This window comes from Choloepus didactylus, chromosome 10 (assembly GCF_015220235.1).
Source record: "Choloepus didactylus isolate mChoDid1 chromosome 10, mChoDid1.pri, whole genome shotgun sequence".
NCBI lineage: Eukaryota > Metazoa > Chordata > Mammalia > Pilosa > Megalonychidae > Choloepus > Choloepus didactylus.
The window spans coordinates 2,436,760-2,508,848 of record NC_051316.1 but is presented as its reverse complement, the minus strand read 5'-3'; the positions used below and the strand labels follow the sequence as shown (position 1 = coordinate 2,508,848).

General features: G+C 40.7%; 1 long non-coding RNA gene across 1 annotated transcript; it reads left to right on the top strand.

Annotated features, from left to right (window-relative positions):
- The first annotated feature begins 35,841 nt into the window (after window positions 1–35,841).
- Window positions 35,842–44,101, top strand: LOC119505762. The gene is made up of 3 exons (XR_005210825.1): window positions 35,842–36,023; window positions 41,562–41,746; window positions 43,498–44,101. It is a non-coding gene; the product is annotated as an uncharacterized LOC119505762 (long non-coding RNA).
- The last annotated feature ends 27,988 nt before the right edge of the window (window positions 44,102–72,089 follow it).

The following is a 72,089-nucleotide window of genomic DNA, read 5'->3' as shown; positions in this document are numbered from 1 at the left end:
AATGTCTTATAACATACCCATACTGAATCTCTTTAGTTCTGAATGTTTCTCCATACCTGTCTCTCCTTTCTTTGTTTCTCTCTTGGTAGGGCTCCCTTTAGTATCTCAAGTAGGGCAGGTCTCTTATTAGCAAATTCTCTCAGCATTTGTTTGTCTAAAAAATGTAAGCTCTCCCTAAAATTTGAAGGAGAGCTTTGCTGGATAAAGAATTCTTGTCTGCCAATTTTTCCCTTTCAGAATTTTAAATATGTCAAGCCACTGCCTTCTCATCTCCATGATGACTGCTGAATAGTCATTACTTAGTCTTATGCTGTTTCCCTTGTAAGTGGTGATTTGCTTCTCTTCTGCCACTTTCAGAACTTGCTTCTCTTCAGCATTTGACAATCTGATCTGAATATATCTCAGAGTGGGATTATTTGGATTTATTCAGTATGGAGTTCATTGAGCATCTATGATTTGTGTATATATGTTGTTTAGAAGGTTTGGGAAGTTTTCTTCAACAATTTTTTGAATACTCTTCCTAGACTTTTACCCTTCTCTTCCCCTTCTGGAACACCTATGATTCTTACATTAATGTGTTCTATGCTGTCTGTTATATCACTGAGATCCATTTCTTTTTTTTGATATTTTCCTCATTCTTTCTTTTGTTCTGTCATTTTCCACTCTGTCCACTTCAAGCTCATTGATTTGCTGCTCAGCTTCCTCTAATCTAGTACTGTGGGTATCCAGAATCTTTTAAATTTGATCTACAGTTTCTTTTATTTCCATAAGATCATCTAATTTTTTATTTACTGTTGCAAATCTTCTTTATTCTCTTCTAGGGTCTTCTTCATGTCCTTTATATCCTTTGCCATGCTCTCACTGTTTGTCATTAGTTCTTTGATTAATTGCTCCAAGTACTATCTCCTCTGATCTTTTGATTTGGGTGTGTGGGTTTGGGTTATCCACATTTTCTGGTTTTCATATGCTTTAAAATTTTCTGTTGTTTTTGGCCTCTTGGCATTTGCTTATCTTGATAGGGTTCTTTTAGGATATGTAGACTTACTTGAACAATTATCTGTAATTTTTCAGAGCTACAGCTTGGTGGAGTAAACTTTCTCTGACTAATCAACTGGTGGCATCTGTAAGTCACCTATTCCCCTCAAGCCACTTCTCCCCAAATTTGTCTTTGTAGTATGTGGGGGTCTGAATTTTGTGGGGGTCCAATTGGTGCACTAAATTTCCATGTGTAGTTGGTACTGCCCACCCTGAATGTATGTGGGGGTGTGTCTGAGCAGTTAGGAAGGGAGGTTGGCTTTAATTATCAAATATCTCAAGTGTTTCTGGAAACTTAAAGCTGTTGCAGGAGTCCACACCTTTGGTTCTGTCTCTCCAAAGTTTGTCTCTGAAGTGGACCCACAAGTGCTTGGTACTGGTGTATGGTCTCTGGGGCTTCTGTGTGGATCCCTCTTCCAAACTGTAACTTCCTAGGGCTTCTGCTGAGGGAAGACTATTCTATATAACAGGTGAGTGCAGTCCCCAAGGGAAGCTCTGGACCACAGTGCCATGTAGGGCTCTTCCCAGCCTGCTGGAAAAATGGCTGTATGAGGCATGGTAAATTCCCCCTTTTCATGGGCCTCCACATTCCTAGCTCTGGGACCATTAGCATTGGGCATGTGAAAGGCTGTTATCCATGCCAGATACTGAGGATTGTACATGGTTTGCAGGAAGGACTTCCCACTGTGCTGTGTTATGCAGCATAGCTCTGGGCCTTGGTGCTGTGCAGTGACATTCCCAGTCCACCCAGAAGATGGCTGTATGGGGCATGGTGATTTCCCACTTTTTGTGTACCTCTGCCTTTCTAGCTCCAGGACAATTAGCTGCAGGTGTGTAAAAGTCTATTGTCCATGCCAGATACTGAGGCATGTGTGCAGGTTATGGGAAGGATTTCCCACCATGCTGGGTTGTGTGGCTCTCACTGCTGGATCTGTAGCCACTTTTGGGTTTTTGAACTAGTCCATCTCCAAATGACAACCCCTGGTTTCTCCTGACTGCTGGTTCTCTAGCAAGTTCAGTCACTTGTTTCAGATGTAAACTCCCAGTTTCACCAAGTGCATGGTCCTTCTGGATTTAGCAGATATTGTCCAGCTGGTGCATCACTTGAACTCATATTATGGAGTACTTTCTGTCTTTTATTTAGTATTTTTCATGGAAAGGTTTATGGCTCTGTCTCTGCTGATCTTCCATCTTCCTCCCTGAATCAATGTACTATTAAACACGTATGATAAGTGTAGGAAGAAATCAGGAAGGATATTAGGAAATATCTTATGTCAAATATCAATGAAAATCCAGCAGACCAAAACTCATGGGCTGCTACAAAAGCAATGCTAATAAGGATATAAATAACTCCAAAAGTTACCTCATCATACAAAATATCTCTCATCAAAAATCTTACTTCAAAAGAAGTTTCTAGTAAGAAAAGTACAAAATACATCACAGGTGAGCAGAAGAAACTTTGGATTCTTTAGCTATTAGCCTCCTGTTCCCCTATGTGCTTGCAGCATAAACAACCACTAATATACTTTCTTTCTGTAGATTTCTCTCTTATGGAAATTGTAAGACTAAAATCAGATAATATGTTGCCTTTTTTGACTGGCTTCCTTCATATAGCATAAAGGTTTCTAGGTTCAAGCAAGTTGAAGCACATATCTTTTAAGATCCTTTTCCCATTTAAAAATTGTTATATATTTTTTCCAATATGACTTGTAAGAGTTGTCTAAGTAGTCTGAATGCAAGTCTGTTAACAGATATATGATATATAAATATATTTTTGCATTCTATGGGCTGATTTCTCACACTATTGATGTTATTCTTTGAGGCACAGAGTTTAAAATTGTGACTATTTCCAAGTAACCTATTTTTACTTTTATGCTAATTCATTTTTTGCCTTCTTTAAGGATACTTTACAAACTCAATGTCCTGAAGATTTATTCCTCTTTTTATATATAATTTTTATAGTTTTCACTCTTGCATTTAGGTATTTGATACATTTTGCATTGGTTTTTTTATGGTGGGAGATAAGAAAACAATTTCATGTTTTTTGGATGTGGCCCTCCAGTTATACCATCTCCTTGTGTTGAAAGACTATTCTTTTCTCCATTGAATGGTCTTGGCAACCTTGTCAATACAAATGGACATATATGTATGGTTTATCTCTGTGCTCTTGATTCCATTCCTCTGATTTATAGCATCACTTTCCTCATTTCCTTTAGTTCTTTCTCCATGTTTTCTTTATATCCTTGAGATATATTGAAGATCATTTTAAAGTCTTTTTTTCTGGTATGTAAAAAGTCTCAGATTCTTTGTTGATGGTTTCTAAGATTTTATGCTACCTTGCTGCAAGTATCATATTGCTTTGATTATTGTTGCTCTGTAGCAGTTTTGGAATTTGGAAGTGTGTCACTTCATACTATGTTCTTCTTTCCTGAACAGTTTTGGCTATTTCAGGTTCCTTGCAATTCCATACGAACTTTAGAATCAATTTCCCAAATTGTAATAATATTTGAATTGGGCTTCTGATAGGGATTACATTAAAGTGGTAAGTCAGTGTGTGGATTATCTCCATCTTATCAATGTAAAGTCTGATCCATGACCATGTGTTGTCTTTCCATTTATTTAGGTCTTTAGTTTTCTTCAGCAACATTTTACAATTTTCAAAATATGGTACCTTTATTCCTAAGTATGTAATTATTTTAGATGCTGTTAAAATAGAATTGTTTTCTTACTTTCATTCATAAATTTCATTTTAAGATTTTAAAACTAAAATTTGTTTTTACTGAATTTGCACCCTTTAATCTTGCTGAACTCCTTTATTATTTCTATTAGTTTTCCAGTACACACTCAAGTCATCTGCAGTTAGAGATATTTGCACATCTTCCTTTCTAATATGAGTGCATTTTACATCTTTCCTTGCCTAATTGACTGGTCAATAATCTCCAGTGCAATTTGCAAAAATGGGTCAAGAGGAGACATCTATATCTTTTTCCTGAACTTAGTGCAGAAGCATTCAGTCTTTAATCAATAAGTATGATGTGGGTAAATTTAAAATATATTTCTTGGATTCATAGTCTCTACTTCTCCACTTATTTATAATTGCACCATTATAAATAATCAAAGATTCTTGCATTTTCAGTGAAATCCAATTAGATATAATTAATTACAGTTTTATATGTCTATGTTCATGAAGTATATTGGGCTGAACATTTCTATACTTTAATTGTCTTTCCCTGGTTTTAGAAATAACATAAGACTCTTCTCCTTTCTTCTGTTTCTAAAAGATATTACATTGAATGGTTTTATTACTTCCTTAAAGTTTTCATAGATTTTGCTGGTGCAACCATTCTCATGAAGTGTTTAATTTTGGGGGGAATTTATTTACTATGGATTCTATTTCTTTAATACATTGTTCATTAAAATTGTTTATAGAATTCTCTTAGAGTCATTTTAAAGTCTAAAGGATGAGTAGTGATCACCCTCATTTTGTTCCTAATACTGGTATTTACAACTTATCCCTTTCATTCTTTGTTACTTTGGGTGGAGTTCTATCAGTTGTTTTGTTTTCAAAGAAAAATCTGTGAAGTCATTCATTTCCTCCATGGATTTAGTAGTTTCAATTTATTTGATTACTCCTCTATACTTTAGAATTTCCTTCCAACTTTATTCTTTGTTTGAATTTTCCCTTCTTTTTCTAGCTTTTCTAAAATAAAATTTTATTGAAAAATGTTCAAATAGCAGAAAATAATCCTAAGTGAAAATCAATGGTACACAGTATCATCATGTAATGGGGTACTCATCACCACAATCATTTATTGAACATTTTCATTACTCAAAAAATAAAATGAAAATAAAATAAAAAATAAGAACATGCAAAACATCCCATACCCATTATCCTCCTACTGTTTATTTATTCATTTGTTTATTTAAAATTCAGTTACATTGAAATATATTCACATATCATGAAATCATCCACAGTGTACAGTTGTTCACAGCACCATCATATAATTATGCATTTATGACCACAATAAATTTTTGAACATTTTCATTACTCCTAAAATAATAAAAATAAGAGTAAAAATAAAGTAAAAAGGAACACACAAAACATCTAACTCCCCATTCCCCTGATTATTCATTTAATTTTTCCCCATTTTTCTGCTCATCTGTCCATAATCTAGATAAAGTGAGTGTAAGTCATAAGCTTTAAACAATCACACAGTCACACCATGTAATTTATATAATTGTGCAATCATCTTCAAGAATCAAGGTTACTGGATTACTGTTCAACAGTTTCAGGTATTTCCCTCTAGTTATTCTAGTACACTAAAAACTAAGAAGGGATATCCATATAATGCATAAGATTGACTTCAAGATCCTAATTGAAATCTCTCAGCCACTGAAACTTTATTGTGTTTATTTTCTCTTCCACCTTTTGGTCCAAGAACTCTTTCTCAATCCCATGATGCCAGGGCCAGACTCATCACTCGGAGTATTGTCCCACATTGCCAGGAAATCTTACACCCCTGGGAGTCATGTCCCATGTAGAGGGAGGGTCATTGTGTTTACCTGCAGAGTGGGCTAAGAGACAGAGGCCATAACCCAGCAACAGAAGACACTCTCTGGGGGTGACACTGAGGCATAGTTATAATTAGTCTTAGCTTCTTCTTTGTGGGAAAAAGTTTCATAAGGTTAAACCCCAGGATCATGGGCTTGACCTACTAAATTGGTAATTCCCAAAGCTTGTGAAAATATCAGAAGTTCCCCAGGTGGGATAGTTTAATATTTCCACATATTTTCCCAGTCCCTAAAGTGGGCTTTGTAAATACTTTTTATTCTGTCCAAATACTTCAGTGTTGGATCAGGGCATCAAACTAACCTGTACAAATCAACAAGTTCTTTCTACCTATTTAAAGTTTCATGTAATTACTATGTTCAAATAAACTGACCATACATATTAAATTAGATGGTGTACTACAGAATATATAAATTTTGGTCAAAATAAACATCTCTCCTCTTGACTCACTGAGAAGGTGAAGTTTTAAAACACTCAGTATCATCCTTTACCCTTTAGTCTTATTTGCCTTAGTGCTAACCAGAACAGCTTCATTCATATCTCTAATAGAAGACTGATCTCTTTTCCAGCTTTTTAAACAGTTGTTTTATTGGGTAATGCTGACTTTCATAGCAGCAGAATTCTATCTCTGAATCTCAGGTGACACACAAATACCCAAAATTCCAGGGTTATGCACAAAAAGCTCACATCTCTGAATTTAGAAAAGACTCAGGAATGGATGTGACTGGTGTTAGAACTTACAATCTCAGAACCTACAAAATAAATGCCATTTCCTAATAACCTATGCCCTCAAATTCATTTATCATAATTTGCACATTATATATAGTCCTTATATGACTATATTTGTCATTTGGTTCTGGGCTTATTTCACTCAACATACTGTCTGCAAGTTTCATTCACCTAGTCACATGCCTCACAACTTCACTCCTTCTTGCAGCCACTCAGTATTCCACTGTATGTATACATCACAGTGTCTCCTTCCAACCCCATCCATTGCAAATTGTGAATACTGCTGCCATAAACTACAGTGAAAGTGTCTCTTCATGTCCTTGCTTTCAGTTCTTCCTAGTGTATACCTAATAAAGGAATTTCAGGATCTTATGGCCACCCTATACTTAACCACTCAGGAACCACTGCACTGCCATCCAGATGGGCTGCACCATTCTACATCCCTTCTAAAAGTGAATAAGTAAATCACTCTCATTTTCTGCATAAGACTGGCCCATACATGTGGGCAATAAGACACCCTGTTACTGAGATGGCCACATTCTGCTAGGTAACAGGAATTGTGTATGCTGATTTCTGTTCTCTGAAAATCACTTATTTCCTTTTCTCCACAGCAAATTGCTGAGGAATAACTGAGGGTTAAGTCCCAAAGAGGAAGCTAGTATTAGATGATTTGATGATATAAGGAAAGTGTACAACCACTGATAAAAAATAAAATGTGCACGTGCTAATGCAAATGGTAAACTGCCCCAGTTAACCCCCAAAAAGACACTAAAAGACATTGTCCCTGACTGCACACCACTTCTATTCAGTTGTTTACCCCTAGTACATAAGTATGAATAGGTAACCAGGAAAATGGGATATGTAGAAGATTCTAGCCTGAAGGATGGAGAACTAAACATACTGAGGGAAAAGAGTGATGAAAAGGGAAAATGAAAGAGTGGATATTGGTAAAATATCTGTTGAGAAGAGAAAATATTGTTATAAATAAAATATATATACATACACATATGTGTATATATATGTATTTGCATATGTGTACATGGACATGTTTTTATTTATATACTGGCTGCTGCATGCACCACTACCCAGATAAACACACCAGTAAGCTTATTGTATTCATATACTGGCTGTAATGAAGATAATACAAGAGAAACCCATACACCAACACTTGAAGGAATATGACAAGGAGCAGCATAGTTTGTGCTTCCTGGAAAGGCTTCCCTTAACTCATTTCCATTAAAATACCATACCAAGACCACCATTTTCCCACTAGCATGAATAGACTCAGGGCCAAACGTGTACTTGGTAGAGCTGTCAATGACTAATCTCCTAGGCCCCTGGCAACCATTGGAATATTGTTTAGTTTTGAATAAATTTTTAGAACTAGGTTAAGCAGTCAGACTGAACTACTGGCAGGCCCAGCCAACAAGTACTGATGCAAGGGCTGTGAAGTTCCAGCTTAATTATTGTTGAACCCCAGGCATGAAAATAGTGTGTGGGTGTGGGGGCAATTGATTTCAAAGGGGATAAAGGAAGTATGCTGGGAATGGTCTTCAGAAGTGAGGACTGGTGGATTGTCTGTTAATTCCATGTTTACCAAAAGGATGAGGAACACAGGGATTCTGGTGTCTGGTCTCCAGAGATAAAAGCCCAATCCCAGACAGAGATAGTAAAAGAATGTTCCCAGGCAAAACAAGGTCATGCATGAAATTTCCATACCCAAAGGCAAAACCAGACTGTCCCCCCTGCAAAATGTCTCTGTGGAAGTGTTCAGACCAATTCCTCAGCTCTTTCCAGGGATTTGCAGCTACATCAACAGTACTTTCCCATGATGAGGAATGGGACTGGGGAGGGGAATCTGGAAAACTCAGGCCCTAAATGTGGAGTCACAAATGCTAAGAGATTTTAGTGGAAAAGAAACAAGAAGGTCAGATAGAGGTGTCTAGGACAGTGAGGGAGATGAAAAATAAAAAGAATAATGTGGTAAATCAGAAACTAAATGAATGGAGCCTTTCATGAAGTTCAGAGGAACCAACTGTGTCAATGGCAATTGATGCAGCATTTAAAAGATGTGAATCTTGTCTTGGGGTTGTGGAAATGTTCTTAAAGTAGAAATGTTGACAGCTGCACCACCCTGTATATTTACAACAAATCAATGAATTTTATATTTAAACTGGGTGAATGTTAAGTCCCTTAAATTATTCCTCAGGAAAACTGGTAAAAATATTTACCATTCACCTTTCTTGTGATCAAGCTTTCCTTTCTATAACCCAGCACAAATGAAAACGTGTCCTTATATAAATGACATACATGGATAATAATATCTTTACTCATAATACCTTGAACCTGAAGAATCCAAACAGCCACCAAGAGGAAAATGAATGAATATTTGTAATAGAGTAATACAATGTCAAAGGACTCAAGGATAAATGAGAGTACTGCTGATCCACGCAACAGCAATTCATTTACTGATGGATTAATCCCGAAATAGTATTTTGAGCAGATGTGGGCACTAAAAGAATTCTTATTTATTTCACTTTAATGAATTTGAAGATGTGGCAAAACTGATAATGATAATAGAAAATCAAAGGAGAGTTGAATAGGTTGGAAGGTGGGTATTGACAGAAGGGTAAGGGGTTATTTTCTAAATTAAGGGAAATGATTCCTCTCTTGACAGGATTGTTGGATGCTTTAGGAGACAGAGGATGAAATGTTTGAAAAAATTGAGCATTCATTCAGTTAAGATCATATTTCATTGTATTTCAATTTGACATCAATTTTAACTGCACAATAAGACAGAAAGAAGAATGGTTATAAGAATATTATGGAGAAAATCACATTTTATTTTCAGAATCTTCTCTACACTGTCCACCTCACTGTTGACAGTCCAGGCTGTCCATGGCTGGTGGGTTCTAGGCAGAATGTTGGGGAGTTCTCTGGGGTTTGTTGTAGGCTGGTGGATCCACAGTTACTCGGCAGGGTCCTGTGGTGGCCTTAGTGCTGCACAGTGACACGAATCCACACCTCACATTCCAGAGCTTCCAGTGGGAGTCAGGAGTCTGTTCACCTTTCATTGGCTTTTTGGTGAGTCTCCTATTCTTGTTCAGACTTGTGCAGTCTGTTAGAAACCATCTTTATATAAACATTAAAAACAGCTTGCAGACACACTAGCTGCACTGACAGACAAGAAATGTCAACACCTTGCCAAGGTTAGCATGACTCAAAAGATGCAAGCAGACTCTGAATCATATTTAGGGAAGACCAGGCTATAGAAGGACTCTTTAAACCTACCCAGCCTTATTGACACCTACAGAAAGGGGAAGAGGATGACAGCAATACTTATGGAGGAATTCACTTTGCTGTTCTGAAAACTAAAAGAAGAGAGATCCAAATGCTTCAAACAAGATGAGATGGGGGAGAAGACAGAAACACTGGAGTCACAAGAAGCATTCATGAGAACCAACAGAGCACAAAGCCCTTTTCCATAAACAGAATATTCTCCCTTACATTTCTTGATGGTTCACACCCCAGGAATGGACCTGTTTCCTAAAGCAGCAATGACCTTTGGCTCATCTCACAATCCTGAACTGCTAAGCTGCATTTAATCACTCCACTGTCCATTTGCAAGTCATTGAGTCCAGAGGATCCATGGGAAACTACCCCATGGCTTGGAGTTCCTCTGCCTTCACCTCCTGGACACACAAGTGATATCCTCCATGGTCACTTCATCCTTCAATCAAAGAGTGTTGGACTTTGGGGAACACACCAAGAAATGTGGGACTTTGTCTATACAGCAACTTAATAACCATTCAGCATAAATGAGACGACTTCTACTTAAGAAATTACATTCATATTCAAGGGACTTCATAAGAGACTGTTATATTTCTATGTGATTTTATTTGTTATTTATCAGTTTATATATTCATATATCAATATTTTGCAATCCATCTGTTATGTATAATTATAATTTGAATATGCATTCAGTTTAGTAAGTAGAGTTTTTCACTTTGAAACAATATTCATTTTTTTGAAATATATTCCCAACAGTCCTAAGTCAGAAGTAAAAGTAATGTTTTACCTAAGTATGTATTTGTTGAAAAAATAATAAAACTAGGAGTATAGATCTTTTTTGGAGGAATATTATACTTGCAGAGAACTTTATATAATTTGCTGTTTTCTTCTAAGATAAAAGAAGGATAAAATTAAAATGATAATTTCATACTGAGATGATTTTATTTCCTTGCAAGTGTTCTGCAATATGAGCTCTCTGGGGAAAAGAAATCCCTGTTGACAATATAAGGAAAATCCTCCATTGCAATACTCACCTCTTTCTCTCACCCACAGACATACCTCTAAGGAAAGCTAAGGGAGCAGCAAGGGGCATCTTTCCCAGGGAAATAGTAGGTATCCTTGAATGAGTAATTTTAGTCATGAATAATTTCCCTGTGGTAGATTGAACAAACAGCAGTTTACTAATGATGGAGGATAAAAGCAGCAGTAATCCTATGAACATCTGTGCCATCTGATAAAGCATCATAATTCCTCCTCAAAATAGAGAAGAACATGGATTTGTGCCTGGTGATACAGCAGTAATGATGAGAAAGAAAATCCTTATCCTTTGGATACAGATATTTTAGAAGAAAAAGGAAGATTTAAAGGAAATTAAATGGAATGCATAGTATATCAGGATATGGTGAGAGTGATGCAGAAGTAAAAGCTGAACCATAGGAAGAGGTAGATGTGGGAAAAGGTGGCTTTTCATAAGGGATGTCAGGGAAGTCATCTCTGCACAGGTGATATCTGAGCAGTGAGGGAAACTGGGGCAAGCACTGAAGTATGAGGGGCCAGAGGAGGTGATGGCCCTAAGTAGGGATTATCAGCAGGATGTTAGTGAGGACCAGCAAGAGGCAAGTGTGGATGGAACACAGTGAGTGACATCTTGGGTGATGGGGGTAAATGGTGTCATGGGTCATATGACTGAGTGCACTGTCACCAGGGTAGAGATATTTGTTTAATTTACCATGACAGTGATGTCAACATGATAAAGAGTTTAAAAAAGGGGTTGAGTTGTAAACTATGACAGACAATACAGGCTAAGGATGGTGTGGGCTGCACAAGGGAAGGAAGAGTAAAGATGGAGATGCAGAGATGAGGTCAGATCAAGGACAATGTTCAGTAGAATTGGTGAAACTTCCTTCTTATTCTGGGTGCAAGAGAAGCAGGTAGATAGGATTTTGAGAAGGAAAACAACCAGAATGTGTGCATGAAGGTAGCATTGCATGAAACGGATGGTTGGCAGAGGAATTAGCTTTGTGGGAGGAGTGAGGTTTTAGAAGCCCCTTAGAAATCAGGCTAGATGTACAGTTTTCAGGTTTTTATAAGCAACTTGAGCACAGAGTGATCATGAGAGATATTAACAATGTGACGAATCATGTGTGAGTGAGGTGAGTGTAGCAGAGAAGACTTCTAAGGACTGGGTAGAATTCAATGGTTAAATTAGAAAATCTCCTTGTGGCCAGATCCCTCTTTGGTTTTCCCATCATCAGTGACATCACAAGAAGCCCCCACAGTGAACTGCCCAAGTCTGTTTCCACAAGTTAGGGCTTGAGGTCTCCATAATCCTCTTTCCAGTTCCTTTCTCCACTATGGGGAATTACAGATTTCAGAAATCCCTTATACATAAGATTACAAATACAAACTGGATAAAAATTAGAAATACTAAATACACCAAGTATCTTGTTTTTAAATAACAAGTATTCTTCTATGATTACTAACTATATTTAACTAAAAAGAAACTTTCCTTATGGTCCACATTCACAGTGGCTTCCAGGATGTCCAGTTTCTTTGTCTAAGATGCCAACCACCCCTTAGAGTCCACCTCAAACCTGCTCCATGTTGGTCTCCACCCTGTTCCTTGTATAGTGATTCCATCCTGATGGGTGTTTAGGGCAAACTTTGTTGTCTTCCTAGACTTCTCTCTTTTCACCTCACATTCATCCTTCAGAAACCCTCCTCATCTGACCCCTTTTCCTTTATGTCCTACTTTCTACTCTGGTCAGTATAATTCATCTCTGAAAGGATGAGTATGGTTGGCTCCTGAACATCCTCCTTCTTCCTTATCCTACAGTTTTTTAAGAGCATGAGAAGTATGCAATTTGATGTTTGTTGTGTGTTGTGTGTATGCATTAAAAAGTATTATGCATTATACATGCATTAAGTAAACTTTATTTTTCATGACAATCAATTAGTCTATATCCCTGTTGATCTTTTATCTTCTTACCCTATTAGTTGCTGAGAGAATGGTACCAACATCTTTGTATGAGTTAGGGTTCTCTAGGAAAACAGAACCAATAAGAGATATCTGTAAATATAAGATTTTATAAAAGTGTCTCACAAAACTGTGGGATGCACTAGTCCGCATTCTGTAGGGCAGGCAGCAAACTGTCAACTCTGATGAAGGTGTTCAAAGAACTCCTCAGGAGATGCTGGCTAGCCAAAAATGTGAAGGTCCTCAATCTTGCACCCTTAAAAGTCTTCAACTGATTGTATTAAATCCAGCTGATTGAATTCTTTCATTGTGGAAGACATGTCCTTTTTTGATGTAATCAGTCACAGGTCCAGTTAATTGATGATTTAATAAACCAGTCTTCTGGTTTATTAATGAGCCACAAATGTCCTTGCAGTAATGGTTAGACCAGAGCTTGCTTGACCAGACACCTGGACATCATCACCTTCCCAGGTTGACACATGAACTGAAACATCACATTCTCCTATTGAGATTTGAGGATCTCTTAAATATTTAATTCTGTCAATTTTCAAAACTGTGAACTTTGATGCATACAAAAGTTAATTTCTAGTTTTTTTCTGGGAATTTAAACATTTAATCATTAGGAAAGTTCACTCAATTTCTAATACTCATTCATTAATATTGGTTTACTTTTATATTGACCTAGGACATAATAAGATTTGCTGATTTTCAGGATCATATGGTATACTGGATTGCACCTTTTACTGCCAACCTTGCTGTATGTCATAGATGAGTTGTACAATAAACCATATATATTTCTTAAATACCATTTCACAAATATGATCAAATAGAATATATATATTTTATATATTTACTATTAAACTTTCATTTTAATCTGCCTTTTCCTACGTATTTTCTATTTGTGCTCTAAGTTCAGTGTTATATTTTTCTCTCCAGGATGCCTTCTATGGGACTAATTATTTCTTTTTTAGGTACAAGGATGTTCATACCAGCTTTATTTTTTTACCAATTTTATTTAGATATATTAAAAACCCATCCAATCAATCCAAGGCCTGAAATGCCTGATTTTAATATATCCACAGATTTGTGCATTCTTCACCACCATCAATTTTAGAATATTACATTACTCCAAAAAAAAAAAAAAAAAACCCTCCATACCCCTTAGATATCACATGTCAATCCCTCTATACTTCCAGATCCCTACATAGCTACTAATCCATTTCTGTCTCCATGGATTTATTTCTGTATGTATTCTACATAAACCAAATCATTAGATATGTGATTCTTTACATCTGCTTTCTTTCATTTAGCATGATTTTAAATTATAGTTTTAAATTAGTGAATTTGTAGGTTTACAGAAAAGTCTTGTAAAATATGCAATGCTCATATAACCAACTATTGACATTTTGCATTAGACTTGTGTCATTGTTACAATTGAAAAAAGAATATTAAAATAGTATTATCAAATATAGTCCATATTTTACATTGGGTGAATTTTTCCCATTACCACCCTATTATTAACACCTTATATTAGTGTCATAGCTTCTTTATAATTCCTGAAGGAACATGCTTAGATTCATAGTATAATTCCCAGTCTATTTTCCACAACAGCATTCAATCTATTATTCTGTCTCATGTTTTATGTTCTAATGTTCATTCTAGTAATGTATAACACCCAAAATTTTCACTTTCAATCACATTCATGTACATAATTCAGTGCTGTTAATTCAACTCACTTAAATATACTATCATCACTACCATCCATTTCCAAACCTACACAATTAACATAATGGAATTTCTGTACAGAGTGAACACCAGTTCCCCATTCTCTGTGGACAAACTGTCCCCTGGTAACCTATATGCTAGGTTCTGACTCTGATTTTGCTTATTATAATAAGTTCATATTGATCAAATCATACACTTGTCCTTTTTTGCCTGGTGTATTGTATTTATAAAAATGTCCTCGGTTTTATCCATATTAATGCATGTAACTGGATGTCATTCTTTTACAACTGAATAATATTTCACCCACATGTATACCACATTCTCTTTTTCCATTCATCAGTTTGAATTTTGGGTTTGTTCCATATTTTGGCAGCTGTGAATATTGCTGCTATGCACTTTGGTGTGCAAATATCTGCTCATGTCTTTGTTTTCAATTTTTCTGTGTATATACCTAGAAGCAGGATTGCGGGGTCATGTGGTACTTCTATACTTAGCTTCCTGAGGAAGTGCCAAACTGTTTTCCAAAGTGACTATACAAGTTTTTGTCCCCACCAGCAATTAATGAGTGTCCCTATCTCTCCACTGCATCTCCAACACTTGTAATATACTGTTTTTAATTGTATATTTCTGCTGTGCATGAAAAGATTTCTCATTTTGATTTTGATTTGCATTTGTCAAATTGCTAGTGATGCTGAGCAACTTTTTATGTGCTTTATTTTCCATTTGTATAGCCTCTTTCAAATAATGTCTATTGAAGTCTTAGGCCATTTTTAACAAGGTTGTATGTCTTCATATTGTTCAGTTATAGGAATTCTTTATATATCTTTGATTTAAACCCATAGAGTATTTGTAGTTTACACATATTTTCTTCCAAATTGTTGATTGCCTTTCCACTGTTTCACAAAGTCCTTTGATGCAGAGAAGTTTTAATTTTGAGGAGATTTCATTTATGTGTATTCTGTTATTGCTAATGCTCTGGGAGTAAAGTCCAAGAATACATTTTCAAACACAAGATCCTTGAGATGATTCCCAGCATTTTTGTCTGGGAGTTTTATATTCCTGGCTCTTATATTTATATCTTCAATTCATTTTCAAGATAACTTTTGTGTATGGTGTGTTACAGAGGTCCTCTTTCATTCTTAGGATATGGATATCCAGTTTTCCTAGGACTATTTTTGTAAAGATAATTCTTTCCTCATTGTGTGACTTGGAAATGTTGTAAAAATCAATTCTCCCTCAATGTGATGTATATTATTTAAAACTTTATTTTATTGATATATATTCACACACCATACAGTCATCCATGGTGTAAAATCAACTGTTCACAGTACCCTTATATAGATATGCATTCATCACCACAAACCATTTTTGAATGTTTTAATTACCACATACAGAAAAGAATAAGAATAAAAGTTAAAGTAAAAAGAACTCCCAAAACACCCCATCCCCCATCTCTCCCTATTATTCATTTATTTTTTATCCTTATTTTTCTATTCATTGGTCCACACACTGTATAAATAGAGTGAGAGCAATGAAGTTTCACAATCATATGGTCATACAGTGTAAGCCATATAGTTATACAATCATCTTCAAGAATCAAGACTACTGGGTTGCAGTTCAACATTTCCAGGTATTTCCCTCTAGGTATACCAATACACTAAAAACTAAAAAGGGATATCTCTACATTGCTTAAGAATATCTCCAGAATGACTATCATCTCTTTTTGAAATCTCTCAGCCAATGAAACTTTCTTTTGTTTCCTTTCTTTTTCCCCTTTTGTTCCAAGAATGCTTTCTCAATCCCATGATATCAGGGCCAACCTCATCCCTGCAAATCATGTTCCACATTGCCAGGGAGATTTACACCCTGGAAATCATGTCCCACACTGGGGGGCAGACAGTGAATTTACCTGCAGAGTTGGCTTAGAGAGAGAGGCCAAATCTGAGCAACCAAAGAGGTTCTCTGGGGGTGACTCCAGCACAATATTAAGGAGGCTTAGCCTATGCAGTAACAGACTTTATAAGGGCAAGCCACCAATGCTTGTGAGAATATCATTAATTACCATGGTGCTGAAATTTAGTATTTCCACATTTCCTCCCAGTCCCTCATGGGGACTTTGCAAATACATCTTTATTCTCTGCCCAAAGTATTCTGGGCTGTGTTGGAGTTTCAGACTACCCTGTACAAACCAACCAGGATTCACTCCCTATTCAATGATACATGTAATTATCTTGTTTGAATAAACCAAACTTACAAGTTAAATTTTATAGTGTGTTACAGAGGATATAGATTTTGCATCTAATAAACATCTCTGCCTCTGGTCTCACAAAGAAGCTGAAATTTTAAAAACACCATCCATAGTGTCCTTTACCTTTTAGTCTAATTTATCCTGGTCCTAACCAAGTTCATTTCATTCATATCTCCAATTGAAGTCCTATCACATTTCAGAATCCTTAACATTTACTATATAGAGCAATGCTGACATTCATAGCTGCTAGACTCTGGTTCTGAGTCTCAGGTGTCACAAGATACCCAATGTTCCAGGGACCAACCAGATTATACACAAAGAGCTCAGCATCTCACAATTTACCAATAACCATTACAACTCAGAAATAGATGTAACTGCTGTAAGAGATTACAATCTAGGAACTTTTACAATAAGCCTTCCTCTGATAACCTGTGTTCTCAGACTCAATTCTCAGAGCTTGCACATTTTAGTTATTCCAAATTAATGAGGCAGTATAATGTTTTTATTTTTCATTTCTGGTTTATTTCACTCAACATACTATCCTCAATGTCCATGCACCTCATAACTTCATTCCTTCTTGTGGAAACAATATTCCTTTGTATGTATACACCACATTTTACCACTCTGTTCATCAGCCAATAAAAGTGATTAGGTGCATCATTTTCTCCACATTTTCTCTGGCACTTATATCCCTCTGTTTATTTTTTAGACAGCTTTATTCATGCACAATACATTCCATCCTATGTAAACAGTCAGTGGTTCCCTATATAATCACATATTTATGCATTCACCAACACTATCTATATAAGGAAAATTCCATTTCTTCCACAAAGAAAGAGGAAGAAGCAAAGGAAGTAAGAAGGAAAAAGAAAAAGAAAGATAAAAATGACAACAAAAGCAAGAAAAGAAAAGGTCAAAGTAAAGTAAAATGCAATTTGAAAGTTCAGACAACACCACCAATACCAAGAATCCCATATCCCTCCTTCATATTCCCCTCTTATAGACATCTAGCTTTGGAATATTCCCTTTGTTACAATTAATGGAAACATAATACAATGTTACTGTTAACTATAGACTCTAGTTTTCATTGATTATATTTTTCCCAAATAAACACTCCATTTTTAACACCTTGCAAATTTGACTTTCATTTGTTCTCCTTCATGTAAAAATGTATTTGTGCATTTAATCACACTCATTGACCACTTGAGGTTTCAATAAGTTATACAGTTCCAGTCTTTATCTTCTATCTTTCCTTCTGGCATCCTACATACCCCTAACCTTACTTTTTCAACTTTACTCACAGTCATCTTTATTCAGTATACTTACATTATTGTGCCACCATCACCCAATACTGTGCATCAACCCTCTCTCCTGTATTTTCCTTTCTGCCTGTAGTGTTCTCTTTAGTATTTCCTATATAGCAGGTATATTGTTCACAAAATCTCTGAGTGTCTGAGAATATTTAACACTCTCCCTCATTTTTGAAGGATAGTTTTGCCAGACATAGACTTCTTGGTTGGCAGTTTTTCTCTTTCAGTGTCTTAAATATATAAGACTGCCCTCTCACCTCCATGGTTTCTAATGAAGAATTCACATATAGTCTCATTGAGCTTCCATTGTATGTGATGGGTCACTTTTCTTTTGCTGCTTTCAGGATTCTCTCTTTGCCTTTGACATTTGATAACCTGATTATTAAGTGTCCTGACATAGGTCTATTGAGATCTATGCTGCTTGGGGTACACTGCACTTCTTGGATCTGTAATTTCATGTCTTTCATAAGAGATGGGAAATGTTCAGTGATGATTTCCTCCATTATTGTTTCTTCCCATTTTCCCTTCTCTTCTCCTTCTGGGACACCTATGACATGTACATCCATGTGCTTCAAGTTGTCATTCAGTTCCCTGAGATCTTGCTCATATTTTTCCATTCATTTCCCTATCTGATCTTTTGTGTGCAAGATTTCAGATATTCTGCCCTCCAGTTCATGAATATTATCTTCTATCCCTTCAGATTTGCTTTTGTATGCTTGCATTGTGTTTTTCATCTCTTGTATTGTGCCTTTCATTCTCATAAGTTCTGCCAATGGTTTTATCAGACTTTCAAGTTCTTCCTTATGGTCACCCAAAGTCTTCTTTGTATCCTTCATCTTTTTTGCCTTATCTTCCCTCAACCTGTTGATTTAATTTTTGAATTGATTTAGCATATTTGTTTGCAGATCTTTAATTAGTAGTTTCAACTCCTGTATCTCAGTTGAAGTGAGGTTTCTTCCTTTGGCTGGGCCATATCTTTCATTTTCCTAATGTGACTCATAATGTTTTGTTGTCTAGGTATCTGATTTCCTTCAGTACCCCAATCAGATATTCCCAGACAAGATGGGTCAGGTCTTAGGAGGAAAGTATAATCAGCAGCACATTTCCCTGAATAGCAGGTTGTCAGACTTTCTTTTGAAGTCTCTAGACTCAGTGCTTTTCCTATCTTGCCTACAGGTGGCACTTGTCAGTCCACATCTCCCCACTGGTGTAAAGAGGGACAGTCCCTATAATTCTCAGTAGACCCTGTCCTGGCCACAGCTGAGGGTGTCAGAAGCCAAGCTTCAGTTTTTCTGGGATTTTCCCCCCAGTTCCTGGTGTCAGAATCTCTGATGGAGGGCAGCCGCTTATGCTGGGCCCCACCACCCTTCTCTTAGGGAAGATAAACCCTTTAGTGTGTGTTATCTTCTCCACTTGAATTTCTCCTTTGTCTCTGACTCTATTAACTCTACCCTTGCCTGGGTCAATGCTGACAATTGAAAATGCCTGAGGCTTTCTCTAATGAACTGCATAGAATGAGAAAAAAAAAGGAAAAAGAGCAAAAACCTCTTTTCAGAGCCAGTCCCCATCCTCCCAGTTTTGCTGGTCAACCAGCAAAAGGATACTCTGCACCCCTTTTCTTGAGAAACATCTTTTTCTAGTATTCTGAGCTCAGCTGTAACCAAAATCCTTTGTTTTTATTTATTTATATATATTTTTTTCCATCAGTTCTGCCTCCTCTTTGTGGGAAGAACTTCAAATTCCTTTCCTGTTTTCTATGGTTATCTGGGCTTGTAGCTTGTATTCAGTAGTCCAAATGTGTTAATTAAAACTGTAATTGGAGTTTGTTGAGTTATTGCCACGACTCCAGGTAACTAGTTTCTTTTTTCCAGAGGGAAGTAGTTCAGCTCAGTCTGCTGTGTTGATGCAGGAGGGTTGCCAGCTCTACAGTTTGTGGAGATTTACTTACAGTTTATGCTGTGATCTCAGCCATTCCACACATTCCAGGCTGCTGTACAATGCATGTCCAATCATATATATCCCCCAACAGTTGTTCCAGACTATATGCTAGAAGTTCCTGGCTCTTTGCTACTTGCTCTAGAGAACTAAATTCTTTGCCTCTCTATGCTGCCATCTTTTATGGTCTATTTTGAACATTTCTTTCAATTCCATTGTTTCCTATATCTATCCTTCTGCAAGAACCAGGATATTTTCAAAAGTGCAGATTTCTAAGATGTTTTAATATAATATTGTTCTTTTTCAACATGCTTTTGGCTATTCTGGGCCCCTACACTTCCAAGTAAATTTGGGAATTGTATCTTACATTTCTGAAAAGTCAGCTGCTTGTATTTGCCTGTGGTGTCTAGAATCTGTAAATCATTTTGAGTAAATTGACATCTTAATGATATATCATCTTCCAAACTATGAACACAAAATTCCCTTCCATTTATTTTAGTTCTTTGATTCCTTATTGCAATTTTTCATAGATTTTTGTGTACAAGTCTTTTAAATCATTGTTTAAATTTATTCCCTGATGTTTGAATGTTTTATTTGTCACTTTAAATGTGATTTTTATCTTGATATTCTATTTTATATTCTCTTTATTCATGTATAAAAACAGTACTGATTCTTTGGGTGCATTTTTTGTGCCCTGTCACTTTGCTGAATTTCTTCATTAGCCCTAAGATATTTGTTGGATAGTTTTTTGGGACCACCTATACCTAGGATCATGTCATCTGCCAAAAGTGAAATTTTACCTCATCATTTTTATTTTTGGTGACTTTCATTTCTATTTTTTATGCTTTGTATTAGTGTTGCCCATTCATAATTCAGGAAAGAATATTTTTATACTTGTAATATCAATCCCAGCCCATTGTCCTAAAAAGGATTCACTTTGCTATACTTCCCATTTTTATCTTCAGTCTTTCATTCTATTAACATGTCTTATACAAAGTATCTCCTTTCAACCACATTCATATACATAATCCACTGCTCTTAATTACACTCCCAATAATATTTAACCATTACTACTATCCATATCTACAGTGTTAAAATCAACCTATGTAGAAGATCTGTAGAAATTAAGCATCAGATTCCTATTCTCTACAGAAAAGTACCCACTGGTAAACTATATGCTTGATTCTAACTCTATGAGATTGTTTGTTATAATTAGTTCATAGCTGTATGATCATGCAATATTTGCCTTTTTTTCCAGACTTATTTTACTCAGAAGTGTGTCCTCAGCTTCATCACTGTTATCACATGCATCTGGGCTTCATTCATTTTTATTGTATAATATTCCATCCTATGCATATACCACATTCTCTCTGTCCATTCATCAGATTTTGTGTACTTGGGTTGCTTTGATCTTTTGGAAATTGTATATGTTGCCACAATGAACATCAATGCACATATATCTATTCTTGTCTCTGCATCCAATTTTTCTGAGTATATATCTGTAGTGGGATTGCTGGGTCATATGTCACTTCTATATTTTGTTCTCTGATGAACTACCTCACTATTTTCCATGGCAACTGCAGCAGTTTATATACCCATCAGGAAATATTGGGTGGCTCTATTTCTATACATCTTTTACCACACTTGTTTTAAACAGATTTTAAAAATACTAGCCTATCAGTTGTATGTGAAATGCCAATACATTTTTGTTTTCATAAGCATTTATATAATTACTATTCATTATAACATCTTTTCATTTGTTTTTATGCCATTTGTTTATCCTCTTTGGAAAAATATCTTTTCTAGTTTTTGCCTTTTTTAAAATTTTTGTTGGTCTTCCTGTTGTTCAATTGTAGGACTTCCTTATATATTCTGGATAACAAACCCATAACAGATTGTGGTTTACTAATATTTTTTTTCTGTGGAGTAAGTTGTCTTCTTACTTTTGTAAGAAAGTACTTTGATGCACTAAACTTCTTAATTTGAGGAGACCTCATTTATGTATTTCTTTCATTGAGCTTTGGGTGTAAGGTCCCAGAAAACATTGTCAAACACAAGATCACTGAGATGATCCCCAACATTTTCTTCTAGGGCTTTTATTTTCCTGGGTCTTATATTAAAGTCTCAATCCATTTTGAGATGACTTTGGTTTATGGTGTGATGTAGGGGAAATATTTGATTCTATGGATATGGATATATAGCACTCCAAGCCCAATGTTTGAAGACATTATTCTTTCCCCATTTTGTGACTTGGCAACCCTATCAAAATCAGTTCTCCCTAGGTGTGATGTATTTCTGAACTTTCATTTCAATTCCATTGGTGGATATATCTATCCTTCTGCAAGTACCATGCTGTTTTGACTAGTACAGCTTTGTAATATGTTTAAAATTAAGGTAGTATGAATCCCCCATTTTTTAATTTTTCAACATGTTTTAGCTATTCTGGGACTTTTGTCCCCCAAATACATTTTGTAATTGGTTTTTACACTGCTGCAACCTAGGCTTTTGGAGCTTGCTTGGGATTACATAGAATGTGTAAATCATTTTGTGTGAAATTGACATTTTAATGATATTTAAACTTCCAATTCATGAAAATAGACTCTCCTTACATTTATTTAAGTTATTTTTATTAAAATGTAATTTATTGAGCTATATTCACATGCCATACAATCCATCCAAAATATACAATCATTGTTTCACAATATCATCTCATAGTTGTGCATTCTTCACCATGATCATTTTTAGAAATTTGCTTTACTCCCTCTCTCTCTCTCTCTCCCTCCCTCCCTTTCTTTCTCTCTCTCCCTTCTATCTATCTTTGTCTTTCTCTCTCACAATATGAAAATATTCCCACATGCTGCTATTCCAATGGGAACAATCATGTATTCCTTTTGTGAAGTGATTCAGTAGAAAATTTTTCAAAATTCCCATGAAGCCGTTCTCCTTCTTCCACATCACCTCTGCTTTCTCCAGCTTTCTTTTGCAAGAAGTACTGGGAGAAGTAGGAGATGTTTACACCTCCTGCATGAGCCCTTCTGGCTCTGACAAGTCCCTTCATGGATCAGAGTGGAGGCACCTGTACCATTTCCAGCTTTGGTGCAGACAGGGCTCTGCCTCATGATACAATGAAAATGGCTCATATAGAGTGACCTGAACTAAAAAAAGAAAAAGGGGAGGACCTAAGATGACAGCATAGAGAGGAGTGGAAGCTAAGTTGTCCACCTGGAACAACTAAAAAGTAATCAACTAGTAAATAATCCAAAATAAATGCAGGGGGACAAACATGACTGCCCACTCATCATACACCAACCTGAATTGGGAGGAATGCCCAAGATCACAGCATAAAATCTGTAAGTAAAAACTGTGGATCCAAGTTGGGGGTCCCCTCCCCCACATCCCAAGCTGCAAAGCCTCATGGTGTCGGAGAGAAGCTATCTCCTAGCAAATGAATATTGCTCAGCTGAGCTCCAACTGCAGTTTTAATTAGTGAGTGTGAACTGCTCACTACAAGCTATGAATCCCAAAAAAGCACAGAGGCTTTGGGTGATGGCTGACTTTGGAGACCTGGAGGATCACCTCAGGCTAGCTGTGAAGGGGATTGCCTGTTCCTTTTTTGGCTCAGTGAGGAAAGCCTCAGTCATTTTCACTTCCCAGTGCTGTGAACCAGATAAGGGTAGAGATACCACAGGCAGAGAGAGATCATTGAAATGCTAATGACTTAACCCTAGGGGTGTCTATCTTCTCTAAGAGGAAAGGAGTGGGGGCCAGCTCTACTACCCACCTTCCATTCAGAACCAGACCCCAGAACCTGGGGGAAAACAGCTACACCTTCTTACACCAGTCAAGAATTACAGGATAACAGGTGCCACCTGCTGGGCACAAAAGCACAGTGATCTGAGGCATCATAGGGTTTACCAGTTTTCTAAGACACACCCTCAGAGAAACTGGATATTGAATATTTCTTCCTTCCAGGACCTGACTGTTCTGGTCTGAGAAAACCTAATTGCAGTAACCAAGGAAACCATGCCTTGACAGCAGAAAACTACAAAAAACACTAAGAAAAATGAAGCTATGGCCCAGTCAAAGAAACCAACTTAAACTTCAACTGAGATACAGGAATTGAAACAATTAATAATAAGTCAATTAAAAAACTTTAGGGAAGATATGGTGAAAGAGCTGGACCATATAATGAAAACACAGGATGTACATAAGGTAGAAATTGAAATTTCAAAAAAACCAACTGGCAGGATCTATGGAAATGAAAGGCACAACACAAGAGATGACAGGCACAATGGAATCATGCAACAGTAGATCTCAAGAGGCAGAAGAAAACACTCAGGAACTGGAGAACAAGGCACCTGAAAGCCTACACACAAAAGAACAGATAGAGAAAAGAATGGAAAAATCTGAGCAACATCTCTGGGAACTTAAAGACAAAATGAAAAGCAAGAATTTACATGTCATTGGTATCCCAGGAGAAGATAAGGGAAAAGGGGCAGAAGCAATAAAAGAGGAAATAATGAAAATGTCCCATCTCTTATGAAAGACATAAAATTATGGATCCAAGAAGCACAGTGTACCACAAACAGAATAGATCTGAACAGCCCTATGTTAAGACAGATAATAATCAGATTATCAAATGTCAAAGATAAAGAGAGAATCCTGAAAAATCAAGAGAAAAGTGATCTATCACATACAAAGGAAGCTTGATAAGACTATGTGCAGATTACTCAATAGAAACCATGGAGGCAAGAAGGAAGTGGGGTGATATATTTAGATACTGAAAGAGAAAAACTACAAACCAAGAATCCTATATCTGGCAAAACTATCCTTCAGACATGAGGGAGAGCTTAAAATACTCTCTGACAAACAGACAATGACAGAGTTTGTGAAAAAGATGCCTGCTCTACAGGAAACACTAAAGGAAGCACTGCAGACAGAAAGGAAAAGACAGGAGTGAGAGGTTTGGAAAACAATTTTGGGAGATAGTAGCACAGCAATGTAAGTATACTGAACAAAGATGACTGTGAATATGATTGAAAGAGGAAGGTTGGGACCATGTGGGACACCAGAACGAAAGACAAATGATAAAGACTGGGACTGTATAATTCAGTGAAACCTAGGGTGCTCAGTGACTGTAATAATAGGTACAAACATGTTTTTACATGAGGTAGAACAAATGAATATCAACATCACAAGATGTTAAAAATAGGGTGGGATTTGGGGGAAAATACAATCAATGAAAACTAGAGACTAAAATTAACAGAAACATTGTATTATGCTTCCTCTAATGTAACAAAGACATTAAACCAAAAGCTAAATGCACATGGGGGTGGGGAATAGGGCAAGAGTATGGGATTCCTGGCATTGGTGACATTGACTCTTTAGGTTAATGCTATCTTCCCTTTTGTCACTTTCTAGCTATCAAGTATTGTGTTTTTATTTGCTTTTCTTTCTCTTGTCTTTTTCTTTTGCCACTCTGCCTTCTTTAACTCTTTCTCCATCTTTGTGGAAGAAATGGAGATGTACCTATATAGAGAGTAGCAATGGTGCTTAATACATAAATACGTGACTATACAGGGAACCAACAATTGTTTACCTAGGATGGAATGTATAGTGTGTGAACAAAACCATCTTAAAAGAAATGAGTTCATGAAGAAACCTTGAGGACACTATATTGAGAGAAATAAGAAAGACACATAAAGGCAAATATTGCAGGGTCTCACTGATATGAACTAATTATAATACAGAAACTCATAGACATGAAATATAAGTTACCAGGATATAGAAATGAGGCTAAAGAATGGGGAGCAGTTGCTTCTTATGAGCAGAATTTTTAAATAGGGTGAGCTTAGATGTTTGGAAATGGACAGGGGTGATGGTAGCATGTTATGGGAATAACTAACAGTGCTGAAAGGTGTGTGAAGGTGATGGAAAGGGTAAACTCAGAGTCGTGGCTGTCACCAAAAGGAACATTGGAAGTTAAAAGATGGGAATGTATAAAACAGTGAATCTTGTGGTGAACAATGTCCATGATTAACTATACAAATATTAGAAATCTCTCTCATGAAATAGAATGAATGTATGTCACTATAACTAGAAGTAGTAATAGGGAGACATATAGGGAAAAAAGATATACCTATTGCAAACTATATACTACAGTTAGTAGTATTTTAACATTCTTTCACCAAATGTACTATACCAAAACTATGAATCAATAATGGAGGGTGGTGTGTTCAGGGGTATGAAAGGATCTGAATTTCTCTTTTTTGTCTTTATTTCTTTTCTGGATTAGTGAAAATGTTCTAAAAACTGAAAAAAATTAATTGTGTTGATGGATGTACAGCTGTATGGTGGTGCCATGGGCAATTGTTTGTACACTTTGGATCTTTGGATAGTTGTATGGTATCTGAACAATCTCAATTATAAAAATAAAAGAAAAAGTCCTATGTGGGTCTGGAAGAGGAGAGGTTTCCTGAAGAAGTGGCTGTGGCATCCCCAGGGGTGTTGGGGTGCAGAGAAGCATCTTAAAAATTCCAGCATCAGTGAGGCTGGGGTCTGGCATTTGTGTACCATTCATGATACTCCTCTGACAGCTACCAAGCCTGGTGCACATGCATTGAGTTGTTGTTATTCAAGCTTCAGCCCCCAGTGCTTATTTCCAAATGACAGGATTCTAAAAGTGCCTTCCAAGTGCTGATCCCTCTCTCCCCATGTGGAGCATGGAGGGAGGAGTGCTGACATAGCTGGAGCCTGGCAGGAGGACCCTGAGATGGCAGCAGGGAGGCCCATTGTGGGGCAACCACCTGTGGCAGCAGGAGCTGTTGTGGGGGGATGAAAATAGGAAACAGTCTGGTACCAGGCAGGTTCCCCTCCAGGCTTGGCTCCAGCAGGGTGGGTAGAGAGGCTGGGCTGGCCCATGGGCATCTGTGAACATATTTGATTCATCCCAGGAGGCTGGACCTGGAAAGGAAGATAGGGCCATCTCACAAAACGCAAATGGCTAAAGCCAATTAATCAGAATATTAAGTAGAAATTAGATTGATTTTGTAAAAGACCTTGTTACAAACAAATGAATGACTGTCCCTATAACAACAGTATATGGGATATGTGCTGCAAGCCCAGCCTGGTATGAGCTGCAAGGAACTAAGTTATATCCACATGGTCCTGTCTTCTGGTGGCTCAGAGAACAAGTGGTCAGGGACAAAGTCTCACAAACATTTCAAAAATTGCTGAAGCTTGTGCTCAGCACCTGGGACATATTTTGAAATACTGATGGTCATAATTATGACCATTATTGCTATTTTCATATTATGGTGAGATAAGGGCAAACATGGAGAGATGGATGAGGGTTCTGGCAGCCAAGAAGAAGATGAAATGAACAAGGCCATTGGATCAGGGTGACCAGAAGGAAGGGACAGGGCAAGAGACAAGACACAGAGGCCTAGGACAATGTCTTGGCTGACTGATGGGACCAAAGAGGCCCCTTCCAGAGGACAGAGGGTATGGGCCAAGACCCCAGAACAGTGTCCCAAGGATCAGGCCACTTTACAGTAAAGCTTGTGACAGCCCCATTGCTGTGAGCAATTTTTGGGGGAAAGAGTCTCCTTCCTATTTCAACTCCTTGTGTTTGAAATGAGTATCAGGGATGAAGGGCAAATGATTGTGAGAAGAACTTCTTGTAGTGATCTGCACATCTCATCATGGAAAACCACAGAATAATTCCCAATTTCATTTTATCAGATTCCAGGGGCTTTCTGAGGCCTTCTGCCCTTAGTTTTCCATACATGAAAAGGATGCATGGGGCAAAGACCTCAATTGCAATGCTCTATATTTCAATCCCACAGAGAGCTGTGTGCTTCCTGATGTATCAGGATGGTCCCTCCATCAGGTTCTCAGACACAAGAATTGATCTCTCACACTTAATTTGGTCTGTATTTGACTCAGATTAAGGCTTTGCAGCTTTTCCCAAGGCCCCCACCAGTGAGAAAAGAAATCAGTCCCTCTTCAGAGTGGGACTTCATGGGCAAGGGCAGCAGTCCCCAGAATACTGGCTCCATGGAGAGAACATGGGGTATTGGGGACCAGCCTTTCCCTCCCTCTTCCTCCCTTCCATGTATTAATCTTCCTGACCTCTTCCAGCTTCCTGCACCCCTAGAAGACAACATAGCCTAACATGGGGGCCAGGTTTTTTGGGGATTTATGTTGGTTTTGTATTTGTTTGTTTGTTTGTTTTTGTTTATTTTTTTAATTTTATTTTGAAATAAATTCAAACTTATGGGAATAGTTGCAAAAACAATACAAAACCCATACACAGAACTCCACCATACCCTGAACCCCCTCCCCCAATACCTCAATCCACCAACTTTAACATCCTGTCACACCACCATTTCTTTCTTTCTTTCTCTCCCTCCCTCCCTATCTATCATCCATCATCTATTGTTCTGTCTTCTGAGCAAGCTGCACACATCCATGAACAAACAATATAATTCATGTATACAATTCTCATGAACAAGAACAGTCTTTTATGCAATCTCATTAAGTGCAGCTAAGAAGTTAAAGAAATTCAACATTGGTACAAAGCTTACATTCTATATTTCTTTTTTTTTTCCTTATGTCCCAACTGTGTCCTTTGAGCCTCCTCTCCTCCATCCTCAGATCCTATCCAGGATCATCCTTGGCATTTAATTGTCATTATCTATTTAGACTGTATTTTTCTTTTTTTTTAATTGTGGAAACATATATGCAGCCTAAATCTTCCCATTCCAACCCCTCCCTAGCATTCCATTAGTGGGATTAATCACATTTAGAATGTTGCAGTGCTATCACCTTTCCACCATCCATTACTAGAATTTTCCTTCATGCCAAACTGAAACCCTACACTCATTTCTTAACTCTCCATTGCCCCTTCCCCCTTCCCCCCTTCTCATAACCCATACTCAGCTTTTCATCTCTATGGTCATATTCTCTGATACTTTGTGTTTACCATGGGGCTTAAATTTAACCTCTTAAATCTATAACAATCTTGTTTTTCTTTGATACCAACTTAACTTCAATAGGCCACATAAACTATGTTCTTATACTTCTCCATTCCCCCACCTTTATGTAGTTGTCAAAAATTACATATTTTACATTGAGTCCAAAACCAATTTGTCATTACAGTTTATACATTTTAGATCCTGTAGGAAGTAAATAGTGGAGTTACAAATCAAAAATAGTTATATTATTATTTATATATACCATGTGATCTTTAATGGAAATCTTTATTTCTTCACATGATTTCACTCAATTGTTTAATGTCCCTTCCTTTCAGCCTGCTCAATTCCCTTCAGCATTTCTCATAGGACTGACCTACTGGTGATGAAGTCCCTCAGCTTTTGATTATCCAGGAATGCTTTCATCTCCCTCTCATTTTTACCCTCCAGTTGTTTGTGAATTTTCTGTCTCTGATGGTTATTGACTTCTATTTGTATTCCATTGTAGTCAGAGAAGGTGCTTTGAATAAATTCAATATTTTTTTTAATGTATTGAGGCTTGTTTTATGTCCCAGCCTATGGTCTATTCTGGAGAAAGATCTGATCACTAAAGAAGAATGTGTGTCCTGGTGATTTGGGATGCAATGTTTTATATATGTCTGTTAAATTTCTCTATATCTCTTTCTCCTTTCTTTGTTTCTCTATCAGTAGGGCTCTCTTTAGTATCTGAAGTAGGGCAGGTCTTTTATTAGCAAAATCTCTCAACATTTATTTGTCTGTGAAAAATTTAAGCTCTCCCTCAAATTTGAAGGAGAGTTTTGCTGGATAAAGTATTCTTGGTTGGAAATTTTTCTCTCTCAGAATTTTAAATATGTCACGCCTCTGCCTTCTCACCTCCACAGTGACCACTGAGTAGTCACTACTTAGTCTTACATTGTTTTGTTTGTATGTGGTGAATTGCTTTTCTCTTGCTACTTTCAGAACTTGCTTCTTCTCTTCAATCTGATCAGAATATGTATTGGAGTGGGTTTATTTGGATTTTTTCTATTTGGAGTTCACTGGGCATTTATGCTTTGGGTATTTATATTGTGTAGAAGGTTTGAGATGTTTTCCCCAACAATTTTGTTGAATATTCATTCTAGGCTTTTATCCTTCTCTTCCCCTTCTGGGACACGAAGTCTTAAATTTGGATGTTTTATTTTATCTATCATATCCCTGAGATCCATTTCAATTTTTAGAATTTTTCCTCATTCTTTCTTTTGTTCTTTCATTTTCTGTTCTGCGGTCCTCAAGGATGCTGCAGCATTGTTCAACTTCCTCTAGTCTTGTATTATGAGAATCCAGAGTCTTTTTACTTGGCCAACAGTTTCTTTTACTTCCATAAGATCTTCTATTTTTTATTTACTCTTGCAAGTTTTTATTTATGCTCTTCTAGGGTCTTCTTCATGTCCTTTATATCCCGTGCCATGCTGTCATTGTTTGTTTGTAATTCTTTGATTAATTGCACCAAGTACTGTGTCTCTTCTGATCTTTTGATTTGGGTGTTTGGGTTTGAGTTGTCCATATTGTCTGGTTTCATCATATGCTTTAAGATTTTCTGTTGTTTTTGGCCTCTTGGCATTTGCTTTACTTGATAGGGTTCTTTCAGGTTATAAAAAACACCAGTCTCTAAATTCTCAGATCTACAGCTTGGTGGCATACACTTTCTCTAACTAACCAGTAGATGGCATCTGTGAGTCACCTATTCCCCTCAAGTCAGTTCTCCCCAACTTTGTGGTGTGTGGGGATCTGATTCTTGTGGTGTTCAAATGGTGCACTAAGTTTGGGTGTGTTGGTGTGCTGTCTGTCCCAAATGTGGAGCTTGTGTCTGGGTGGTTAGGGAGGCAGGGCAGCTTCAATAGTCAAGACACCCAGGTGTTTCTGGAGATTTAAAGCTGTTGTAAGAGTCTAAGTTTTCATTTCAGTCATGCCACAGATTGTCTCTGCCACTGACCCACAAGTCCTTGGTATTGGTGTAGGTTCCCTGGGATTTCAAAGTGGGTCCCCCTTCTCGGCCATACTCTTCCAGGACCTCTGTTGAGGGAAGCCTTGCCATGTGAAAAGTGTCCACCATCCCTCTAGAGAAGCCCTGGGCTGCCAGCCATGCAGGGACATTCCCAGCCTGCTTTAAAGTTGGTTAAATGGGGTGTGTTAATTTCCCCCTTTTCTCACAGCTCTGCCTTCCCAGTTCTGGGACAATTAGCTGTGCATGCACTAAAGGCCACTGTCCATGGCTGATATTGTGGCACATGTGCAGTGCTGTGGGAATCACTCCCTGTCAGACTGGGACCCTTGTCCTGGCTCTGAGTTATAGCTCTGGCCCAGGCAGGAGCATCCCCAGCCCACTGTGGGGATGGTGGCAAGGGGTATGGCTTTTTCTCCTTTAGGCTCCCCTCTGATCCCCTGGCTCTGGGACAATCAGCAGTGAGCTATCCTCCATGCCAGACACTGAGATGTTGGCCCAGCCTGCTCCTGCTGTGCTTCACTGCATGGTTTTCACCATTGTAATCATCATAACTGCTCCCAGTTTTTTTTTAAGAACTAATCCATCTCCAAATGTCAAACCATGGTTTCCCCACACTGCAGCACAGCTGTGGGACTTTCAGCTGACTCACTCACTCATTTCAGAATGCAGACTCCTGGTTTCACCAAATGCATGGTCCCTGTGGATTTAGCAGTCCTGTCCAGCTGGTGCATCACTGGAATTGGTGTTCTGGGTCACTTTCTGGCTTTTATCTAGTATTTTTCATGAAGGTTTTTTTTTTGCCTTGTCTCACCTAGCCACAACCTTAGGTTCTCCTCATATTGTTTCTAATATGCTTGCCTCTTGTAGGAGGAAATCTGGAGCCTCTTATGTCCTTCTAAGAAGTCATCAAGCAAAAATAAAATGCTGTGCATGGCAGCAGAGCAACAGGGCCCTTTGACTTCCACAGGCAGTCAAAGCTACTCTGCCCTTCAGGATGCACAGCAGAGCTCCTGCCCATGGAGATTTGCAAGGATGATGGGGAAAAAAAAATCAGTGGTCAGGCCAGGCAGAACCCCCAGAGTCTGCATGCTGCACTCCCCTGCATGGTCCATAGTGGGGGCTATGGACCACAAATAGATCACAAAGGTTGAAGGGTCTGGAGAGTCAAAAAGCAGGACCAGTTTGTGGAGGATATGTGACTCTGTGCAGAAACTACAGCTGAACAAACCACCAGACAGGACTTGATCATCAGAAAACAAGAAGCCACATGGAAGCTGGTAAGATGGTGCTGAACTCCCAAACCAATGGCCCCACAGCTTGGTTGCAGGCAGTATGTGCCAGAGATGGCTCATATCTTTTTGCAAGAGGCAACTGTCAATGTTCAGGAATTATGAGAGCCACTTGTTAAACAAAACCATTGTTAAAAAGAGAATTATATGTTCACCTGCTGAGTGGGCTTAGAGAGGAGGTGGCCCCATCTGAGCAACAAAATGGCTCTCTGATGGAGGGACTTCTAGGCAAAATTATAAGTGGGCTTAGCCTCTCCCTTGCAGCAACTACCCTCACAAATGTTGGCCCCCAGATTGAGGGCATGACCCACTAAATTGGCAGTCTTCAATGTTTGCAGGAAAATCAGCATTAGACCAGGTAGGGAAGCCCAACACTTCCATATTTCTCTCCATCTCCTGGGAGGGCCCACAAATAATATACTCTCTGCCCAAATCACTCTGGGATGTGTCAGGATTTCACCTCAGCCTGTGAAAACTCACCAAATCCCACCTCCCATTCACTGCAACCTGCACCCATGGTGTTCAAACAAACTGATCATACAAGTTAAATTTTCTAGTGTGCTACAGAAAATATAGATCCTGCACATATAAACATCTCCTCCCTTGGTCTCACACATAAATTGTAGTTTTAAAACTCAGTCAGTATCATCCTTTACTCTTGGGCCTGATTTTCCTTAATCTTAACCAGATCCTCTTCATTCATATCTGAACTCACTCACTACCCACCCTGCTATGTAGGACATGACACCCAGAAATGTAAATACTCCCTGGCAATGCTGAAAATAACTCCTGGAGATGAGCCTGAAGCCAGCACTGTGGGATTGAGAGGATCTTCTTGAACAAAAGGGGGAAGAGAAATGAAAAAAATAAGGTTCCAGTGGCAGAGAGTTTTCAAATGGAGTCAAGAGGTTACTCTACAGGGTATTCTTATGTGCTGTATAGATATTACTTTTTAGTCTTTAATGTGTTAAAATGGCTAGAGGGAAATACCCAAAGCTGGAAAACTGCAACCCAGTGACCTTGCTTCTTGAAGATGATTGTATAACTACATAGATTGCATAATGCGACTGTGTGACTGTGAAAACCTTGTGGATCACACTCACTTTATCCAGTGTATGGACATATGAGTGGAAAAATGGGGACAAAAATTTGATGGAGAATTCGGTGGGATGGAGAGGATGGAAAGATTTAGGTGTTCTTTTTTGCTTTTATTTTTATTTTGGAGTAAAGAAAAGGTTTAAAAATTGATTCTTGTGATGAATGCACAACAATATGAAGGTGCTGTGAGTAATTGTACACTGAGGATGGCTGAATGGTATGTGAATATATCTCAGTTAAACTGTATAGAATGTAAATTAACAATGGGAGGAGGAGGGGAATTGGATGTTTCAGATGTTCTTTTTTATTTCAAATTTTATTCTATTTTCTGGAGTAATGAAAATGTTCAAAGTTTGTGTTGATGAATGCACAACTATATGATGATACTGTGAACAACCGATTGCATACTTTGCATAATTGTATGTTATGTGACTATACCTCAATAAAATTGCACAAAAACTAGAATTATAAGAACCTTCAGTAAAATAAACTACATATTGTCATGTAAGAAATCCTCCACACTCATCATGTTGTAATTATTTTATTACATTCCCCAAGTCCTCTGCTCTTGAAGGCACCTAATGCCTGTGGTCTCTGCCTGGTGGGAATACTGTAGAAGGCAGCCCTTCCCAACTCCGCCTTCAGTGAAGTCATGCTGACTGCCTTGAAATTAGCACCATGGGAGTGTTTACACTGTGCAATTCAGCCTATAATACAGATAAGTGTATCTTCCCTGGGTGGCTGTCATTAAACATTTGCCAGCCCACACACTGCTGGAGCAGAGCCTGGCAAGGGTTGCACCCGTGCCCTATATGAACTAAAAAGCTTTTGAGATTTTGGGTCAGGAAGTGACATTTCTTTCTGCATCTTGGAATGAGTACCTGGATGCAGCATGGGGGCCAGAATGGCAAGAGGAGGTGCAAGAGGCAGGGAGATGACCCCACATCAGAGGAATCACATGCAAGTCCTGCAACCTGCAGCAGTCACTGGGGTGGTGAGAGAGGCAGGTGAGGCAGAGGCAGCTGAGGTGAAGGCATGTAAGAGCAATGCCTGGAAATGGCAGGACATGTGCTGCATTAGGAAGGGTGGAAAGAAAAATGGAAGCAAGCATTGGTTGTGAGTGAATGGCAGGTGGTGATGTTATCAGCCCAGTTAGAAGTCTCAGAAAGAGAACAGCTTTAAACCAAGCACTGAGATTCAGCACTAGGCTGTGTTGAAGCAGAAGTAACAGGTGGTACCCCTGGCCCTGAACACATGATTCTGGCTAAAAGGAAGTTGGAGGAAAGATGTTTGGATCCTTAGAGTCACTGCAGAAGTCTGTGGTCCCCAACCTCATCTGACAGATGAGATCATCAAGGCCCAGGGGTTTTGGCCAAGATAGCGAGACCCAAAATTTTTCACCCCAGCTGGCCCCACATCACTGATGTGCCCAGGAAACAAAAATGGGAGTGGGGTTTATGGGGACAGTGTTTGCTGTCTGAGGAAGTCATTGACTTGATGTTGCCATCAGCATTGACAGAACAGGCAAGAGTTTTGGGAGGATGGCAGGAAGAAAGTGTGAACTGCAGCCCTAAGGCTTTCCAAGGATGCTGTGACAGCCCAGGGTGTGGGACTCTGGCTGGGATAAAGGATCACTGCATGGGGGCCAAAGGCCAAACATGGAATCAGGCCTCACCTTCCCATATGTGCCTACCTGGCACTGGTTCTCAGTAACTCATAGAGGGGCAGGGGAGTTCTCCACAATGGCCCAGGCCTGGGTTCAATGGGAACAAAGGAAGGGAAGAGGCATCCAGTGTATTACTGCTCTTGGCAGGAAACCAGGACACTACAGACTTCAAAGAAGCCCAACTATACCAACACTTTGATTTTGGATTTCTAGATTCCCAAACTGTGAGACAATGAATTTCTGTTGTTTAAGCCAACTGGCCTGTAGTATTTGTTACAGCAGCTCTGGTAAATGATACCCACCTCTTGCTCAGAGCCTTGTTGGGAGTGAGAAGTGTCTTCCAGTTCATGAGATGCCCCTGGCCTGTCCAGGCAGGCTGAAGCTGGAGAAAGCAGGTCACTGGAGCCAGAAGGTAGAAGCTCACATTCTGTTCCTGTTACTTGCTCTGGGACCAGCATCAGAAGAATTGTGTTGTTGGCTCCTTCCTTCAGTACAAATATCTCTTAGTCACAACTAGGCCCTGAAAATACATGGTGAAGGGTTCCACGTGGTACCCATCTGAAGAATGAACACTTAGTCCAGTGGCAGAGAGACAAAGAGTAAGCAGGTGTACAAATGAGAATGTGTATGTATGTGCTATGCAGAAAATAAGGGAGAACAATGAACAGGGAGTCATAGTCTCAAAAATGGGATCAACACAACCAGCAGCTCTACCAATGCAACAGAACCACAGAGAAAGACAGACAGGACTTAGAGTCCATTGCATGGGGGAGTGTGGGAAAGCAGCCTGAGCTGGGAATGCATCCTTGACTTCCCTAGCACCTGCTTTGTTGATACAAGAAGCATGCAAGTCTTGGATGGTCTGTCCTTGACTTCCCTGTTTTGCTAACTTCCCTACCTTGCTTTCTCCAGCCTGTTAGTAACTCCCCTATTTTCTGTGAGAAAGTGAAGCTAATAAATATGCTGTGGAACAAGTGGAGGTGCTCTTTGCCTGCAAGGCTCTGAGTCCCCTGCTCCCAAAACTTTATATTTTGTGTCTGTGTTTCATTCCTTTGCTGCCCTGTCAGCAATAACTGGCACCCAATGTGGGGCCTTAAGAACCAGACCTGGTTCCTGACAGAAGAATTGCTTGAATGACTGAGGTATAGCAGTGCTGGAATTTGGGTGGAGGTAAGGGCCGTGTTTTTATGCATTCCTTGTAGAACTACCCCGAGCATAATAGCAGGGTAATGGGTAATGTGGAAGGACGTGATAAATATGTGCCATATATTTCCCTTCTGTGACAGATGCTGCAGGCCAGTGGTGTTAAGTTGGGGAAATCACAGATTTTGGAATTATTGCAGGTTATTGAAAAATATTGTTCCTGGTTTCCTACCCTTGGCTCTATTGAATTGCATGACTGGGAATGGGTAGGTAAAGAGTTAAAGCAAAAACATTTGCAGGGAGTTAGCCTGCCCATTACTATTTGGTCCACCTGGACTTTAATTAAATCTGTTCTTGAGCCCTTAAAAACTGATGATGAGGAGGAGGGGGATGAGCTTGAAGATGATGTTGATCCTGATCCCCTTTCCGATGATGATAAAGACCAGATTAAGGGTACTAAAGTCTTTCATTCTTGCTCCAAACACCCCACAGCCCCTTGCTGGGAATAATGGCCCCCACCACCCCCACCATCTCTTCCCATGCCTGGTGGCACTCTGATGGTTAAGCCTGCTCGCCTCTCTGGCATACAGCAAGGTCTTGCAGAGGCCAGGCACCATGGGGATTTAGAAGCTATGTGTTATCCTGTTGCTTTCCCAGTTACAGTAACTGAGGAGATGCCTCATGGCCAAGATCTTAACCATCCTAATGGGATATACAGTTTTTCTCATGGAGCCATCCCTTTTGAGATTATTAAAGAACTGAAAAAATCTATTGAAACTTATGGGCTCCACTCTCCTTTTACATTTGGCATTCTTCAGGGTTTGGCTGAAGGCTCTGGCTTAATTCCTATTGACTGGACAGCCTTAGCTTGGATAGCCCTTAGTTCAGGGGAATACCTGCAGTTTAGGACCTGGTGGATGGAGCATGCAGAGATACAAGCCACAGATAATTGGCAAAATAATGTAAATATATCTATTGATCAGTTAATGGGAAATGGGGCTTATTCTACTATTGAAAACCAGTCTCTTTACAATGACCAGGCCATTCAGCAAATTTGGTATTGTTGTTTATGGGCCTGGGATAGAATTGAGGCCAAAGGGAAAGCTGCTCAGTCCTTTCAAAAGGTTTTACAAGGACCAAAGGAATCTTATCCAGATTTTATTGCATGGCTTCATGAGGCCATAAAACACCAGGTAATTAACATAGAGGCTGCAGATACAATCTTACAATTGCTGGCTTATGAGAATGCTAATAAAGACTGCCAGTGAACTATTGCTCCTTTTAAAGGAAAAACTGACATCACTAGATATATTTGTTTATGCCAAGATATTGGAACTAAGGGTTACAAAGCTGAAATGATGGCTTAAGCTATGGCTAATTTGTGGGTTGGGTCTCAATTCCTGGGAAAGTGCTTTTCCTGTGGAAAAATTGGCCACACCTGGAAGGAATGTAATCATTCTAAAAATAAGCCTTCTCAAAAACAGCCTGGTATGTGTCCAAAATGTCAAAAGGGACAGCATTGGGCTAGCCAATGCCAGTCTGCCTTTCATAAAGATGGAACTTCCTTCTTGGGAAATGGCAATTGGGGCAAGCTCCTAGCCCCTCACTGAAAGGGAGCATTCCTGATCCAGCATCAGGATCTGCATGCAGTCCCTCCACCATCTCCAAGCCTTCCATCTTGGAACTTTCCCCAGCCACCGCAGGGAGTGCAGCAGTAGATCTTACTGCTAACACTGAGATATGTCTTCTCCCTGACAATTCTCCTGTTTAGGTTCCCACTGGATATTATGGGCCTTTACCTAGGGGTATGGTGGGTCTTTTGCTTGGACGTAGTTCTCTTAATCTTAAGGGTGTTCTTGCACATACTGGGGTTATTGACACTGATTATACTGGAGAAATTCAAGTGGTTATGTCTTCCACAATTCCATGGACTGCTCATAAAAGTGAAAGGATTGCCCAGCTTCTGTTGTTGCCCTATATCCCCATCAGTTCTTCTTCAAAGCAACAGGGCAATGGGGGTTTTGGCAGCACTGGCAAAGCTGGAATTTTTCTTACATAGGCTCTTCAGGAGCCACACCCTATGTGCATGCTCACTATTCATGGACATAAATTCACAGACCTTATAGACACAGGTGCAGATGTCTCTATCATCAGCCAACAGCATTGGCCATGGCATTGGCCATTGCAAGAGGCACAAATTAGTGTTGTGGGCCTCAGTTCTCCACAAGGATTAATGCAAAGTGTTAACATCTTACCTTGTCTTGGCCCTGAGGGACAGAAAGCTATGTTACAGCCATATGTAGCTGCTCTGCCTCTAAACCTTTGGGGAAGGGACTTGCTTGAACAATGGCGGCAACTGTGCATATTCCCCCCCAATGGGGTATATAGTATTCAGAGTCAAAATATGATGGCAGACATGGGGTACATGCCTGGCCGCGGGCTAGGTGTAGATCTGCAAGGTGCTTCTTCACCTGTACAAATTACTCCAAATTGCAATCGCTTTGGTTTAGGCTACAAACCTTTTTTGTAGCGACTGCTGTTCATTTGCCTCCACAGCGCATTCCACTGGTATGGTCTACTACAAAACCAGTATGGGTAGAGCAGTGGCCACTTAAAAAAGAAAAATTGGAGGCTTTATACATAAACTTGTTCAAGAGCAGTTAACATTGCAACATGTTGAGGAATCTTTTAGCCCTTGGAATTCTCCTGTGTTTCCTATAAAGAAAAAGTCAGGGAAATGGAGAATGCTAACTGATTTAAGAGGTGTTAATGCTGTCATTCAGCCTATGGGACCTTTACAGCCAGGACTCCCAAACCCCAGCATGATCCCTGAAAATTGGGCCTTAGTAGTTACTGATATTAAAGATTGCTTCTTCTCTATCCCTTTGGTGGATCAAGATAAAGAAAAATTTGCATTCACTATTTTGTCTCTTAACAATAAATCTCCTTCCAAATGGTATCAGTGGAAAGTTTTGCCACAAGGCATGTTAAATAGCCTACAATTTGTCAATATTATGTGGACCGTGCTTTGCAGCTGGTCTATTCCAAATTTCCTAATGCTTATATAATCCACTATATAGATGATATCTTATGTTCTGCACCTCAGGAAGCTGAAGTAGAAGCTTTATTCACTGCTGTTCAAAAGGCTTTACAAAATGTAGGTTTGAATGTTGCCACTGACAAGGTGCAGCATGCTTTGCCAGTACAGTATTTAGGTTCAAGCATTGACAGACTAACAATTTGTCCCCAGAAAGTACAGCTTCATAGGGATGTTATTACCACTTTAAATGATTTACAAAAATTACTAGGGGATATTAATTGGCTTTGCTCTAAAGTGGGTATAGCTAATTATGAACTTACAAACCTATTTTTCTTGCTCTATGGGAAGTCTAAATTAACCAGCCCAAGATTTTTAACTCCAGCAGCAGAAAAGGAAGTGCAATTGGTGGAAGCAAAAATCCAACAAGCCCTGGTGTCCTGTGTTAACCCACAAAAGCCATTGTCCTTGCTGATTTTTTCCACCCCAAAATCCCCTATGGGTTTGCTTCTACAAGATAATAAGCTTGTGGAATGGTTATTTTTGCCCAATTCTATAAAATCCATTTCCCCTTATCTAGATCTTCTAGTCACCCTGGTTGCACAAGCCAGGAAATGTGCAAAACAACTAAATGGTTTTGACCTTTGCTTAATTCTACTCCCAGTAACTGCAAAGGAACGCTCTGTAATTTTGCAACAGCATTTATCTTGGCAAATTGCTCTCACTGATTATGTTGGTCAGCTAGACAATCATTAGGCAAAAAAATGACCTTTTTCAATTCATTCAATGCACTCAGTGGATTTTGCCTAAAATTACTTCTTGGGATCCATTGGTTAATGCTCCCATTGTTTTTACTGATGGGTCTTCTAAGGGTCGTGCTGCTTACACTGGTCCGAAGTCTAAACTCTTGCAGTTGCCTAATTTTACCACTCAACAAGCTGAATTAGCCACAGTGATAGCTGTTCTGGCTGATTTCCCAGAGGCCATTAATATTTTGTCTGACTCTGCTTGTGTAGTATATGTAGCTTCTACTATTGAAACTGCTCAAATCAAGTAGTACCTTTCTCCGGTGTTACTCCAATTATTTCAGAAATTACAAATGGCAATTTGCCAGCATGCTTCCCCATTTTATATTACTCACATTCATTCACACACTCAATTGCCTGGTCCTCTCTTGGCGGACAATGAAGCAGCTGACAAATTACTCCTACCTGTTTTTACCAAAGCCCAGAATATTCATTCTTTGACACATCTTAATGTGTGTGGTCTTATGCATCGTTTTCCTCTTACCAGAGCACAAGCTAAGGACATTGTTTCCTCCTGCTCTGGTTGTCAACTCATCACTGCCCCACCTCTTCAGGAGGCTGGAGTTAACCCCTGCGGTCTTGCTCCTAATGATCTCTGGCAAATGGATGTTACTCACATCCCATCTTTTGGCCATTTAGCTGCAGTTCATGTTAGTATTGATACCTATTGTGGTTTTCTTTGGGCTACAGCACAAACTGGTGAAACATTCCACCATGTTCATGAACACCTCTTTGCTTGTTTTGCTTCTATGGGCTTGCCTCAGACCCTAAAGACTGACAATGGCCCTGCCTATGTTTCTGCAAAGTTTGCTACTTGTGCTGGTTTGAATGTATTATGTCCCCCCAAAAAGCCATATTCTTTGATGCAATCTTGTGGGGCAGACATAATAGTGGGGATTAAGTTGGAATGTTTGAATTAGGTTGTTTGCATGGAGATGTGCCCCACCCAGCTGTGGGTGGTGACTCTAGTGGGATACTCCCATGGAGGAGTGGCCCACCCATTCAGGGTGGGCCTTGATCAGTGGAGCCATAATAACGTGCTGACTCAAAGAGACTGAATAGAGTGCAGCTGTGAGTGACAGTTTGAAGAGGAGCAAGCTTGCTGGAGAGGAACGTCCTGGGAGAAAGCCATTTTGAAACCAGAACTTTGGAGCAGATGCCAGCCATGTGCCTTCCCAGCTAACAGAGGTTTTCCAGACACCATTGGCCATCCTCCAGTGAAGGTACCCAATTACTGATGTGTTACCTTGGACACTTTATGGCCTTAAGACTGTAACTGTGTAGCCAAATAAACCCTCTTTTTATAAAAGTCAATCCATCTCTGTTGTTTTGCATTCCGCAGCATTAGCAAACTAGAACACTACTTTTACTACTTCCTGGGGTATTTGCCACACCACAGGTATCCCTTATAATCCACAGGGACAAGCAATTGTTGAACATGCACATTATACCTTAAAAACTATGCTTACAAGACAAAAAGGGGGAGATGACAGGACTCCTCATGAGCACTTGTCAAGAGCCCTGTTAACTTTAAACTTATTAAATTTTTATGAGAAGCTGGGAGACACCACAGTAGAGTGACATTTCCCAGCAGAAAAAAAACAATGTTGAAACATTACTTTCACAAGGCACCCCCTATATGGTGGAAAGATGTATTGACTAATGAGTGGACAATGGGTACATTGCTAACATGGGGACGAGGTTATGCTTGTGTTTCCCCAGGTGATGGATGGGCACCATTTTGAGTTCCTGCTTGATGACTCAAGCCATATCATGACTCTGGGGAAGAAAAGAAAATGGCTGTGGGACATCAAGCCACCAGTGATGCAGATGCAGGGGCTGACTCTGAAGGCAACAGTGATTGGGCTGACACCCCGAACTGGAGAAGCTTGGCATCCCACCTGAGGGTAAATAAAGAAATTATGTCAGGATGCTGAAAAACAAGTCCAATGAGACAAGCTGCTTATGACAAGTTCTAACCCGATGGCAGCAATGTTGGCTCTTATTGCTGTTGCTGTGAGTATATCTCCAGCATGTGCTCATTCTGGAAATTATACCTATTGGGCTTGCATTCCTAACCCCTCATTTCTGCAACCTGTGGAGTGGGATCATCCCTCCCCCACAGCATACTTTAGCAATAGTAGTTGGCTGCCTCCTCCAATTGATGAGAGACTTCCCCAGTTTCCTGAGGATAAAGGAAAAAATTATTCTCAATCATTGGCCTTCATGCATTTACATTTGTGTGTAGGTCAGGGTGAATGGTGTTTAACCTTAACCTGGCAGGCATGGTTGTTGGTCATACCCAAACAAAATAATATTTCAAAGTCATCCTTATTTTTAACATCTGGATATAGTTTTGCCTATAATGAAAATATTACTATTACTGATCATGCTCCCCAAAGGCCTATTTGTCACACACCATGATATTGGTTGCCAGAGATGCAAAGGACATATTGGGATGATTGTAGAGCAACTAGTGGAGTGTTGGTGCAGAATGGTTCCTATGGTATTGTAACTGACTGGTCCCCTAAGGGGTATGTGGTTAAGAAGTGTACCAATGCAAATTGCTCTGATCACAAGAAGTTGAGGTGGAAGGTCCGTAACTATAACCATTCTGTCAGTATTCAAACCCAGGCTAAATATCCTATTATTTGGCATGGCATTGGCTGGTCCCCACCCAAACCTACTTTAAATAATTCCTACATTCAAGATACACTTTGGAGGCTCTCCATTAGTTTACATAACATCTCCCAATGGGATGGAAATTATAGGGATAAGACTAATGATACTCTAAAATTTACAAAGATAGATACTTTTGGAATACAAGCCTGTGTTAGAGTTCCTTATGTGTCTTGGATAGGAAACCTAACCATTAATACTATTACTAAAGAAGTTAGTTGTATGAAAAATAGAAGTTGTTCATTATATACTTGCTTAAATAATACTATAGACTCTACTAACACCACTGTTGTTATTCTCAAATGATGAAAAGGTCCATGGCTCCCTGTTTCACAATGCAGACCTTGGGAGTCATCACCTGATATGCATATGTTATTACAAATATTAGAGAAAGTTTATAAAAGAACAAAAAGATTTATTGGGTTGTTAATCACTTTTCTTGTAGGCTTAATAGCTATAGCAACAACAGCCACTGTCACTGGGACAGCCCTACATCAATCAGTTCAAACTACAGAATTTGTCAAAGAGTGGCATAAGAATGCAAGCAAAGCTTGGGGTGAGCAGCTGCAAATTGATAAAGAGACTAATGCTCAACTTGTTGATTTAGAAAATGCTGTTCTCCTTCTGGGAGAAAAGGTGGAAAATTTGCAACATCGATTTAAATTAAAATGTGATTGGAATACATCAACATTTTGTGTCACTCCTCATGAATATAATCACACACCTTTTAATTGGGATAAAGTTGAGAAACATTTACTTGGACATTATAATAATCTTACACTACACATTTTAAAATTACAAGAAACTGTGGATAATATACAAAATGCAAATTTCAATGTCCTTTCAGAATCAGAAACTATGCAAGGCCTTGCTAATGGCCTTGAATGATTGAATCCTATTGTATGGATTAAATCTTTAGGTGGTGGGTTCTTGGGAAGTCTATTTGTAATTTTACTAATTCTGCTATGTCTTTGTGTAGTCCTCAGATGCACAAGAAAAACCCTCTGAGATCTAAAGCAGAAAGAAGCTGCTTGGTCCATCTTGTCAGCATTGAAGAGGCAAAAAGGAGGACATGTGGGAAAATGAGTCTTCCATGTGGCTTAAGCCATATCTGGGGTGGTGGCTTGGAATGCTAAGCCACATGCCTGCATGGAATGCTGTGCAGGCATGCCTCATAAAGATATGTGTCTTGGAACATGACAACAACATTTGCTACTTTCCTGTACCTAGATTGCTCCTTCTGATATGAGACAAGATGTAAACATTAGCAATGCAAAAAGCAACAACTCGCTCAGTTTTCTTCTTCATACAAAAATAAAAAGGGGGATATGTGGGAAAATAGCCTAAGCTGGGAATGTGTTCTTGACTTCCCTAGCACCCACATTGTTGATGCAAGAAGCATGCAAGTTTAGTATGGTCAGTCCTTAACTTCCCTGTTTTGCTAACTTCCCTATCTTGCTTTCTCTGGCCTGTTAGTAACTCCCCTATTTTCTGTGAGAAAGTGAAGCTAATAAATATGCTATGGAGCAAGTGGAGGTGCTCTTTGCCTGCAAGGCTCTGAGTCCCCTGCTCCCAGAACTTTATATTTTGTGTCTGTGTTTCATTCCTTTGCTGTCCTGTCAGCAATAGGGGAGATTGATCACTTAATCACATGTGCTTTTCCTCTCCTTTATGTAATTAAAAAAATATTGTCAGATTGTGTCCTCCATATGTGTTCATTTTGTACCCATTTTGCTCTGTACATTACACACTTAAAATATGTATTGCTGTACAGGGTTGTACAGGTCACGCACACTTTATGTCATGGGCTTCCTAAGGGATTGCTAAGGTTAGTCTTAAATTTATAACCATCTCTGTGTCTCCTTTTGTAGAAGTAGAGGTGACCAGGGGGCTGCCATCCCATCTCCCAAGCTTGGTAATTGTCACTCCCCAAGTTGCAGACCTAGAGTCAGCACCAGGATTTTCCTTACCCTTAACCCCACCCCAATACTGCCATTCCTATGCAGGTGAGAAGAGAAGGCAACCAAGAAGAACATTAGTAGGAGAAACTAGATGGGACACAGCCAGTGCTGGGGATGATGGCAAGTTCAAGGGTAAGTCACCCAGGCTTGGCACTCATGTGTATGGGTCATGTTCATTTTCCAAAGGGCTGCATCCCTGAAAGTGGATAAAGAACAGTGAGAAATAAAACTGCACCTAGCCAGTCTTCCACCATCTCCCACATCTGACTCTCTAGGAATCTTAAACTCATACAACAAATAGCATATGAGTCCTGGGACAAGAGATGCACTCATAAATGTGATTTATATATCAAATTCCAAGCAAGTGTCAGACAGTGGCCAGTGCTATGGATATACATTCCACCTTGCTCATAAATTGACATTGAATGGTCTGTAAAAATGAGCAGGAAGGTGCTTCTCCTGGCTACTGGGTTTCCCACAGTTAGGTCCTGAACTCTCCTAGAGGATGCTTCAAAGGACTACAGGAAAAAAATTGGAGGAGAGATGCTTGGATCCTTCACTCAGCAAGATTCACCTCGACTTTGCCATCTTGTGTGTCAGAGCTGGGAGGCTGTCTGTGATCCTCAAGTTTTCTCACCTCATTTTGTGGATGAGATCAAGGCCAGAGAGGTTGATTCCAGGCAAGTAGGAACCAAAGCTTGTCACTCCTAGGCTGCCCCAGGGCCCTGGCACACCCACCAGTGTGCAGATCGAGGTCTGTGAGGGAAAGTGCTTCCAGGTTCCTCAACTGGGAGACTACTTTGAGATTGTCATTATTAAGCCTGTTCAAAGATGCTGACATTTAACACTGGCTGATTTGCTTGGTAAGAACAATGCATCCATGTGCCAATATGCAGGACAGACATGAGGCCCCTTTAGCAGAAATATGAAATACATCATTGTGACATCAAAGTCCCAATAGGGGGAAGCCAAATAGGCTTCTCTGCAGGGGAAATCAGATGACTGGGTACAAAATGACCCTTGGAGACATGAGCAACTTCCCTGGAAGATTTCAAGGCCAACTCCCCAGGAATGCATACCCCCTAAAGAGACCCTTACCCACACCCACACATCCATACCTTACACAAACACCCAATGCACATGCATCCACACACACTTACCACACAGCAGGCCCTGTTCCCAGCTCACTTATTTCCAGGCAGCAGGGAAAAAGTAATCCTTCTTGTCTCTGCTGCTGAACAGTGTGGCACCAGGCAGGAATGTGTTCAGAGGGTGGACAGTGTGGACAGAGCACCAGTGATAGCAGCTGCAGCCCCTCTTGCCACCACTGAGAAGTGACAATGCTGAGCATCCCACATGCATTATCTCATCCCCACATATTGTGCACGGGCAGGTGCTATTCCTATCCCTACTGTGAAAAGGCTACCTTGTTATCCTGGCATTGCAGCTAGAAAGAATGGGAGCAGCAATGCCATATCACCCCAAGATGGGGGCCCTTCTGTGCATTTTGACCCCCGTGCTCCTTCCCCAGGCCAGTGGTCCCAGCTTTCTTTCATGTCCCAGGGATAATGGCAAAATTCAGGGTACCAGGCAGCAAAAGAATTGTCTCATGGACTTTCATTTACTAAAGAAGGCCAAGACTGAGAGAAAATTGGGAACCTATGAGGAGAGACAATAGGGATGGGGAAGGGTTTTATTCCATAAGTGACATCACCTGTGTCTCACTCCTAAACCAGTGTGAAGGGGTGAAAGACCATAATGTCAGCTATGGCCTAGTGAGAAACATCCCAAAATATATTGACTTAAAGCTCAGCCACTTATCTCACAATTGAACATGTTGGCAATTTGAGCTAGGTTTGCTACATGATCCTTCTCGTGTATTTGTTGCTGGGTCAGATGGGGCCTGATTTGTCTGGTTTTGCATGGGAAGTGAAGCATGTCCCCCACAAAAGACATGTGCAAGGCTTCATCCATGTTCTGTGGATGTGAACCTGTTCATAAGTATAAACTTTGAAGATGTTATGACTAGTAAGGTGTGGAGTCATTTGTGAAAAGGATCTTCAAGATCCCACTTAGAGGAGGCCAAACTGAATCAGGATGGGCCTGATTCCAGATGACTAGAGTCCTTATAAGCAGAGGAAATTAGGTCACAGTCAGTAGAAATCAGTGGAAGCCAGAAGTCAGAAGAAGCTGGAGACTAAGCACCATGTGATGGAGGCAGAGATGTATCTGCAAACTAAGGAAAACCAAGCCAGCACCAGAATTCCACAGACTTTGTGAGAAAGCATGGCCTGCCAAGACTTTAATTTTGGACTTCCAGCCCCCAAAACCATGAGGTGATAAATCCTTGTGGTTAAAGCCAACCCCTTGTGTGGGATTTGTCACAGCAGACCTGGAAGACTAACAGGTGACCTCAGCTGGAGCTACTCAATTCAGGTCAACTGGTCTCCATTCTCCAGAAGGTCTCCATTCTCCAGAAGGATGGGTTCAGAGATAAAGAAAATGAAAGACCCTGAAGCCCTCCTCACTTCTCTACACTGTATACAGCAAGATTCAGAGCTAGCCAAGATTCAAGCAGAAGGGAAGTAGTGTTCACCTCTTGATGGAAGAAGCTTCAAAGTCACAGAGCAAAGAGTGAATATAAGAAGTAGATACACGTAACACATTTGCACTCTGTCAAAACCCCAACATCCACCCCCAAGGTGGTGTGATCCAGAAACATCTGTCTTCAAGGAAGTCTGTGGATCTGAACACAAAGAATTTCAGGGTTCCTATGCCAGATAAGTCCCAAAGTCCAGAGGCAACAGCCTCTTCAGCAACATCAACCAGATGCAGTCCCCTTCCCAATAATATTCACACTTGAACAATTTAGGGTTGTCACTGCCCAGATATCCCTGAAGATTAAGGCTGTGATCAAATTAGAGGAAGGAGTAGCAATAGATGAGAGAGGATTTAACAAGATTATGACTACTGAACTTTTATATTAATTTTTTAATATCTATGGTAGAAGAACAGCCAGAAGGAAATAACTGAAATGGTGGAACTGCACTCCATAGTATTCTTTGAAATTTGTTCTATAACTACTTGTTAAATTGTACTATGAAAGTTATCACTTGTCTGTATATATGTTATATTTCACAGTAAAAAATGTTTAGAAAAAAGTGGATGAAACAACCAAGGCTCAGAGACATTAAGCAACTTGCCTAAGGTTATACAGCTAGGAAGTAGCTTATCCCAAGATGGACAAAAGCCCTGCTTTATCAACCACACAGAGGCCTGTAGCTGAAACAGCACATGAATTTTGACAGCTGTAAAATGAATCTTGGGGACTGGCAGATGCAGTGATGGTAGTTTGTGGGGTGACCTGTCTGCTTGTTAGGAGAAAAAGAGCCTTGGAGACCTGGATTCTGGGCTTTGCACTGGAGATCCTCTTTGCTGTCTCTCCCTCCCCTCACAACTTCACCAGGCTGGACCTGGAAAATATTCAGGGCTGTTGTGTTTCCATACCTGCAAGCAATAAGAAATGGCCAGCTTTGCTCTGGTTTCACCTTGTGTTTTCTTTGTGGTTGATATGTGACTTCCAGGCATAATGGTAGAGAAGGGAACACTAGGAAGTTAATTTTGCGATCAATTGTAATATGAATACTGGACTATCATTTTTTTTAAAATTCAATAACCAACCTCAGAGCTTCACAGGACGCCTCTGGAATGACTCCCAGGTTTCACATGGAGGGTCCCAGCCTTCCTTCTTGGACTTATAAATAAGGACCAGTTTAACAGAAGACAAAGGAAGCAAGGGAAACTTCCCTGACCACCCTATGTGGGCCTTAGAATTACACACTGATGGCCCTGTCCCACAAAGGCTGAGCTAGGCCTTGGAAAACACACACAGTTGGCAGGAGACAGAGCTGGTCCCAGTGGTCAGGGGACCCACACTGACTGTTCCTTAGAATCACATGGGAGCTGCACACAAATACCAGTGCCCAGGCCTAGCTCCCCAGAGAAACTGATTTTGTTGCAGTGTGATGACTGTGTCTTTTTTTCTTTTCTTGTTCTCCTTTATGTTTCTAGTTGATTCCAAGAACTACTGCATTAAATGAGATTGCCTGTACATTGAAATTATGTGGGCAATTTTAAAGTGTACTCTGCCTCCAGAAATTCTGTTTTTCTTGTTTCTGGGAAGTCATCTGGGCAGAGGGAGCTTTTAAATTCCTCAGATTCACTCCAATGTGTTTCCACAGTTAAGAGCCACTTCCTTAGATCAATGGTCCCCAAACTTGGCTGCTCATTGGAATCAACTGGGGAGCTTTAAAAATTACCAGTGCCTGGCTCCTGCTGTAAGACATTCTGGTTTCATTTGTCTCATGTGCAAACTTCGTATTAGGATTTTTTAAAACTCCAGGTGATTCTAAAGTATGGGAAAAGGTCACACTCCAGTGTCTTAGAGGATGCTTAGGGAAAGAGTGAGTCAGAGTTTGTCATAAAGGTAAAGAACTCAGTTAACAAATTCCCAGGGGTCAAGCTGTCTGTTCTGAGGAATAAGACTCTGCTCTAAGGTATCCTAACACACAGACCTCTGTGGCAGATATCTGCAGAGCTCAGGCCAGCTACCTATGTGGCTTTGCCCCTGCATTCCCAACTTCTTGCAAGCCTGTTTGAGCCAAGTGCTCTGTGGGCTTTGCAGTCTTATTGGGGGATGCTGCTGGAGGATTCTCAGTTCCTTCTGGTTGATTCTCTGGGTCAGGTTAACTCTGCAACACATTACTATCCTGATCTCTGAGGAAAATGAGTTTCCATTCCTCTAGGGAGGGCCCAGAGAGGCTGTGAGGCACCAGTAGGCTAAGAAGAGCCCTTGGTGGTGGGACACATAGTACAGAGAAGGCCTGGCAGTTTCCCTCATGGCAAGCCCAGAGCCAAAGCAGGTAGGAAGGTATGGTTCTTCTGGAGCAGTGTTTCTTAGACTTTAGCCCTCATCAGAGTCTACCCAGAGGCTCATTAATCCACTAATTGCCAAGCCCCATCCCCAGAGTTTCTGTTTCAGTAGTCTTGGGGTGGGGCCCCAGAACTTGCATTTCTAACAGGTTCCCAAGTATTTTCATTTCCTAGGCAGCTCCAGGAAATAACATGAAATGGGTTGGCTTATACAATGGGAATATATTAGCCTATCATTTTGAGGATAAAAGAAATTCCAAATTAAGTCATCATCAAGGTGATGCTTTCTACCCAAAGAATGGCTGCGTATGATCCTTGGCTTCTCTGCCACATGGAAAGGTGCATCTGCTGCTCTGGTCTCTCCATTCTGTTCCAGGTTTCCTTGATTTTAGCTTCTTGCTTCTCTCTGTCTCTCTCTGCCTCGCTCCCTCTCTCATCCTCTCTCTCTCTCTCATCTGTTTATAAAGGACTCTAGCAATATGATTAAGACCCATCCTGCATGATGTGGGTCACACCTTAACTTAAATAACCTCATCAACAGGTCCTATTTACAATGGCTTCACACCCACAGGAATGGATTAGACTTAACATGTTTTTCAGGGTTACATGCAGCTTCAAATCATCACACCAGCTAATGCTGAAATTGCTTGCTTGTCTGGAGACCAGCCTTGAAGGTCACTTGTCTGAATGCTAATGCTTTATAAACCAGTCTTCTATTGGCTAAATAATGTACCCTAACCTCTTGTGCTTAGGTTTCTCACCAAATCTTTAGTGGAAAGTAGAGCATGAAGAGGATGGTTGGAACTTGTGACAGACAGACTGATCTTCCTCCCCAAGGTATCCATGTCCTAAATCCTAGAAACTGTGAATGTGTGACACTACACACTAAAAGAGAATTAATGTTGCAGATGGAATGATGGTGCTAGTCAGCTGACTTCAAGACAGGGATAATCATGGATTATAATCACAGTACAGAGCCTTTCCCATCTGGGAAGGAGAAAGGAGAGAGATTTGCAGTTTGAGAAAAACCTGGCCACATTTTCTGACTTTGAAGATGGAGGAAAAGTGACCACAGGCCAACATATGTGGATGTTCTCTGGGAGCTGGGAACAGTCCTCAGCCAACAGCCAGCAAGGAAATAGAGACCTCTGTCCTATAACCACAAGGAACTGAATTCTGCAAGTAGATCTTCTCCTAGGGTCTCCAGAGAGAAAAGAGAAGCAGCCCTGCCCACACTAGGGTCATAACCCGGTGAGACCCATGTTGGACTTCTGACCTACAGAACTTAGGATAATAAATGTTTTAAGCTTCTAAGTTTTTGGTGATGTGTTACAGCAGCCATAAAAGCTAAAACAGTGGGGACAGGAGCAAAAACAGTAACTGTTACTAGTATGTATCATATGTGACTGTCATCACAAGGGCCCCACTGGTTATAGACCTCAGAACTCAGGTTAAATGAGAAGCATGTACTTCAGGGCACACACATTAACAGGCAGCTGGGATCTCAACCCAAGACTGTCTGAGGAAGTGGTGGTGTTTCTTCACTCTGCTGAACTGCTGATCATGTCCAGTGCATACCAAGAGGGAGGCCCTTTCTAGATCCTGCAGAATAGCCCAAATCCATCATAGAGATCCCTCAACAATCTCACCCCTCCTTGTCTCTCTCCCCTGGGCTCAGTAGAGAAGGAAGGATGAGGAGTCTTCAGATTCATTTTCTGTTGGCCTCAAGAATACAATAAACTGCACATAGGTAAGTGTTTCCTGTGGACATTCATCAACCTGCAGACTTCAGGTTGTATTAGAAATGAAGGTGATGTCAAAGTCCATCAAAGCTTATGGGAGACAGGGGTGCTGAGTTCTTCCAGAAAAAAAACAGCACTCAGAACAACCAGGAGTATAGTTCTGGCTCTAATACTCACTGTGGTTGAGTTTCAAGATCACTTTCTCATGATTTGTTCCCTGTCTACAGAGCCATCAGGACCAGATGCAGCTCCATTGTTCTGTGATTCTGCATCCTCTCTATGCTGCCTTTCATCTCATGCCATCTTTTTGCCCAAGTGCCTAAGGCTTTGAGCAGTTCCTCTCTGGATCATTCCTTGGGCCACTGTTTTGTCCTCCTGATTGTCCTAAATCCCACACCCAATTCCCCATTTTTGGAACACAGCAATATTGCTCAGTTTGGCACTGCCCCCTGTCTTGGAACCTTTATCTTTCACTAAGGCTGTGCTTGTCTGTGTGTCTTATCTATCCATAGAACATCAGTGGACATGACATGGACAGACACTTTACATGAACTGGCACAGCTTGGCTGCCTCTTACATTCCTGTTATGGCCAGGAGAAGGCCATGCCCCATGTAGCCATTGCTCCAGAATGGGACATATGGGGCAGACCTGAACCTCACAGCCTAGAGCCATGTCCACCTGGATCTGTAACCCAACCCAAGGCAGAGACCTCCCCTGCCAACCCACACACCTTCAAGGAAGAAAACTAAATTCTTTATATTTCAATCCACTGCATTTTGCATGATGTTTTGCTCAGCATTTTGCAGATCTAGCTGAATAATGTACCACCTAAACTCACCTGCTAGGGGACTCAAAATCTTAAGATCTTCATAAACCCTGTGTTTAACTTCAGATACACCAGATGGGAACTTTCAAGTTCAAGTTGGGGCTTGAAGCCATGAGGCAGGCCCTCCTCCATCTCTATGCACAGCTGACTCCACTCCATGAATGGACTATTCTTTCCAAGTCCTACTGAGGAAGAAGAGCATATGCATTACTCAAGTTTATGCATCAGTGCATTGGTTCACTCCTCTTTATTTAGTTAATTCCTAAATTCCAGCAGTACTGATTCTACAAGACCTGATAAACACTCTCTTCCCCTACTTAAAAACCTCCATGACCTTACATTGTAACTTACAAAAAATATCACCTCCTTTCTGTGTTCCCCATGCTCAGTGTGGTGTGGCCCTTCATACTTCTTTGACCATACCTTCTCTAGTCTCCAAAACATTCAGTCCTGCTGAGAACTGAATCATACTCCCCATAAAAGATATACTCAAGTCCTAATCCCCAGTCCCATGGGAGTGAACCCATTTGTATATAGGATCTTTGTATACATTAAGATGAGTCAGGGTGTGGACTCATTTGTGAATATGATCTTCTAAGATCCTATTTGAGTGTACCCAAATTGAAACAGGGTGGGCCTTATCTCACATGACTGGAAGTCTTATAAAGAGATGAAGTTTGGAGGTGGTCAGAGAAAGCCATAAGAGCCAACTATGTGACAGAGGTAGAGATGCAAGCCAAGGAACCCCAAGGACTGTAGCAAGCCAGCACCAGAATACTACAGGCTCCAGGAGAAAGCATGGCCTGTCAAAACTTGATATTGGATGTCTAGCTTCCAAAACCATAAGACAATAAATTATTGTCAGTAAGCCAGTGTGTGGTATTTTTCATAGCAGTCCTGGCAAATTAAGGCAACTCCTGAACTCAGTCACACTGACTTACTTATCCAAACTTACTTCCTTATCAAGGTCTTGTCTTTGATTTTTCCTATTCCTGAAACACTCTGGGGCATATACATTCATAACAGCAGATCTCAGATCACTCCCTTTCAGAGAGTGTTCCTTGGCCATTCTTTGAATCCTCCCCTGCCTCCACTCCCTAATCACTTTCTGTTGCATTTATGCTTGTTTATTTTCTTCATAGCATTGACCAAGATTAAATGTTTTCTCTTGGTTGTTGTGCTGGATCAAATTGTGTACCCCAGTTGGACATATTCTTGGTCTTGGTCTGCATTCTGGTGGGTGTGGACCCATTGTAAATAAGATCTCATCAAGACATTTCTTCAGTTATGGTTTGGCCTGACTGAATCAGGTTGGGCTTTAATCTAGATTGCTGTGGCTCTTCTTAAGCAGAGTGAAGGTCAGATGGAGAGAAGAGTTGCAGCCAGAAGACAGAAATCAACAGAACACAGAAGAGAAAAGAGAAGGCGTCACCATGTGCATTGCCATGTGGTGGAAATTCCAGGGAATCCCAAGATTTCAGATCAGCCAAAAGATGCTGACTCCAGAAAAAAAATTAAGCCCTCTTACCTCTGAAACCATAAGCCAATAAATTCCTAACATTAAGCCTGCCCATTCTGTGGTATTGGTTTAGCAGCTGGGAAACTGAAATAATTGGCATGTTTATTCTCTCTCTTTGCCCTAGAATGAGTTCCTTTGAGGGCAGAGATTTGTCTGTTGGTTCTCCACTGTGTCACCCACATTTAGAACAATGCCAGGTACAAAACAGTCACCCATTAAATATTCATTGATTGATCATATTTTACAGGTTTCTTGATATGTGCCCATGCATTTTAAATAACTAAAAGTTTAAAGCAATATTGTCCCCAATTTATATCCAAAGACACCTGAATACAAATTATGTCTTCACCATTTACCTTGTGGTAAGACCTGAAGCAAATTCCTTAGTTAGCATGACACTCAGTCTTTGGGTATGTATCAGTCAATGGCCCTTCAGAAAGTGGAGGGCACAATCAACAGAGTTTCACTTAAGAGAACTGAATAAAGGGAGTATTTACAAAAGTAAGAAAAAGATTCAGAAAACTCATAAGAGATGATGAGTACCCAGGGGCCTTAAGAGCAATAAGCTGCCATCCTCTTGGTCTCAAGGAGCAAGTTGAAGAGGTCAATCATGGAACAGGAATCTCTATCTTCAGAGATGCCCAACCACTGCCAAAATTATGGCAAAGATGGGGTGGAGAAGGAATAAACACCCCAGCCTCTCTCTGTCTCCATCCTCCAATCTCCTGTGGTACTTTCCAGAGAAAAGGGAATCTAGTGAATGTAAGCCATGAAGTCAGCCTCTCAGGGCTGGGAATGGTGGTGAGTGAATCTGGGATTAGGGATCAAGATGGGCAGTAAATGAAGGCTATCCAGCCATATGACATCTACTATAACCAGAGCTACATCACCAGCATGGCATCCTGATCACACAGAAGGACAGAAACAAAGTCCAGGCCCTGTCCTCCAGGGTAACACACTCCAGGAGGAAAGCATGTACACACATGTAAGGAACACACAACCAGGGCAACACTCACACAGAGCTCTGAATGCAGCTTCAGATATAGAATTTAGAAGTTCAGAGAAAGGAGACATCATTCTGGGCAACAGAGATCCTGAGGAGCTTCCTGAAACATTTGGCCATTCTGCTGGAGCAGGTAAAATGGGTGGGAAATCAGCAAGCAGAAACTGCAGATGGGAGTAGCAGATCAGGAAATGCATCACAGGAAAAGGAAACAGAGGAAAAGTGAGAGACTGACTGTGGTAGATTGGGTTATGTACCCCAATTTAAACACTTTCTTAACCTTAATCTGCATTTCTGTGGGTGTAGACCCAGTATAAATTGGATCTCTTGAAGGTGAGATTTTTTGTTAAGGGTGGGTCTTAATCCAAACTACTGGATTCCTTTATAAGAAGTCATTTGGACGTAGGAAGAGAAAGCCATGGGGAGCAGCCAGAGGCCAGAAATCAGCAGTAACCCAGAAGAGAAAGGAGAGGACATCATCATGTGCATTGTCACATTACAGGAAAGGCAAGAAACCCAAGGGTCACTGGCCATACAGAAGACTACAAATGCCCCCAGAAAACAAGTCTTCTAGACTCCAAAACCATGAGCCAATAAAGTCCAGTTGTTTTAACAAATGCATTGTATGGTACTGGTGACAGCAGCTAAGGAAGAACTAAGACAGTTACTTCTAAAGTTAAGAACATGCAGATAAGGAGCTGGCAAAGGAGGCAGTCAGAGTGATGGGCTTCATTCCCGAGGTTATGAAGGCACATCCACTCCCCCAACACAGAAGCCCCCTACAGGAGCTCTGAAAGATGCCAACCAGCCTCTCCTTGGAAACTCCCAGTGATTGGGACCTCACCATACTCAGGACAGTGTGGTTAGTTACATAGTACATAGAGTTAGGATTGCTGGAATGCTCCCAGCAAGGAAAGAAAGAATTGGGCCTAGTATGGTGAGGCACATGGTGAAGCTTCAGGAACAAGGCTCAGAATCATGAACAAGATGGAGCCAAGGACAGAGCTTAGTACAACCAGCAAGGAGATCTCTGGGCCTTGGACTCTGCATGGACTACAGCATGGCTACTATGGACCTACCATTCCAGCAAGATTCAGTTACACAGATGGCATGGGGCTGGCATGTTCCTATGCTAAATTGGTCCTCTCCACATTTGTGGCTTGGAGGGTTTCCTAGGAACTACTTCCTCCAAGAAGTCTTTTTGGGCCAGCTAAGTCAGGTTGTTACTCATTCACAGCATTTGATTCATGCAGCACTAATTTCTTGTAAACTGTACATAGCTTTGTTTTCTTCTGCAGTACCAAGCAATGAGCCTTCTGTATATAAACAATCTATACATTTATGTTGACAAGATGTATGATTCCAGACAGCATGGATATTTTTAAGTTAAAAATCTATCATTTAGCAACACACACATTATAAACCTGTTGTAATTTTTTTCTGTATATGCATAAAATATATTTAATTAGACATATTTAGAAGGATACACTATAAGATATAACAATATAGATTAAGGCACATTTCTTAATTTTTACCCATTTTCCTTCTTCTATTTTGTCAAAATAATACATGCAAAGCATTTTCTTAATAATTCAATTTTATTGAGATATATTCACATACCAGAAAATCATCCATGGTGTACCATCATTCACAGTACCATTGCATAGCTGTGCATTCATCATCACCATCAGTTTTTGAACATTGTCATTATCACACACACAAAAAGGATAATAGTAAAAGTCAAAGTGAAAAGGAACACTCAAAACATCTTATACACCCATCCCTCCTTATTCATTTACTTTTTGTCCATTGTTTCTACTCATCTGTCCATACACTGGACAAAGGTAGCAGGAGCCACAAATTTTTCACAATCACATTTTACAAAGGGTTTTAAAAGTCAAGAAGCACTAAGAGTCTTACAACAACAACAACAAAAAAGCTGCCCCCTCTTCCAATCATTCCTCTCCCTAGTTTTTCTCCCCAAAGATACACATTGTCAACTCCTCTGGAAATTTCTTTTGAATACCGCCATAATTTTAATGAATATACTCATACTGAAATTGTTGACTGATCAGCTATGGACTTAACTTTAATCATATTTTTATTGTAGAATATAATATATATACATAGAAGTGATAACTTTCCAAGTGCAATTTAACAAGTAATTAGAAAAATTTCAAAGAATGTTATGGGTTACATTTCCACAATTTCAGTTATTTCCTTATTCTGAAATATAACATATATACAAATAGTCCTCGTGCCAGCCTCCATAACACTTAGGAAGTTACAAATGATGTTGACAGCTTCTTAAAAGATTTTCTGAGAGGATTCTCATTCTTTACCAACAGAGCCTTAGACATCTTCCAAGAATATATTTAAATCAATAACTCAAGAGTGTTCTCAGACATCATCAGGAAAAGTGCTGAGATCGAATGGGAAATTGTAGCTTCCCCTCCTAAGTTCACAGTAGCCCTTGCATTCTGGTGCCTTTCTGGGGGTGCACAGTGAGGTCTTCCATGATGAATCCAGACCCCTGCCCACCTGAGGCTGTGATGAATGAGGAAACACCTTCCTTATGGCAATAGCAGAAAAGAAGCTATCCACAGTGACTCATATCCTTGGAATAAAATATTGCTTCCTCCACATGTTGAAATCCACTCCTCAGAAGGTGGGAGATTTAACCTCCTAAATGCTATAAGCCTGGGCAGGTATTTAGTCTCCCAGTATGCCTGGGAAGACTGAGGTCAGAGACAAATTTCTAAAAATCTGCAACTATCTGGAGGGCAAGGCACAAGGAATATTTAAAACTACACTGGTTGTATACAGTAAATCTGTGTTACAGCATCTCCTCCCAGAAAATGGAGCCCCAGGGAACTGCAGCCAGTAAGCAACAGCTGATCAATGTCTGGATAAGGATTGTGCAGCAAAGCAGGTTGTCCCTGAACCAGCCTCTGTTCACCATGATGATCCTTCACCCTGTCAACTTTCTTCTCTTTCAAGGCAGCTTTATTGAACTCTGGCATAATAAAAACTCCAGCTTCCATGATTCAGAAGGATCTAAAAGGTCCAACTGCCTCATTATAAATGCAGAAAAACCCATACTCAAAAGGCATGACATGTCCTCACTCACATTGACATTTTAATTTCAGAGTTGGAATTCGCCCCCATGGAACCAGTCTCAAGACCACTGCAGCATCCCCTCTGTCAGAACCAGGGGGCAAAAATCACAGCTGGAAAAGACCTTATCTGAGCTTCAGGAACAGCAAGCCTAACCTGCTCCTGCACTGCTCCTATCTCCTCTCAGAAGCAGGGATCTTGCCAGAGCCAGCCCAAACCAGTGCCCAGTGGGCACCCAGCAACCCAGACTCCATGTGACCCAAAGAGGTCTTAGAGCAACTGGTGACAGAACCATGTACAATAACGCAGCATGCCTCCTTTTTCTGGGAGAACAGACCCTGCACCCTGGATTCTCCCTATGCTGTGAGGGAGGAAAAGTTGAATGCATCTAACTCAGAGCAGGAGGGAAGAGAGAAGGGAAAATATGTTTATTCCCAAATATATATCTTTTGAACCAATACACTGTTAGGTTTGTGGCTTTGCCTACCTCCTGTTCTTTGGCTAAACAGATCCTAAAGTATGAAACTATAAATAAGCCCCACTATGGAAAAATCTCCTTTCATTCATTCGAGCATACAACATCCCTGAGTCCAAAAGTCTCACCAACTGGTGGGCAAAACCAATGCTAAATCAGGCAACCCAGATACACAGTGTTTTTGCCAGGGGAGATCAGAGAGCAGGAGCTCTCACATGAGAGAAAAATAAGAATTTCTTCAAGGAGGTGACACTTTGAATACTAAGTGATGAGGATGGGGGAGAATATTGAAAAAGGTGTGAAGGAAGAGGAGAGGAAGGAGGAGAAGGGGAAGAAAGAGGAGAAGGAGGAGGAGACAAGATATGATAGAAAAACATGAGCAAAGGAAGCCTGGAAGGTTATGCCTGCTGAGGCTAAGGCTGAGATTGTCCCCAGCACATGTAGGAGAAGTATGGGGCTGGGATTATGATGAGGCTGGAGAGGAGGCTTTTGGCAGCTTGCAGAGAGCCTGGAAATATGGACAAAGGAATTCAGATTTAATTCTTTAAGCAATGGAAAATCTTCAAAAGTATTTGGCAGTGGTGTAACTTGTGAAGATCTGCAATTTCAAAGAATGAACTCAGGCAGTCGGATGGAAGTTGGAAGAGAAGTGAAACTGGAGGCTGGAAGACTAGTTAGGGGACCATGAAAGTGATCTCTGCAAGAAACAGCAAAGGACTTGTATTAGGGTTTTCTAGGGAAATAGGATCAACAAGAGATATCTATAAATATAAGATTTTATAAAAGTCTCTCAACATAACTCTGGGTATGCATGAGTCCAAATTCCATAGGGCAGGCAGCAAACTGGCAACTCCAATGAAGATGTTTGATGAACTCCTCAGGCAGTGAACTGGCAACTTCAATGAACATGTTGAATGAATGTCTCAGGAAACATTTTACTGGTTAACCAAAGAAGAAGGGAAGGTGCTATAACTGTCTCACTTAAAAGTCTTCAACTGATTGGATGAAATCTAGCTGATTGCATTCTCTCATTGTGAAAGAGACACCCATCAGTGATGTAATTAGTCACAGCTACAGCCAATTGGCTGGTGATTTAATGAACCAGCCTTCTGGCTTATTAACCAGCCACAACTGCCCTTACAGTAAGGGCTAAGCCAGTGCTTGCTTGACCAGACACCTGGGTACTATCACTTGGCCAAGTTGATATATGAACCTAACCACCAGAGTCCACACCTTGTCAACTTGGCAGTTATACACATCACCTTAAACCATCCTTTATCTTTAAGTAGAGAAAAATAACAGAAATATATTTTGCCTTAAAATACTCTGCTGTCCTGCATACAACCAGAAATGTGCTAAATCTCTCCAGAAGATGGTGCAAGTTCTTGGGTGACACAGACTCTTAAAATTGATTTCCTTTAACTTAAATAGCATAATAAAACAAGGGGAAAATATTCATACTATCATAGTCCTCATTTCTGTAACTAGTCATGTGGTCACAGCTCATATTTATCATTACCTTCTTCCAAAACCCATTCCATGATCCCTTTACCTCAGCAGGGATTTCAGCTGCCCATGGTTCTTTGCCTGGTGAGGTGATCCACACCTTCATTCCTGAAGTTTTTTGGCCATTGGTAGTCCTGCCTAGATTAGGTTGTTGCAATTTTCAATTGACTTTAATCACAGGGCATGGTAGTACCAAGAGAATCCCTAGGGGTCCTCCTGTATGCTGAGAAAACTGTTCATTATCTCCACTGTATAGTAGCAGTGCTACTTCCCCTTGATATTCAGGATCAATCACTCCAGCCAGTACAGTAATCCCATTCCTTTCCTGTTGATTCAGAGGCATAAGAAGCCCAAAGTGGTCAGGTGGCAGTCTTAACTCCCAGTTCAATGGGATTATGGTTGTTTCCTGGTGTAAGCACTCCTCCTTTTGGAACAAAGACTTGTAGACAAGCAGAGCTTAAGCTTGCATGGACAGAAAGCAAAAATTTACCTAGTGGATCACTAGGAGTGATAGTGAGTGGTGCTACTCCTGTTTCCACCCCTTGATTCCTGGACGCATGAATCCTGGCTATGGGAGAAAAAGCACCATGTAGTGGGTGCTGATTCAGAGCATACACAGCCTCTTGGAGAACACTTCCCCAGACCTGCAAGGTATTGCCACTTAATTGGCACCATAGTTGAGTCTTCAACAGGCCACTCCACCATTCTATCAAGACAGCTGCCTCTGGATGATGGGGAACATGGTAAGACCAGAGAATTGCATGAGCATATGCCCATTCCGTCACTTCACTGATGTGAAGTGGGTTCCTTGGTCAGAAGCAATGCTATGTGGAATATCATGATGGTGGATAAGGCATTCTGAAGTCCACAGATGGTAGATGTTGCAGAAGCATTTTATGCAGGGAAGGCAAACCCATATCCAGATTATATCTTTATTCCAGTGAGAACAAGTTGCTGCCCCTTCCATGATGGAAGTGGTCCAATTTAATCAACCTGCCACCAGGTAGCAGGCTGATTACCTCTGGGAATGTTGCCATATCAGGGACTCAGTGTGGGTCTCTGCTGCTGGCAGATTGGGCACCCAGCAGTGGCTGTGGTCAGATCAGCCTTGGTGAGTAGAAGTCTGTGTTGCTGAGCCCATGAATAATCTCAATCCCTACCACCATGGCTGCTTTGTTCATGAATCCATTGAGTAATGACAGGAGTTGTTGGGTAAAGAGGCTGATTGGTATCCACCAAATGGGTCATCTTATCCATTTGATTATTAAAATCTGCTTCTGCTGAATCACCCTCTGGTGACTGTTCACATGAGACACAAATATCTTCATGTTTTTTCCCACTCAGAAAGTTCTATCCACATACCTCTTCCCCAGCCTTGTCACCTATTTTCCAATCATGTTCCTTTCAAGTCCATGACCATCCAGCCAAACCATTAGGAACAGCCCATGAATCAGTATACAAAAGAACCTCAGGCCAGTTCTCCTTCCAACAAAGTGAAAAATCAGGTGCACTGCTCAAAGTTCCATCCACTGGGAGAATTTCCCCTCACCATTGTCCTTCAGGGACATTCCACAAAGGGGCTTCAGTTCTGCAGGTATCCACTTTTGGGTGGTGTCAGCATATCATGCAGAAACATCTGTAAACCAGGCCTGAGTTTTCTCTTCCTCAGTCAACTGATCTTAAGGAACTCCCCAAGATGCCATAGCTGCACACTTTGAAACAAGGTATTATGGCAGGAGTGGGGGCCATGGGCATTTAGACCACTTCCTCACATAACATACTTATGCCTTCAGGATCCACTTGGGCTAGAACTCATATGTACCATTTTCATTTTATGATGAAGCACTGCCATGTACACCCAAATTTATGGCTTGGCTTGTCAGACAACATCCAGCTCATGATAGGTAACTCAGGTCTCATGGTAACTTGGTGGCCCATAGTTAAGTGTTCCATTTGTACTAAGGCCCAATATCAGGCAAAAAGCTGTTTCTCAAATGGAGAGTAGTTATCCACAGAGGACTGTAAGTCTTTACTCTAAAATCCTAAGGGCCTGTGTTGTGATTCTCCTATAGGAGCCTGCCAAAAGCTCCAAACAGAATCTTTACTTGCAACTGACATATCCAGCACCATTGTGTCAGCAGGATCATATAGTCCAAGTGGCAGAGCAGCTTGAACAGCAGCCTGGACCTGTTGCAGAGCCTCATCTTTTTCCACTCCCCACTCAAAACTAGAAGCTTTTCTGGTCACTTGGTAAATGGGCTGGAGTAGCACTCCCCAAAGAAGAATATATTGCCTCCCAAATCCAAAGAGGCCAACTAGGCATTGTGCCTCTTTTTGGTCATAGGATGGGCCAGATGCAACAGCATATCCTTCACCTTAGAAGGGATATCTTAACATGTCCCACATCACTGGACACCTAGAAATTTAACTGAGGTGGAAGGCCCCTGTATTTTTGTTGGATTTATCTCCCATCCTCTGTCATGCAAATATCTAACCAACAAATCTAGAGTAGTTTATCCTTCTTGCTCGCTAGGTCCAATCAACATAATATCATCAATATAATGAACCAGTGTGATGTCTTGTGGGAGGGAGAAATGATCAAGTTCCCTGTGAACAATGTTATGACATAGGGTGAGAGATGATATATTCTTGAGATAGCACAGTGAATGTATACTGCTGACCTTGCCAGCTGAATGCAAATGGTTTCTCGTGGTCCTTACTAACAGTTAAAGAGAAAAAAAACATTCACCAGATCAATAGTTGCATACCAGGTAACAGGATGTGTTGCTTTGCTCAAGCAATGATACCACATCTGGAACAGCAGCTGCAATTGTAGTCACCACCTGGTTAAACTTATGATAATCTGTCATTCTCCAAGACCCATCTGTTTCCTGCACATGCCAAATAGCAGAGTCAAATGGGGATGTGTTGGGAATCACCACCCTTGCATCCTTCAAGTCCTTAAGAGTGGCATTAATCTCTTCAATCCCTCCAGGAATCTAGTATTGCTTTTGTTTTACTATTTTGCTAGGCATGGGCAGTTCTAGTGGCTTCCACTTGCCTTTCCAACCATAATAGCCCTCACTCCACAAATCAGGGAACCAATGTGAGGATTCTGCCTGTTGTTGAGTGTATCTATTCCAATGATGCATTCCAGAACAGGGGAAATAACCACATAATGGGTCTGGGAACCCACTGGACCCACTGTGAGATGAACCTGAACTAACACTCCATCAATCATCTGGCCTTCATAAACCCCAACTCTGACTGGTAGACCAGAGTGACATTTTGGGTCTGCTGGATTTAATGTAACTTCTGTTCCAGTGTCTAATAATCCCCTAAATATAATCATTTCCTTTTCCCCAATGCACATCACTGTGTAAAATTCTGTAGGTCCCACTGGGGAAGGCTGGGAAGATTAACAGTATAAATTTTGGCAATGTAACAGGGTCCTTCCCCAAGTGTATGTGGCCTTCCCCTAATTCAAGGGGCTCTGGATTTGTAAACTGTCTCAAATCTGGGAATTGATTAAGGGATCATGATTCTCTGCATTTGTAATTCAAGGTAGACTTCTGTTCACTCTACCTAGAATTCTGCTTATAAAGCTCAAACAAGAATTTAGTAGACTGCCCATCTATTTTACTGCTAGATACTCCATGATTTACTAGCCAGTATCATAAGTCTCTGCAAGTCAGATTATTTTGACTGCTGCCTTGAGCATGTTTTCCATTATGGTAGACACACCCACCTTGTTTTTGGTGACTAACTGCTGACACATGGCTTCTGCCAAATTGGGATCTGACTATCTGCATTGCATTTAACAATTGCAGCACAGTGACAGCATTTCCCACAGTAATAACTGATCTACAGAGAAGGGTGACTACAGAGCCCTTTAGGGATGAAGGAGATAGTCTACAAATTTATTCCTCACAGTGCTGGTAAAACTGTGTTCTCTGGACATTCAAGGGCTGTGTGAGCAGGTCTTCTATGATAAATCCACTCTAACATTCCAATCTCTCTAAGCCTTTGAATCCTCTCCTCTACATTGTCACAGGGAAGTTCTGGCATTTCAACCTCAGTTAATGTCAGCCACATTTTGACCCATGTTTCAGCCAGCTACCCAAACTGTTAACACTATTTCTAACCCCTTAAGCTATAACACTGAATGTAGAATCTCTGCTTAGTGGGCCTATATCGGTAAATTCAGCCTAATCCAACTTTATATTCCTTCCACCATTATCCCACACACAATATATATTAACACACAAATTCCTCTTATTTCTGTCTGTATAAGTTGGAAAACTCATACAGTTCTTTTGAAATATAGCATACTTCCTCATGGGTCACACTTTGTACCTCGCCCTTCAGGATCTGTTGGGATTTTATCCTAGTTATAGTCTTGAAGCAAAGACTGCTGATGGGGGTGGGCAATGAAAAGAATTAGAAATACACCTCAATCCATTTACCTCAGAAAATTCTGTTGCAGTTTTATCTCCTGAAACAGGAGTAATCTCTCCAGAGCAGTGAGGGCTTCTTCCTCAGGGGAGGTGATTACAGGTTCAGAAGGTACTGAAGGGTTAATCTGTTTAGGTGGGGGTTGGATGGCAGGCTTCTCAGGGCAAACTGGAACCAGGAAGCTGTTTCCTCAGGACAAACCACTGCAGATATATCTAACAAAGCCTCAGCAGAATGCAGGGTTCCAGTGTTTTACTGCCATTATCAATCCATAGGTTCCCATCCCAAGTTTCAGGATCCCATTCTTTTCCAATCAATGTCTTGTCTTTAAAAGGAGATACCATGCAAGGTTGAGGTTTTAGTTTACATTGTAAATCTGCTACTCACACAATGAGACTCTGGGTCTGTGTTTCAGAAATCTCAAGTCTGCAGCCACAGGAAATAAGATTTTCTTTCAGTGTACACATAGAAACCTTTACATCTGTCATATGGTGCTTAAGTTTCAAATTTGAAACCTTTAGGTCATCCCTTTCTCTTATAACTTTATCCAGCATATCTAAGAGCAGCCAGCCAACATTGTTATACCTGTTAACTCTGCAAAACTCTGTTAAGGTGTCAAAAAGCACTGTTACCCACAGCCTTTCTTCATACAAGAGTGTGGTTAGGAGAATCAAATGGTTATATTTGGTTCATATCCATTGCCAACTCATGCCATGGACTGTCAGTGCCATCTTGATTTTTGGAAATGGATTCATTAGTGCCTTTGAATCTAATCAGAGTAGAAAACCAATGGCAAAAATCCCATTTTAAGATTCTGTTTCTCAAGACCCACCCCACTCTTGGTACCAAGTTCTATTAGGATTTTCTAGGGAAACAGAATCAACAAGAGATATCCACAAATATAAGATTTTATAAAAGTGTCTCACATAAATGTGGGTATGCATAATTCCAACTTCAGTAGGTTAGGCAGCAAACTGGCAAATCCAATGAAGATGTTTGATGAGTTCCTCATGCAGTGAACTGGGATTGTCAATGAAGGTGTTCACTGAACTACTCAGGAAACCAACCGGCAATGTCAGTGAACTCCTCAGGATATGCTTTGCTTGTTAGCCAAAGAAGTGAAGGTCCTCTATCTGTTGTGCTTATAAGTCTTCAACTGATTAGATTAAATCCAGCTGATTGCACTCTCTCATTGTGAAAGAAATGCCCATCATTGATGTTACCAGTCACACCTGCAGCCAATTGACTGATGAGTGAATAAACCAGCCTTCTATTTTATTAACAAGCCACAACTGCCCTTGCAGTAAGGGTAAAGCTAGTGCTTGCTTGACCAAATATCTGGCTTACTATCACCTGGCTATGTTGACAAATGAACCTAACCATCACAGGACTGAATTCATTAAGAGGGAGGCAGCAGATGTGAGAAGGTGGGTGAGAATCAATTGTGATATAGAACTGGCAGGACTGGGGAAAGAACAAGAGTTGTCAAAATCAATGTTGATGTTTCTAGCTTCAGATACTAGTGTAATAATGAGGCTAGTAGCCAACAAGTAAAACTCAGATCAAGGAAAATAATTGAAGTGGAAAAGATAAGTTCAGTTTGTGACATACTATTTGAGGTATAGGTGACCAATGGGCATGTGGAGAACTAGTTCTATAGTAAGAAAAGTGGCTGGGGCCAGACACCTTGACTGGAAGTTTCCTCTTGCTGCTCTTACTCAAGCCATGGAATTATTGAAGAATAACCAGAGAAAGAGTGGAGAGTGGTCAAGAGAAAAGAGGTTAAGAATGTTGTATCTGTTAACTATCATTGCATATCAAATTATTCCCAAATCTAAAACTCAAAACAATAAAAATTCACTACAACACACAGCTTTTGAGAGTCATGTATAAGGGAAAAGTTTAGTTGGATAATTCTGGTCCAGGATCTGTCATGAAGTTGAAGTCAAGCTGCTAGCCATAGCTGTAGTCATTCAAAAGATTGTTACGGTCTGGAAGATCTGCTTTAAAGCTCATGCTTTTCCAGGTAGGGAGGAGGGCTCTGGGCTCTCCAGAGAGCTGCTCACAACACAGAAGCCAGCTTCCCCCCAAAAGCATCATCCAAGAGAAAAAAAAAAGAAACAAAATTAGTGTCTTTTCTAACCTAATATTGGAATTGTCACACTACCACTGCTGTCATATTTGCTGGTCACATGCTAACCCTGGTAACACTGTGAAAGGAAATTACCCATGGATGTGTGTACAGGGAGGGAGGGATCATTGGGGCCATTTCTAAGGTTGCCTGTCTCATATCACTAACAGTGAAAGAGCAAAGAAGGAAGACTCAGGATAGGGCACACAGAAAAAGATAAAGGACACAAGCCCTAGTGCATGTAGGATGATTACCAAAGGACAATGTCATAATGGAGGCTTTCAAAAAAGAAGGGGTGGTTTACAGTTTCAAATGCTACAAAGTCCACAAGGTTGAGCTGAAGGAGCTCAGCAGTGGCTGAGCCTTGGGTCTGGTGAGCAGCCTCCTGGTTACTGGGAGGCTGAAGCAGATAGAAGTCACATTTTAGGACATGGAAAAGTGAACAGAAATGAAGAAACAGTAGAAGAGAGTGGTAAAAGTGGGACACATTCACAAGTCTCAGCTCTGAAGGGATGGAGAGAGATCAGCATGACATTGGCAGAGGAAGGCAGTGATGGAGAATTTCATCTTGTTTGTAGATATAGTGCAGAAAGAGGTTGAGGAGAAAGTTTGAAGAAACAGGAAAGAAACTTAAATGAATGATTCAAGGTCCCAGATGACACAAGAGGACTGAGATGGAAAGCACAAGCATGATTTTTAATCCTTGTTCTTCTAACAGAAGGAAAGGACAGATGAGGGTGAAGATGCAGTTAAGGGAGATGAAGTGTTCAGGTCTAAGGGTCTCCAGTTGCTTCTGACACTGATATGAGGGGATAGATGAGGCTTTACGAATCCAAAGGCTTGGAACAGCTCAGGAACTTTTCTCCAGTGACAGAAACTTGCTTTGAATCATGTATGACCTTCTGCTACTTTAAGAAAGCTGCCTCACCCCACAGGACTGATGATTAGCATATACTCACATATGAACTTTTCCTGACTTTTTGAGCTTCCTGAATCCACCCTGCGTAACTGGAATTTTTGTGCTGCTATTGATGCTGCACAATTTATGGCCTTCGCATAAAGCCAACAATGTCTGGGAAGCATCAATTTACGGCAGCAGAGAGAAGCTGTAGGCAATAGTAGGGGGAAGCCTAGCTATTGGGAGCGCTCATTCCCATTGACTGCCATCAGAAAGCAGTTGGGGAGCCTGTGTTGAGAATATCAGGGCCCCCAAGGTCTAAAGGTTGCCAAAGAAATCAATATACACCAAAAGCCCTCTTCAGTGGTTGCCCCTGGGATGGTTGCAGAGAAGCTGGGATCCCTGACTGGGCTCATGACCCTCTCACTTCTTTTCTTTCCATTCTCCAGCCCATTACTCTGCTTCCTTCCCTGTAAAATGAGAAGAAAAAGAAGAATATAGTTATATATGTAGCACCTAACATGGAGTCTAGAATGTAGCCAATATTTGACAAGTGCTAGCCACAATAATAATCATTGATATCATAACCATTTTTTACAATCCCTGGAGGCAGGACATTTTATTGCCTGGAGATTAAGTGTGATGAGTCAGCCTGCCTTATATTGCACCACCACACAGAAGCTTTGGTTAATGTAAAACAAAGAGAAACATTATAGTAGACAAAAGCTCCAAATGGGCACTGTCCTTATGAAGAAGAGCTGCTCCCATGGCCCATGGTTCCCCATGAGGTCAGGGCCTGGCTGTGTCCCAATTTTGGATGTTGATCTAGTGTATGGATTCCATCAGTAACCAATGTGACACAGCTTGGCTGCAGAGGGATAAACTGTCTTTGCACCCTTATAACTTTAGCTCTGTCTTCCTGGAGTTGGAGCTATACAGTGTACTTCTGAGGCAGTATTTCTAACTCTGTGCTGAAACAGCAAGGTGTCTCACACTCATTTTATGGAAAAGAAAATTAGGATGGAGAAGAGGTAAGAAGTACCCCAGGTCTTTGCTCCAATTCCTTCCCACCCCACACTGCTTCTCTGCCCCAGTTGGGCATCCAGGAAACATGGGCAGGTGGTCAGAAGAGGAAACAAGAAAAGCAGGAAATTCCACCTTGGCCTCTTTGGAGCCCAGGAGCCTGGCAAGGGATGCGTTCTAGAAGCAGAATCTCTGGCATGTTTCAGAGCTTCTGACTGGATTCTTTCAGGAAGCTCAGGCATCTAGAATCCAGACTGTCAGGGTCAAGTCATCCAGTCAGTTCTTGGGAAAGATGCACTGTGTCCTCATTCCCAACCAGAATCCATGCAGGCTCCTGAGGTGGATCATTACTTTCAAAACAGCCCATCCTCTCTTTGGGTGACCAATTGTCAGAACATTTTGCTTACCTTGAGGAAACTTCCCCTTGTAACCTCCAATATTAGTGCAAGTTTGAATTCTTTGGGCTACAGTAGAAATGAAAGTTTTCCTTTCTTTGTGTAACACTCACATTGCACAATTTTCACAATGTCCATTGTACACTTCACTGGTTTTGCTGCACTCCACTGCCCTGCTGTAACCATGACTCCCTGTTCTAGTTTGCTAATGCTGCAGAATGCAAAACACCAGAGATGGATTGGCTTTTATAAAACGGGGATTTATTTCGCAACACAGTTACAGTCTTAAGGCCACAAAGCGTCCAAGGCAACACATCAGCAATCGGGTACCCTCACCGGAGGATGGCCAATGGCCTCCGGAAAACCTCTGTTAGCTAGGAAGGCAGCTGGCATCTGCTCCAAAGCTCCGGCCTCAAAACGGCTTTCTCCCAGGACGTTCCTCTCCAGCAAGCTTGCTTCTCTTCAAAACATCACTCCCAGCTGCACTCTCTTTCCTCTTTGAGTCAGCTCATTTATATAGCTCCACCGATCAAGGCCCACCCCGAATGGGTGGGGCCAAGCCTCCATGGGAACATCTCATCAAAATTATTTCCCACAGCTGGGTGGGGCACACTCCAAGCAAATCTAACCAACACCAAAACTTCTGCCCCACACAAGACCGCAAAGATAATGGCATTTGGGGGACACAATACACTCAAACCGGCACATTCCACCCCCTGGAACCCAAAATGGCATTATCTTTCCAAATACAAAATACATTCATTTATCACAAAAACTTAAATCATTTCAGTAACAAAAGTTAAGTACAAAATCCCATCAAAATAAGTTTAGGCTTGGTCAGTTCTAAGGCATAATTCCCCTCTAGCTGTGGATCTGTGAACCTAGAACAAGTTATGTGCTTCCAATATACAAAGGAGAGACATTCATAGGATAAACATTTCCATTGCCATAAGGAGAAACAGTAAGGAAAACAGGGTTAACAGGAGCAAAACAGTTCCTAAAACCCACAGGACAAAGTCCATTAGATTTCAAAGTCCGAGAGTCATTTACAGAACAATGTTGCATCCTTGGGGCTTGAGAGAGTGGGAGCCTAACCCTTCCCAAGGGCCTTTTCTGCAGCCCGTTCCTCTCCAAACACTTAGGTGAGTGCTCCAACATTTCCACACATTGGGGAGACCACCTTCTCGGCCCCACCCTCCTCAAACATCGGGGCAGCTCCCGGATTCCCTTCCATCTCCGGGTCACACGCTCAACCCCTTCAGAACAGTGTGGTGGCAGCCAGGCTCTCCCCAATTCCCTGGAAATGTGCTCCACCCTCTTTGGGACCTGAGGTGGCAAAACTCTTCCAGAGCATCGAGGCGGAAAGCCCGCCCTCGACCTCCAGGGCAAACTCACCCTTTCCATGCATGTGGGCTGCTCTGCTCTCCCAGCCCTAAACCTCTTGACTCCAGACCTCAACCTCCATGGCTCTGTCTTTGAAGAGATTTTTCCTTTAATTTTTTCCTTGTCTGTCTCCTCCAGTCCAGACCGGCAATGGCTCCGTCTATAAAGATCTCGCAAAAATTCTGTTGGCTTTGCATGAAGCATGCAGGGGTCAAAGCCATCAGACAATAGGAGTTTCCACAAATCCTTTCTGCTTAACTCCTTATCCAATCTTGGATTGTCCTCAGGTTGGGCTGTAGCTTCTGGGATTCTACCCACTGGAAGCCCGTAATTTTCCAAGCTATCAACTTCTGGTTTCTTTGAACCCAAGAGTTCAGTTCTAAGTTTCTCTCTCTCTGCTCGCATTTTACTATAAGCTGCAAGGAGAAGCCAAGATACGTCCTCCACACGTAGTCTGGAGATCTCCTCAGCTAAGTATTCCAAGTTGTTGCTTCCAGATTCTTCCTTCCATCTGAGACCAGGACTCAATTTTGCCAAATTTTGTGCCACTTTAAAACAAGGATCACCTTTCTTCCAGTTTACAAGACATTCATCATTTCTGTTCAAGTCCTCATCAGAAGTATCTTTAGAGTCCATATTTCCACAAACAGTCTCTTTAAAGCAGTTTTGGCCTTTTCTATCAAGCTCCTCACAACTCTTCCAGAAATTCCCCCTTATCCATTTAAAAAGCCGTTCCAACATGTTTGGTATTTGCAAACTCAGCAGCAAAAGCACCCCACTCTCGGTACCAAAATCTGTTCTAGTTTGCTAATGCTGCAGAATGCAAAACACCAGAGATGGATTGGCTTTTATAAAACGGGGATTTATTTCGCAACACAGTTACAGTCTTAAGGCCACAAAGCGTCCAAGGCAACACATCAGCAATTGGGTACCCTCACCGGAGGATGGCCAATGGCCTCTGGAAAACCTCTGTTAGCTGGGAAGGCAGCTGGCATCTGCTCCAAAGCTCCGGCCTCAAAACGGCTTTCTCCCAGGACGTTCCTCTCCAGCAAGCTTGCTTCTCTTCAAAACATCACTCCCAGCTGCACTCTCTTTCCTCTTTGAGTCAGCTCATTTATATAGCTCCACCGATCAAGGCCCACCCCGAATGGGTGGGGCCAAGCCTCCATGGGAACATCTCATCAAAATTATTTCCCACAGCTGGGTGGGGCACACTCCAAGCAAATCTAACCAACACCAAAACTTCTGCCCCACACAAGACCGCAAAGATAATGGCATTTGGGGGACACAATACACTCAAACCGGCACACTCCCTTTCTGTCATCTGAGACACTTTCCCACACTCTTCCTGCAGGTTCCTGTACCCCTTACCCACAGTTCTCTGCACTTCTCTCAGACTTTGCACCACCTATTGGAAGTGGAGCATCCAGGAAATTTAACTTCTCCTTTTCTCTGGACCCATCTGTGACTGCAGGGTTAGAAGTGGAGGTCTAGGAGATTTGCCACTTTTTGAGCCAGCTTCTATGTCAGAGTCTGTGGACCCTGATTCCAGGCAATCTTCTCCTAAAAGTCAAAGGAACACACCAGCCTCAGCCAGGTTTCTCCCTGCCTCATGGAGCTCCATGAATGGGCTTTAATGGTGATAGAGAGGTCATCTGTGCTTCCAGAAACATTTTTGTGTTTTCTTCATAGAGGTCCTTATCAGGGTCAGGTGACTACTGGGGTTTTGTTTTCTGTGGCAGACTCTACTCTCTTTCCACCGTCAGGCCAACACCCCCTCTTATTCCTCTTAGGAGGGTACCCTCAGTGAAGAAGGGGGCCCCCAGGCTTGGAACACCACTTACCCTCAGCTGCTCCAGCTTGCAGTCTCCATTGAGCCCAGTACACAACAAAAAGCTTCCAAGGAAGAGGCTATGTAAAGAATGCCATTCAGTTACAACCACCTCTATCAGCCAAAATGCTTTCAACTGTCACAGAAAACTCAGAGTAACCAACAAGAATTGGGAGAATGTCTTAGTCACATGATCATGCTCTATAGCTAGGGATGCTAGGGTGCTGGGCAGCGCTAAGTATGCTCCAGTCTGAGTCCAAACATGCCACAAACTTGCAAAGCTTTCTAATCTACCTAAAGGAGAAGAACAAAGCTTGTAACTCATCTGAAAACTTGTTTCCACAGTTGATTTAAAGATGCACCCACACCCCAC